The sequence below is a fragment of the Tenrec ecaudatus genome, chromosome X (genome assembly GCF_050624435.1).
Source record: "Tenrec ecaudatus isolate mTenEca1 chromosome X, mTenEca1.hap1, whole genome shotgun sequence".
Lineage (NCBI taxonomy): Eukaryota > Metazoa > Chordata > Mammalia > Afrosoricida > Tenrecidae > Tenrec > Tenrec ecaudatus.
The window spans coordinates 68,921,420-68,993,508 of NC_134548.1; positions in this window are offsets into that span (position 1 = coordinate 68,921,420).

Consider the following 72,089-nt stretch of genomic DNA (forward strand, 5'->3'; position numbering starts at 1 on the left):
GCGCCGTTTCCTGCTGGTGTCGGTCTTTGCGCCGTTTCTTGCTGGTGTCGGTCTTTGCGCCGTTTCTTGCTGGTGTCGGTCTTTGCGCCGTTTCTTGCTGGTGTCGGTCTTTGCGCCGTTTCTTGCTGGTGTCGGACTTTGGGCCGTTTCTTGCTGGTGTCGGTCTTTGCGCCGTTTCTTGCTGGTGTCGGTCTTTGCGCCGTTTCTTGCTGGTGTCGGTCTTTGCGCCGTTTCTTGCTGGTGTCTGTCTTTGCGCCGTTTCTTGCTGGTGTCGGTCTTTGCGCCGTTCCTTGCTGGTGTGCGGGACTTGATGTGCCTCTCTGTGCCTGCCTTCCCGGGCTGCATTTGGGAGGGGGCTGGGACGCTGCTGCCTGGAGGCTGGGAGGATTTTGACTCCCAAAGCCTTCTCGAGGCTCAGTGTAAAAGTTTATTTGGACTCGAAAACAGAATCAAAGACCCAATTAATTAAGTTTTAGAAGCAGGCTTTATTGCGAACTTGTGGCGGGTTCAGCAACTCAGGGTATTGAGCTATTGAAGCCACGCCAGGGAAAAAATCCTGGCGGCGTTTTTATGCCCACTGCTGGCAGGCACAGCTGGGGAGAATCATAGCTTGGGGGGGGGGGGTTGGATCTGCGCACACAGGTGCTTCCGAAGGGAGAAGGTCGTTAATCTTGCCTATATATGTCAGGGACGCGTGGAGTGACCATATCTTCAGAAAACCTTCTGGCTTTGGGAGGAGCTGGTTCCAGGAATTTGGGGTTGAGCAGAGGAGGGGAGGTCAGTTAGGGGTCAATCTTGAGAGCTAAAATGGAGTCTGTTGTGCCAAGACAGGACGTTTTAGACTGACCCTATAGGGAAAAGGGACAACATTAGTCCATTTCTGTAACTGCTTCCTGTGGGTAGTGGGCGAAGAGCAAGGGGAGGGGCTTTTCCAGGCAGAGTACTGGGAGTTGCGGCCTGGCACAGGGTGGAGAGGTTGTTGTTGCTGGTGGACTGCTATACGGGTGATTTCGCGGACTGCTATACGGGTGATTTCGCGGAGTCGACTTTGCAGGAGCTGAAGGAGACAAGGAGCAATTAAGAGCAAAATTACTACTAAAATTATGGGTTCTAGTATGGGGGCTAGGAAGGAGTACAGAGAAGAGTTCCACCAGGAAGAGGATCCGTCTGTTCTGAATCTGTTTTGCAGCTCACGGTTTAGCTTGTTGAGGGTCTGGACTCTAGTTTCCACAATTCCCAGCTTATTGATGTAATAACGGCATTCCTCCTGGAGGAATAAGCAGGTTCCTCCTTTTTCAGCAGTGATGAGGTCTAAAGTGCAACGGCTCTGCAAGGCAACTTGGGCAACAGAGGTTGTTTGTTTCTGCAGGGAGGCTAGAGATTTGGCAGAGGCATCGACTGCCAGCTGGAAGCGTGTGGATAACTTGTCTGCTGTGGTGATAGAGGGTCTAAGGGTCCCGCCGCTGAGTCCTACTGCACCTGCTGCTGAGGCTAAGGAGATTCTCACTGCTATCGGAAGAAAAACTGCTCTTTTAGTTTGGCGACTGTATACCTGGATGTATTTGTCCTGGACCTCAGCCGGAGTGTATGTAGTGAGCTGCGGAACCAGAGTGACGGGCAAGCACAAAAGGGCAAGGTAGAACTGATGTTTAAATGCTTAGTGTATAGTTGCACCAAAAGAAAATTTTTTTCTGGCGCTGTTAGTGGTTTGGAGGGGATTTGGGTGACATTACATGTCTGTGTCGATGGATTGGAGTAGCAAAAGGGCACTTGAGTGTTTTCTGGTTGGATGTACAGAGGAATATTGGGGATGGTTATGGGTTTTGTGGTCTTTACGTTGGATGAAAATGACAGGGCAGGACCTGGTACTGCTACCAGAGGAGGGCGTTCTAGGGCTGCACACATGCAGCAGGTGGAGAGGTTGCCTAGTCCAGCAAAGTGGCGATGGCCAGACCCTGCTGTAGCAGGGTAAGCTGGGAGAAGGGAGACTCAGAAGGTTTAGAAATTTGCTTAGTGAGTTGAAGGTCTTGGATCTGAATATTACAGTGGATGGTGGATTGGACCTGGAGTAGCGACCTCCATACATAGAGTTTGGCGTCTGGAAATTTCTCTCGGCGAGTGGCGTACCACGCTCCTGGAACCAGAGGTGTCCAGCGGCTATCCCAGGGGTCTGGGATTGTGAGAGTGTATTTAGATCGATGGTAGTAGAATCATCCCTGGGGACAAAGGGAAAGGTAAAGTATCTGGCAGGAAGACCAAGGACACCCTACATTTTTCTGTATTCACCTTTTTGCACATTGGGTAGTTGCCTTCTGGTCATACAGGTAGCAAATGATGGGATCAGCTTTTCCTTGATGCCGCTTAAAGTCAGTGAAATTAAATATATGGGTGTTCTGCACCCTGTGGGTGGGCAGTCAGCGGTGGCCAGCAAATAATCATAACGCTTAGTGCGGGCGTAATTGGTATAGTTTTCAGTCAAGTAAAATCGCCAGCAAAAGGGGAAATTATATTAGGTTTAGCTGGCTGGCTTGGTGAGGCGAGTGAGGCGGAGAGACATAGGACCAGTAGACTGAGCCAGACCACTGGGAGCCATGGTCAGAGTTCACTGCTGCCTTGACTCGGGACAAATGTACCCAGGAATCTATTCCAAGACCCTTGACTGCCAAGGGAGTGGTGAGCACTACGGTGTAAGGGCCTTCCCACCGGGGTGCTAAGGGTCTGGGTGCTAGGGATTTAATTAACACAGCATTTCCAGGATGCACTGGTTTTTGGTGATCAGCAGAGGTCGGAGATGGTTCAGGGATGGGGGAGTTTTTGTGTTGTCTAAGAAGGTTGCGGAGCAAGGACAAGTATGGAAGGTACGAAGCTAGCGGAGGGCAATCAGTTGCAGGAAGAGGCGAGAAAAGAAAAGGTTGTCCGTAGAGTATTTCGATCATGGCTGGGGAGGATCTGTGCACATAGGTGCTTCAGAGGGGTCGTTAATCTTATCTATATGTGAGGGAGGGTTGGAGTGACCATATATTCAGAAAACATTCTGGCTTTGGGACGAGCTGGTTCCAGGAATTTGGGGTAGAGCAGGGGAGGGGAGGTCGGTTAGGGGTCAGTCTTGAGAGCTAAGATGGAGGTGCAGGCCTCAAAATGGAGTCTGTTGCACCAAGACTGGGACACAGTGGTGTGCTGCGGCTCCGCCAAGCAAGATGGCTGGGAGCGCCCACATCTACCCTGTTGATTTGGGCAGGTCTCTGGCTGGGTGGTTGGCTCCAGGCTGGCTTTCGGCTAGGCCACAATCTGCGTCTTCCATTTTCCCAGCCACATGACTCCACTCCCAGGCAGAATGGCGCCACCTGTGTCTGTTGTAGCTACTGTCTCTTCCCAGAAAGAAAGCCACCCAGACCGCGGGCAAGTTCAACAGAACAAGTTTTATTTTCTGCGCAGAGACTGTCAGCTCTCTTGAGAGGAGACTGAGTGGCCCCCAGTCTAATTTTCCAAAGGTTTTTATACTTTTGCAATGTGCAGGTGTGCAAGCAGGTAGAGTAGAGAAGCAGGGTGTTGCAGTTAGCCATTCTTAGTTGAACATTACATGCTCTGGTCTTTCCTTCTGTACGTTCCCTTGGGCTATGTCTGCACAGCCTACCTCCCCAATATCAGCTAGTTCGTTGACAGTTCATAGCTAGTTTATTTACTGTTCATAATGGCTTCTATCAGCTCAAAATGACTTCTCTTGTCAAGGCTGTTTAAGCTTTGCCCAGAGCTGCTACATTCCCTCCTCTTCTTAGCCGAGTTCAAATCATTGAATCTGCGGTAGCCAGCCCAGTGTATGGTGGGCTCAGCACTAAGAGTTTTATGGTTTGTACTTTCTGTGTGAGGACTGCCACTAGCTTATTGGTTATTATTGGTCCAAACGTGAGGTTTAGCAGGAGGAGGATTAGGGGTCCGGCTAGGGGCGTTACTAGGGTGGTTCGCCAGGTTGCCCAATTAAGTAGCTTTTCAAACCAATTGGTTTCTTCATTTCTTTTCTTGACTCTTTCCTCTAATCTTTTCCTAACCAGGGCTAAACTATCTTTAATGATTCCTGAATGGTTTGCATAAAACAAGTTTCTCCTAATGCCATGCACAACACTCCTTGTTTCAAAAGGAGCAAGTCAAGCCCTCGGCGGTTTGGCAACACACTTCTACAAGGGAGTCTAAGGATCTTTCTAAATGGGAAACATGGTATTTTTATCCCTGTATATCTAAAGCAATTTGCTGACTAAGAGTCTGATAGTTTAAGTTTCCTTGTATTAAAGCAACTGACCCGACTGCAGCTAATCCCATAATCCCAAGCCCCGTTAACAGTGGGACTGACATTGGGGCTCTTTTAGCTCATCCAGAAATTCCAAAGTTATCCCTACCTCCTTCACCAGAACACAGGTACACTTGAGGAATAACATGCACTAGGACACAAATACCCGGGTCTGCTGCTAATACTGGGGAAAGGAGACAGGGTGCTAGTCCTGTGGAACAAGTAAAGCAAGTACCCGTTGTGGCAGATAACAAATAAGGATCACCATTTGGTTCAATAGGAACAGCTTGAAGGCAAAAATCTTGATATTTTGATATATTAAAGGGATAATTAGATGAATAAAAACAGTCTTCGCCCTTGGTAATCTTTTAAAGTGAGCTAGAGTTGAGTCCACTCTAACCTCACCTACAGACTGCTGCTTCGTGTAATCCTTCTTACTAACATTTCTAATTGGATTACGCTCTGCACCAATAGTGCTATTTGTAGCTGTGCCTACCGAGTAAGGGGGAGCAGGGTTCAGACAAAGCCAACAATCAGTTGCGAGGTTAGGATTTGAGTTCATAAATTGGAATACAGCATCCAGAGTATCAAACACAGAACCTTGAGGTGGCTCCTGAATGGGAAGGGCCCTTTGAGTTGGGCTGGCAGTGAACGGGAAAGTTACTGAAGAGTCTGGAGGGTGCGGCAAAGGAATCTTAATGATACCCAGCTGTGGCTCTTCAGGATTTATCACCAGGTTTGGGCCTATTTATGGACAGGAAGTTGCCATATTTTACTTTGCTGCATAGTAAAGGTTGTCCCGGGATCTCTATCATTTACATAATACTGAATTCCCCATGTGTTCCCAGTGAACCCAATAACGCTTGAATCCAGTTCTTATTGGGTTACATTTGGAAACCATACACGTGGTGGGATCAAACCCCTCCGACTTGAGTCCCATTCTTGTAAAAACAATAGGGTCGTCTTTAACAAGTTTCCACCCTGAAGATGATAGTTTCACAACCCTAAGCTGCACAATGGCAATGTCCCTCCCCTTGGCAGTTAGGGAGCCCATGAGCCGGGCATCTATAGAAATGGTGTGTTTGGAGCCTTCTTTCTATAGAGGGTATTCCGCACCCATAGGACGGGATTCCGGTTATGGGCCCCATTGTGCCCTTTACCTTTAAAGGATCCGGAATGCCAGCTCTTTCCTAGCAAATCAAACAAATCAAAGCAGAAACGGGGGTCAGACCCAGTGTAAGAAGTTACATATTCACTGTTGGAGGTTCGAGTAGCAGTCCACAGATGTGTTTGTGGTTGGGCGAAATGGCGGGTGCTGTCAGCAATGCTCAGACAAAAACAATTAAGTTCTGTAAAGCCTTAATTTTGAGGGTTTTTCTGTCTTTCTGAGTGTTCATCTTTTCAGGATATGCTCAGGGAGGGCTTTTTTTGACTTGTGACTGATGAATCCACGGCCCCTTCCCCACTACTTTAATAGCAGTTGGTGTTATAATATCACCTAGTATGGGCCAGTCCCCCTAGGTTCTAAGGTCTCGGGTCAGTGCTTCTTTACCCACGTTCAGTCTCCAGGTTGCAAGTTGTGGGCTGCCTCTTCACCTTTCCCTTGGTTGGGCCCAAAATGAAGGTGTCGGAGCAGATGATTTGTCTCACCTGCTGCTGGACAGCCTGCAGGCACTTCATGAAGGAACAAGTAGTGACTTCCATTACTTCTACTTCCTTCAGTCTTGGGAGGATTGGGGAAGGTCTGCCAAACTTAAATTCAAACGGGGTCGTGCTTTTCACATAGGGAGTGCATCGGACTCGAAGTAGGGCAAAAGGTAAAGAAAGGATCAATCCAGTTCTCGCCAGTTTCTAAATGCAACTTAACTAACAATTCCTTTAGGGTTCTGTTTATTCCTTCTACTTGCCTTGAACTTTGGGGCCTATAAGCCCAGTAGAGCTTCCAGTTAATATTTAGAAGCATTGCTAATACTTTAGTAATTTGAGCAATGAATACTGGGCCATTGTTGGACCCCAAGGTGGTGGGAAGCCAAATCTAGGGACAATTTTAGTTACTAATAATTTACACCCAGTGGCAGCAGTGTCCTTCTTCGTTGGGAAGGCTCCCACCCATCCAGAATAGGTGTCCACTAGCACCAGCAAATACCCGTAGCCATACTTTCTAAGTTTGATATCCATAAAGTCCACCTCCCAGAATTCTCCAGGAGTACTACCTCGAGCTTGTGGTTGGGGTTGCTCCTTTTCTTTTGTAGGGATGTTTCCCCGAGCGAGCACAGTGCAAGCAACAGTGGTGTCATCTGCCACCCAGTGTCCAAGCCTGGGTATGTAAAAGTACCTGAGGAGCAACTGAGACCATTTAGAGGATCCTGAGTGCATACCTTCATGTAGTCCTTGAATCAGATCTCTCCCAGAGCTTCTGGCATGAATCTTCTTCCATCAGGATGGAGCAGCCACCTGGATGCTCCGAGTTTCTTTGGCAGCCCAGCTCTTGGCTTACCTTTAGATCATTTTCCGAGTATGTAGGTTGTGGCAGTAACACTGGGGATGGCATGGTCATGGCCATTACCTTGGGGATTTGTGGTATAATCCTGGCATTCGAGATCCACCGGTCCAGGGGACTTGTTAGGAGGGGCTCAACCATAGGTCCCCCTACCCCAGCAATATCCTGCCCCAGTGTAAGCTTCCTAGCTTCTATAACTAGGATGGCCATGGCAGCCTCAGCTCGCATGCAGCTCGGCCATCCTGCAGTTGCAGAGTCTAGTGTGATTGAAAGATCGGCCACAGGTCTCTTTCATGGCTGCAAGTTCTGAGTTAGCATTCCTTTTGCTGTGCCCCTGGCCTCATAGACAATTGGAAGGGATTTTCTATGTCTGGAAGGGGAAGAGAGGGTGCCCATATGAACGACGTTTTTAAGGATTCAAAGGCTTGCTGTTCTACTTCAGTCCATTGAAGTTTTTTCCTTTCCCCAGTACTTGCATATAGGAGTTTGGCTAATCCCTCAAATCCCAAATTCCACAATGGACAGTACCCCACAAATCCTAGAAACTCTCACACCTGCCTCTTAGTCTCAGGGACTGGGATTTTGAGGATCACCTCAGTGCGGCTGGGGGACAAGGTCTGTTTTCCCTCCTCCAGTTGGTAGCCTAGGTATACAGCTTTATTGACACACAGTTGAGCCTCTCTTTCAGATTCCCTGGACCCCAATTGGCCAAGGACTATTAACAGGTCCTCGGTAGCACTTGGGCATTCCTCCAGGGTTTCGGAGGCCAGGAGGAGGTCATCTGCATACTGGAGCAAGGGGGTTTGGGGGTGTTCCTCCTTGTATTCCTGTAAGTCTTCATTGGGTTGACGTACAGAGGACAAGGGTATGGAGAAAAAAGCATCCTTTAAGTCCAAAACAGTATAACAAATTCAGTTTGACGGGATAGTACTCAGGAGGGTCTCGGAGTTTGGTACCGTGGAGTGGACAGTTTCTACCCTCGCATTTACCTCTCCGAGATCCTGCACCATTTGGAAGTCCTCAGTTCCCGGTTTCGGCATGGGCAGCAGGGGAGCGTTCCATGTGGACTTGCAGGGCACCAAAATGCCTGTCCTCTTTAGTCTGCATATGTGAACAGCAATACCCACCTGTGCTTTCCAGGGAGTAGGGTTTTGCTTGACACTCACCAGTGTGGCTGAGCTCAGAAGTTGTACGACCGCAGGCACCTGATGTTCAGGAAGGTCTGGCAGGTTGTTCTCTGCCCAAACAAAAGGAATATCTTTTAGCCATTTATCAAGAAGTTCCTTTGAGGAGGTTTCTTCTGCTCTTTGATAAAACACATATCCCTCTGGCAGTGGAGCGGTGAGCAAAATCTTTGCCTTTTCAAGTTCAAGGGTTAAGGTGGTTGCAGCAGATGAGAAAGTAATCATGGCCACCATTTATCGTAATAAATCCCGACCAATTAGGGGAAAGGGGCCCTGAGGCATTACCAGGAAGGAGTGTGGAACTGTCTCTTGTGCTAAATCTGTTATTCTGGCCGTTGTCCATGGGTATGCTTGGGTCTGCCATGTGGCACCTGTAATTAAAATCTTTCCTTTTGACAATGCACCTGTAGTCTTTTCCAAAACCAAGAAGGTGGCCCCTGTGTCCACCAAGAAATTTACTGGCTGGCCCCCTTTTTGGAGTGTTAGCGTGGGATCCTGGAGGCCAAGTGAAACAGCCCTGACACCTTCATTCAGCTTCTTCAAGCATTATTGTCTCTCGCTTGGGTCTTTCTAGGTGTGAATGAGGCCCGTCCTCTCTAGTGGAGGGTCGTGCACCTCTCCTGGCGTTTTCAAGGGACTGATGTTTCCAATGTCCTTCTTTCCTGCAGTAGGCACATTGATCCTTCTTCGGGGCTTGGTGGTGCCCACAGGTTAGTCTCTCCGTGAGTGGGCCATGCTCTCCTTTTCCTGAGCCTCTGGGGTCTCTCATGGCAATTACTAGTATTTTAGCTAGTTTCTTTGTCTCTGTTGTTATACACTCAATGAGCCACTTCTACCAAATCACTAGGATTTTTCCCTTCAAACCCTTCCCACTTCTTTTTCATGTCTGAGGCAGACTGACTGAATAATACAGGCAATACTTACTTCCCTCCTGTTCTCAGGGGGCTTTCAGGTCAATAGGGGTATAAAGCCCGTAGGCGTCCATCAGCCACTCTAAAAAGGCAGGCAGACATTCTCTTGTAGGAGCCTGAGAATTCTCACTGACCTTAGATAAATTTATAGGCTTCCTAGTGGTTAAGCGGAGGCCCTGCAAGAGCAACTGGTGATATCTGCTTAAGCCCTCTGGGCCTTGCTAGGAGTTTGGATCCCACATTGGTTGTGCAGTGGGGAAAAAAATTTCTCTCAAGTGGGGAGTGCCCGCTGGCTGACCATTAGGTCCATTGACTGCCTTCTGGGCCTCTCTGGAAGGGGTCCCATTCCTCTGATATGAACAGCACCTGGAGAAGTTGCAGGAAATCACCTCAGGTGGGCTGATGCGTATGGAAAACCATATCTAGCAAAGAAATCAGACCTTATGGTTTGTCAGAAAAAAGGGGTTTTGTTGGTTCCAATTATACAAATCCCTGGAACAAAAGGGAACATATACTGAAAAAGGGATTCGGGAGTCTTCCCAGGTTTGGGGGCTGCTTGCCTTAAGGGGAGAATGGCTGCTGCTGAGTGATCTTTCTCTGGGGGTTGTTAAGACATGCCTGCCCTAGTGTATTTGTTGTGGGGTGGGGGGGCTCAAAAAGAGGCTGTGAGTATTCCTCTCTCCGGCCCCTTGGGAACCTGATAGGGTGGCAGCGGCACCAAGGGTCGGAAGCCAGCTCTCCTGCTCCCAGAGTCCTCTTGCAAAATGGGATAAATCAGACAGGGAGGGAAAGGGGGAAGGGAGGGGGAGGGACAGGGACAGCCTCCACCTTGGTGGTTTTAGGAACTTGGACAGGTTGTTTTTCCGGTCCTGCCATGTTTACTGAAATCTTGGAAACAAGAACTCTTTATGTTGGGGGAGGAAGTCTTTTATATATGTTGGCTTCTTAGTGGCAATGTCAATCCACACATGAATTTAAGGGATCCGATCAGGATGTCCTGGTTCCCCTTTCTAAGCAGGCTCCGACAGTGGCACTCGGATCTCGGTGCACCTCGAAATGTTGTAGCTACTGTCCATTCCCAGAAAGAAAGCATCTCCGACCACCGGCAAGTTCAACAGAAAAAGTTTTATTTTCTGCACAGGGTCTGTCAGCCCTCTTGAGAGGAGACTGAGCAGCCCCCAGTTGAATTTTCCAAAGGTTTTTATACTTGTGCAATGTGCAGGTGTGCAAGCAGGCAGAGTAGAGAAGTGGGGTGTTGCGGTTAGCCATTCTTAGTTGAACAAAAACTGCTCTTGTTCTCAAAAGCCTTCTGAACATCCATTTCCTTTGGGACATTCCCTTGGGCTACGTCTGCACGGCCTACCACCCCAATATCAGCTAGTTCATTGACAGTTCATAGCTACTTTATTTACCTTTCATGGTGGCTTCTGTCAGTTCAGAATGGCTTCACCATTATCAAGGCTCTTTATGCTTTTCCCAGAGAACCTACATAGCCGCCATGGGGAAACAGGGCCTATGACCCTGGCCAAAATGGTGCCCACCAGTCCAAACACGTGGAAGGGCACTGCCTCGGGAGCTGGTTGATTTAGGCCTGGGAGATAGCCCTGCCTTGTCCCGGCAGCCAAATGTTTCCCTTTTCCCCTCCGTTCCCTTTGCCTTTCTCCTGGTTTTTAAAACAAGCTGCTTGAGCCCTATAACACTGAGCAGGACTTTTTTGTAACATTTAATTAAAATGTATCTGGTACCAAAATTATATATTATAAATATGACAATTTGGTTATATTTTTGAAAATTTATACTTTTAAAATATACTTTGGTTGTCATATATATTGATAACAATGAAAGTAAAGAATAAAAACAAAAAAATATTATTTCCTGCATTGAAAACTTCAGGTGTTCTAGGGTTAGTGTTCTACCAGTGTAGGTCTGTTCCTTGTTACTGGCTGGTTTTCCGTTGCTCAGTCTTAAGACAAAGGCGTTCGGAAGCCTAGCCTGGGTAACCCTTACTTTTAGGCTTTCAGTGGTGTTTCTTCATGCACTTTTGGGGACAGCTCTTAATATAGCTCAGCTGCCATGATGTTCCAGCCAGAAATTCCTATTTTCCTAAAGGTTCCCTGAGCTGCCAGATGCCCCTTCCCTTCAGAGATTTGAGAGTCTGCTCCTGCCAGCAGGCATCTTGGAAGGCTGTGGGGCCATCCCAAGCAGTGGTCCTCCTAGCTTATTGTCTAGAAAATGGTTGGACCTAAAGTCGCCCACAGCAACTGCTCTTTGACCCTTTGTCTATGGTGGGGGCACCTGTCAGAGGCATCAGTTTAATAACACACCAGGGGTCTGCTCTGAAGCGGGGTTATTGACCTTGAGGCAGCAAGCTCTAAATAGCCTTGTTTTGTGCTTTCCAGATGGGACTTAGCAGCTTCATACTCAGGAATTGCCCCCTTGCATGAATCCTGTCCAATTGGGATAGAGTTGACACAGAGGCTAGACAAACAAAAGCTGATACACTATGCAACTTTATTTGAGAAAGGAGAATGGTGGCCAGAGAATGGCACACTTTTCCTTCCAACCCTGATTCACCTGGAACAGTTCTGTAGAGTGATGGGAAATGGGCGGAGATGCCAGAAGTTAGAGCATTTCTCCTTTTGAGGAGCAGTAGAGACCTTCATCCCCAGTGCACACAGGAACCCCTAAGGCAGGCGTCCTCAAACTGTGGCCCGTGGGACACATGTGGCCTGACGATATTTATTCCACCCTCAGGGTGTTTTTGCTGCCTCTGCCTGTCCTGCTTAGCAGCCGACTCGTGCAGTGTGCATAGGAACTTGTTCATAGGTTTTTAAAAAACTATAGTCTGACCCTCCAATGATCTGAGGGACAGAACTGGCCCCCTAGGTAAACAGTTTGAGAACCCCTGCCCTAAGGGATCCTGGACTTAGGGGTTACTATTCTCGCAGCCCTGACACACCCCTGATCATTCTACCCATAGTAGAGGCACCAGGGAAATTTGGTCCCTGGGTAATTTACCAGCCTTTTATTCAAATTGAAGCCAAGAAAATTAAAAATGACTTAGGCAGTTACTCTACTTTTGATTACGGTTGACTGCCCCTGTAGTACCCCAATATTACCATTTAACTCTATAACGCTGAGCATATTTCCATAACATATAAAGAAATGTATATATTAATAGATAGATAGATAAACAGACAGATAAATAGGTAGATAACTTTGAAAATAAAGAATAAAAACAAAAACATTTCCCCCAAATTGAAAATTGAGCCATTATAGGGTTAAAAAGGATGGGTCTTATCAGCAGGTGTAAGACCTTAGGATCATAAATGAAGCAGTGATCCCACTGCACCTAGTAGTGCCCAAACCCTGTGCCCTCCTAGGGAAATTGTGAATGCTTTAATCCCCGTTCCTGTACTTAGAGTGAACAAACACATGCCTGATAATCCTAAGTATATTTATTTCTTGTGACACTCACCTAACTTGAAGGGAACGACCTCCTCCGAATCTTAGACTTGTCTCACTTAAACTCTTCAACCTTTTGTCTTTTTGTTTGTTTTTCCAGAAGTTCTCAGGTTACCAAGGCCTCCAAACCAAGTGTGCCAGCTGCAGGACCACGATTTCCTGAACAACCTCAACTTTATCCATCCTGGGACCTGAGTGGACAATCCCTTCTGAACCCCATTTGCCCCTTTTGCAGCAGGAAGTACTTAGAGATGTCGTCGCCCAGTACCCCAAAGATTTGGGTCCATACCTCTTCAGGGGGCAAATGTTAGGTAGCTATCCTAGGGACTGGGGTGTCCATTATGCATGCCCAGAGGGCCAAGGTAGCAGCCCAAGAAGGAGTGGCACACTGTGCGTGCTCAGAGGTTCAGGTTTCCGGCCAGGAAGAGGAGGTACACCTGGGTGAGTGCTGCAACTTGATTGACCCACCAAGGCCAAGTAAATTAAATTCAGCTGCTGGGGTTGACCAGGGTTGCCCACCATGCCTCCCTAATGCTCATAAAACCCACTTGGATGACAATCAGGCTTCTACATGCATTCTTTCTCACGCAGAGCAGAGGACCAAGGTCTGTCTGTCCCCAGAGAGATCTGACAAACCCAGGAAGGCTCTTTGGAGGCAGCATAACTGGACATGAATGGCTGGTGGATACTGTTCAGATGCAGGACTTTCTACTTAGAAGGGTCTAATCCAGCCTGAGATAATCCTTGAATGAGTCCTCTGCCCAGATCTTTTTTTTTAACGTTTTATTAGGGGCTCATACAACACTAAACACATTCTATGCATACATCAGTTGTGTAAAGCACATTTGTACATTCATTTCCCTCATTCTCAAAATATCCACTCTCCACCCAAGCCCATGGCCTCAGCTCCTCATTCCCATCCCCACCCCCCATGTGCGCTACCCCTCGCTCATCAATCCTTGGTAATTTACTAATTTTTGTCATATCTTGCACTGTCTGATATCCCCCTTCACCCACTTTTCTGTTGAAGTAAAATGTACATCCTTGTAATCAGTTCCCCGTTTCCAAACTGCCCTCCCTCTTACCCTCTCAGTGTCTTCACTCATAATACTGGTCCTAAAGGACTCATCCACCCTGGATTCCCTGTGTTTCCAGTTGCTATCTGTACCAGTGTACATTCTCTAGTCTAGCCAGATTTGTAAGGTAGAATTGGGGTCATGATAATGGGGGGAGAGAAAGCATTTAGCAACTAGAGGAAAGTTGTGTTTCATCATTGCTATCTCGTACCTAGTCTTGGCTCATCTCCTCTCTGAGACCCTTCTGTAAGGTATTGTCCAGTGGTCTGGAAATGGGCTTTGGGTCTCTACCAAGCACTCTTCTCATTCCCAATAAGATGTTTTTGTTCTGATGATGCCTGACACCTGATCCCTTCGAAACCTCGTGATCTCATAGGCTGGTGTGATTATTCCATGTGGGCTTTGTTGTTTCTGAGCTAGGTGGCCGCTTGTTTACATTCAAGCTTTTAAGACCTCAGACGCTATATCTTTTGACAGCTGGGCACCATCAGCTTTGTCTTCAGTGTACCTGTGGGGAAGGTGAGCACCATAGAATGCCAATTTAATAGAACAAAGTATTCTTGCAATGAGGGAGTACTTGAGTGGAGGCCCAGAGTCCATCTGCTACCTTAATACGAAACCTATAAATATATGGACGTAGGTCTATTTCCCCATGCTCATATATGAATATATTTACATATGGACATACTTTTTTAAAGACCTCTATAATAGGCCCTTGCTTCCTGGCTTGCTCTTCTATTTCCCTTTCATTTTCCTCTTGTGCCCACTGCCATGCTCAGTCTTCCTTTGGGTTTCAGTAATTCTTCTTGGTTCCATTACCCTTGATCCCGCCCTACCAGGCCTCCTACATCTACCTCACCACGGATATGCATGACTTCCTGTTCTCTTGTTTCTGGGTTTCTTAACACCGCTTCCTTTATGCCCACCTCCCTCTTTCCCATGCCCCACCCCCCAGAAGTGTTGGTCCTGGGTTTTGTCCTCCAGATTGGACATCCAGCCTATCTAATTTAGACAGACCAGAAAAGGTAATAACATGCACAAAACCAAGACAAGCAACCCAAAAAAACCAAGACAACAAAAATCCAATGACACTAAAAGAAAACAAAACTAACCAAGAAAGAAAAGCTCATAGTTAGTACAAGGACTGTGTGGTGAACTTTAGGAGTGTTTTCCAGTCCAGTCTGTTGGGGCACCGAGCCCTGACCACAAAGTCCACCTTTGGCATTCCCCGGGGACTTTGATGCTCCGTTTTCTACCTCTTCCGCTGCACTCCCTTAGTGTCATGCCTCGATGTAGCAAGATCAGTTCGGGCGCAGTTCCCACACTGTGTCTCCAGTGTTGTCCCCTCTAGGGCTATGGGTCTTTGAGGGACGTTTCCCATCGTGGGGCTGCCCATGTGGTCTTTTCTGTGGACTGGCTTCTCTGATTGGGAACATCATCCTCAAGGTGTAGTGGGCCAGGATGTGCTCCATTCTCCCCTCCTCCCCCTTGTTCTGCTCTGTGTTCTCTGATCAGATATGTCCCTCTCCTCGAGCTGCAGCTCCGGTGCCATCCTGTGAAATACAATCTTTGGGGGCTGCAAGGAGGTGGGAGGGGGAGCATCAGCTCAGATCTTTTGAGAGTCCAGGATATATTGACTTCTCGATGGGCACAGTTCTGTGAGGCACCGTGCTCTTGGTCCAGAAGCTGGTTGTGAATATGACTTTGTTGTTAACCAGTTGTGTGTCTCTGGGTCAACTCCTGTGTGTTTTGAGAGAGTTTTCTCATCTGGAAAGTAAATGTACTGGATTATCCAGAAGCCCATATCAGCAAGTTATTGAGAGGGGTTAATCAGAGACTGTTTCATATAGTGTGTATCTGCGCGCTGCATTCGAGACCTGGGGTGGCAATTATGAGCTCAGAATAGAGATGGTGTCCAGTAGGTGACAGACGTGGCTCCATATTGAAACAGGAAGCCCACTGTGGAGATTTGGTCCTTCCGTTGATGGCCACCGGCCACCTAGTCTTCTCCTGCTATAACTGCTTCACTGGCTCAGCAGCTGAGCCAGAAGCCAGTGATATCATAACCAGGTGGCTAACTGGGAGAAAGGGCAGATAGATATTTGTTATCTTGTTGCCTTGGGAAGCCCACCTAACCTCCATGCAAACCTTCTGGTGTGAGTTATCTGTGGAAGGAATCATAGGCTCACAGTAATACACATCTTTCTTTTTGAAAATGTGCCCGTATTCCTTTCTGAACCTGAGAAGGTGGCTCCTGTGTCCACCAAGAAATTTACTTCCTGGCCTCCTACATGGAGTGTTAGCCTGGGTTTTGGCGGCGAAGTGAAACAGAGCCCTGACCCCTTCATTCAGCTCTTCAAGCCTTATTGTCTCTTGCTTGGGTCTTTCTCGTTGCAGATGAGGCCCGTCCACTCTTGTGGAGGGTCGTGGACCTCTCCTGGGGTTTTCAAGGCACTGATTTTTCCAGTGTCCTTCTTTCCTGCAGTAGGCACATTGATACATCCCCATGGCTTGGAGGTGCCCAGAGGTTAGTCTCTCCGTGAGTGGGCCATGCACTCCTTTTCCTGAGTCTCTGGGGTCTCTCATGGCAATTCCTAGTATTTTAGCTAGTTTCTTTGTCTCTGTCGTGCTAGGGTCATCTCGGTTGTTATATACTCAATGAACCACTTGTATCAAATCACTAAGATTTTTCCCTTGAAACCCTTCCCACTTCTTTTTCATGTCTGAGGCAGACTGACTGAGTCATAAAGGCAATATTTATTGACCTCCTGTTCTCGGGGCCTCCGGGCCGTTAGGGGTATAATGCCTGTAGGCTTCCATCAGCCACTCTAGAAAGGAAGGCAGACTTTCTCTTAGCCTGAAAATTCTCACTGACCTTAGATAAATTCATAGGTTTCCTAGCTCTTCCGCAGAGGGTCATGTAAGAGCAATGGGTGATACCTGGTAAAGCCCTCTGGGCCTTGCTAGGAATTGAGATCCCACATTGTTGGTGTAGTGGCCAAAAGAGTTTCTCTCAAGTGGGGAGTGCCCGCTCGCTGACCATCAGGTTCACTGACTGCTTACTGGGCCTCTGTCTGGAAGGGCTACCCTCCTCCGTTGTGAACAGCACCTGGAAAAGTTGTTGGCAAGCATTCCAGGTGGGCTGATGAGTATGGAAGTCATACCAGTACTAGTGTGTGTGGGGGGCTGCTTGTTAGGGGTGGGGGTGAGGTTGTGGGGCCGTTGGGGGAGGGAGTGACTCAATAAGGGCCTGTTAGAAGTTTTCTATTTCTGGACCCTAGAAACCTTATAGGGCGGGGGTTGAAAGAAAGGGTTTGAAGCCAGCTCTCCCACTCTCAGAGTTCTCCTGCAAAATGGGATAAAGCCGATTAGGGGAGAGAGATCGGGAGGGGAGGGGAGGGGAGGGGAGGGGAGGGAAGGGGAGGGGTGGGGGAGGGGGAGGGGTGGGGGAGGGGGAGGGGTGGGGGAGGGGGATGGGGAGGGATGGCCTCCACCTATGTGGTTTTGGGAACTTGGACCGTTTGTTTTTCCTGTCCTTCCATGTTTCCTGAAACCTTGGAAACAAGGGCCCTTTCTTTGCGGGAGGGAGTAAGTCTTTTATATTTGCAGGCTTCTTAGTGGCAATGTCAGCCCACACTTGAAGTAACGGGATCAGATCGGGATATCCTGGTTCCCTTTAACCATAACTATGAACTCTTAGTAATAGGGGATGGGAAAACTAGTCTTGCGTGGGTCAATCAGGGACTCCTTCTGCCCCATCACTTTTAAACAAATTGTAGAGTCTCCAAGCTTTTGGGTTGAAACCACATCCTCTTGGTGAATGCCGAGAGCAGGGGTCCTCAAACTACTACCTGTGGGCCACATGCAGACAGCCGAGGACGTTGATCCTTTCTGCCGGGTGTATGTGCCCCATTTATTTTTTTTTTTGAACTTCAAATCAATATGTGAAGTGTGCACATGAATTTGTTCGTAATATTTGTTTTTTTAAACTATAGTCTTTCCTTCAAAAGGCCTGAGGGATAGTGAACTGGCCCCCTGGGTAAACAGTTTCAGGACCCCTGCCCTAAGGTATCCTGGACTTAGGGGTTATTAATCTCCCAGCCCCGAAACATCCCTGAACATTCTACCCGTTGTAGGAGGCACCATGGGAATTTGGACCCCGGGTAATTTACAAGCCTTTACTCCAATTGAACCCAAGAAAATTCAAAATGACTTAGGCAGTTACTCTATTTTGGTCACTTTTGACTCGTCCTGCACTAGCCCATTATTTCCATTTAACTCTATAACGCGAAGCATGATGTTTTCATAACATTAACAAATGTATATATTAATACATATATATATATTTATAACTATGAAAGTCCACAACAAAAAGAAAATTTTTTCCCAAAATTAAAATTGAAGCGTTATAGGGTTAAAAAGAAGGATGGGTCTGATCAGCGTGTTCAAGACCTTAGCATCATAAATGAATCAGTGATCCGACTGCACCTAGTAGTGCCCAAACCTGTGCCCTCCTAGGGGAAAGTGTGAATGCTTTTATCCCTCTTCCTGTACTTCCAATGAACAAACACACATGTCTGGTAATCCTAAGATTATTTTTGTTTCCTGTGACACTCACCTAATTTCAAGGCCACTGCCACCTCACAAGCTTAGCCTTGTCGTAGTCAAACTGTTCACCTTTTAGACCGTTTGTTTTTCTCAGAAGTTATCGGGTGATTAAAGCTTCTGAACCAAGTGTGCCAGGTCCACGACTACCATCTCCTGGACCACCTCAACCTTATCCATCCTGGATAAAGTTGCCCTCAATGGACAACCCCTCCCAGCAGTGTAGGAAGGGTATGGACCCATAGCCCCACCTCGCCCCTTTTTCCAGCAGGAAGTAGCTAGAGATGTCGTCGCCCAGTACCCCAAAGATTTGGGTCCATATCTCTTCAGGGGGGCAAATGTTAGGTAGCTATGCTAGGGACTGGAGCATTCGTTATGCATGCCCATAGGGCCAAGATAAGAGCCCAGTTAGGAGAGGCACCCTGTGCATGCTCAGAGGTCCAGATTTCTGGCCATGAAGGGGAGGTCACCTGGGTGGTTCCTGTACCTGGGTTGACCAATCTAGGCCATGTAAATTCAATTCAGCCACTGGGGTCGGCCAGACTTGCCCACCACGCCTCCCTAACGCTCATAAAACTCTCTTGAGTGCAGACCAGGCTTCTGCATGATTTCTCTCACACTCAGGAAGGCTCTTTGGAGGCAGCTGGGCTGCACATGAGTGGCTGGTGGATACTGTTCAGATGCATGGCTTTCTGCTTGCAAGGGTTTTTGTCTCAGCTGACTGGAAGGGAGGAGGTAGTACGTCTGGATCACAGAGTATCCATGTCCACAAACGAGGCTGCTCATTCCACTGTCCTGGAAGTGCTTTATGAAAACCCTCTGCTTTGCAATGTCACTCCTTGTAGATTAGAGTGGGAGGGGCTGGGACCAAGGTATGCTGCCTCTTGCTCCCAGTTGCAGGTTTCTGGATGCTGATTGTATCTCTTACAGCATCAGTTAGTGGGCTTGTTGTCTGCCTCAGGCTTTGTTCACGGAGATCCTCCAGCTAGGTGGTGGTGTATGCACATGAGCAGAGGCTTCCTGCCAATCCCCCATGAGTAGTAGAGCTCCCATGGTGTGGACTCCATGAAAGCCTTGCCCCAGGCAGCACGCTTACAAAGGAGGGTGGGCCCTGCAGGACAGAAGACCATTCCCCCTGTGGAATGGCCTCAGAGATCCACCTCCCTCTCTGGCCAGCTGCTGGGGCTGTGGGTCCTAAGCATCATGGCTGACTCAGTAATAGACACAGGGTGAGGCCACTCCAGTAGCTGTTTTGACTGGTCTCATCCAGCCTGAGATCATCCTTGCATGAGCCCTCTGCCAAGATTATTTTTGTTTCTTTTATGATCTTTTCATTAGTGGCTCCTACAACACTAACCGCAATCCATAAATACATCATCTGTTTGAAGCACATCTGTACATTAATTGCCCTCCTTATTCACAAAATATCCACTCTCCACCCAAGCCCCTGGCCTCAGCTCCTCATTTTTCCCCCCTCAATGCCCGCCACCCATCCCTCATCAATCCTTGGAAATGTACTAATTCTTTTGTCATATCTTCACCCACCTTTCTTTTGAGGTCAATGAAGATCCTTGTAATCGGTTCCCACTTTCCATCCTGCCCTTCCTCCACCCTCCCAGTATCTCCACTCATAACACTGGTAAAGGGCCCATCCACTCTGGATTCCCCGTGTTTGAAATTCCTATCGGTACTAGAATACCTTCTCTAGTTTGGCCAGATTAGTATGGTAGAACTGGGATCATGATAGTGGGGCAAGAGGAAGCATTAAGAACTAGAGGAAAGTTGTGTTTCATCTTTGCTGTCTCATACCCTGTATTCTTTAATCTCCACTCTGAGTTCCTTCTGTAAGGGGATGTCCAGTGCACTGCAAATAGGTTTTGGGTCTATACCCGGCAGTCCCCTCTCATTCTCCATGATAAGATTTTTTTGTTCTCATGATGCCTGTTGCCTTATCCCTTTAAAACTTTGTGATCACACAGGCTGGTATGCTTTCTCCATGTGGGCTCTGTTGCTTCAGAGCCAGATGGCTGTTTCTTTACCCTCAAGCCTTTAAGACCCCACACGCTATATCTTTAGGTAGCTGGACACCATCGGATTTCTTCACCACATTTGCTTATGCAGCCGCTTTGTGGTCAGTGATTGTGTAGGAAAGGTGAGCATCTTAGAATGCCAATTTTATAAAACAGTGTTCTTGCAATGAGGGATTCCTTGAGCGGAGGCCCTATGTCCATCTGCTACCTCAATACTAAATCTATAAACATATGGACATAGATCTATTTCCCCATGCCCCTTTGTAAATATATGTACATATGTACATGCCTTTTTTTAGACGTCTATAACTGGCCCTTGCTTCCCAGCTCACTCTTCTATACCCTTTGATTTTCCTTTTGTGCCCACTGACATGCTCAGTCTTCCTTTGGGTTTCAGTAATTCCTCTTGGTTACATTACCTTTGATCACGCCCTACCAGGCCTCCTACATCCCCCTCACTACCGTTTTCCATCACTTGTTGTACCCTTGTCTCTGGGTTTCTTTACACCACTTCCTTTCCCCCCACCCTCCTCACTCCCATGCCCAATGGAAAGGGCCGGTCACATGTTTACTCCTCCAGATTCTTCATCCAGCCTCTCTTAATTAGACAGACCTGTAAAGGTAATAACATGCACAAAACAAGACTGAGCTAAACCAAGCAGCAAAAAGAAAAACAAACAAAAATGAAAACAAAACCCAACCCAAATCCAATGACACTAAAAGAAAACAACACTAACCAGAAAGAAAAGTACAAGGACTGTGTGGTGAACTTTAGGAGTGTTTTCCAGTCCAGTCTGTGGGGGCACCGAACCCTGACCACAAAGTCCACCTTTGGCATTCCCCGGGGACTTTGATGCTCCGTTTTCTTTCTCTTCCGCTGACTCTCTTAGTATCATGCCTCGAAGTGGCAGGATCAGTTCGGGCGGAGTTCCCACACTGTGTGTCCAGTGTTGTCCCCTCTAAGGCTATGGGTCTTTGAGGGACGTTTCTCATCGTCGGGCTGCCCATGTGGTCTTCTCTGTGGATTGGCTTCTCTGATTGGGAACATCATCCTCAAGGTGTATTGGGCCAGGGTGTGCTCCATTCTTCCCTCCTCCCCCTTGTTCTGCCCTGTGTTCTCTGATCAGATATGTCACTCTCCGTGAGCTGCAGATCCGGTCCCATCCTGTGAAATACAATCTTCTGGGGCTGCAAGGATGTGGGGGGGGGGGGGTGGGTGTCAGCTCAGATCTTTTGAGAGTCCAGGAGATATTGACTGCTCGATGGGCACAGTTCTGTGGGGCACCGTGCTCTTGGTCCAGACGCTGGTTTGAATATGACTTTGTTGTTAACCAGTTGTGTATCTCTGGGTGAACTCCCGTGTGTTTTTGAGTGAATTTTCTAATCTGCAAAGTAAATGTACAGGATTACCCAGACTCCCATGTCAGCAAGTTATCCAGAGGAGTTAATCAGAGACTGTTTCATATAGTGTGTACCTGCGCGCCGCATTCTAGACCTGGTATGGCAATTATGAGCTCAGGATAGAGATGGTGTCCAGCAGGTAACATACGTGGCTCCATATTGAAACAGGAAGCCCACTGTGGAGATTTGGTCCTTCCGTTGATGGCCACCGGCCACCTAGTCTTCTCCTGCTATAACTGCTTCACTGGCTCAGCAGCTGAGCCAGAAGCCAGTGATATCATAACCAGGTGGCTAACTGTGCCAAAGGGCTGATAGATATTTGTTATCTTGTTGTCTTGGGAAACCCACCTACCCTCCATGCAAACCTTCTGGTGTGAGTTATCTGTGGAAGGAATCATGGGCTCACAGTAATTCACATCTTTCTTCTTGAAAATGTGCCCATATTCCTTTCTGAACCTGAGAAGGTGGCCCCTGTGTCCACCAAGAACTTTACTGCCTGGCCTCCTACTTGGAGAGTTAGCCTGGGCTTTTGGCGGCGAAGCGAAACAGAGCCCTGACCCCTTCATTGAGCTTCTTCAAGCATTATTGTCTCTTGCTTGGGTCTTTCTACGTGCAGATGAGGCCCATCCACTCTAGTGGAGGGTCGTGCACCTCTCCTGGGGTTTTCAAGGCACTGATTTTTCCAGTGTCCTTCATTCCTGCAGTAGGCACATTGGTCCTTCCCCATGGCTTGGCGGTGCCCACAGGTTAGTCTCTCCGTGAGTGAGCCATGCTCTCCTTTTCCTGAGTCTCTGGGGTATCTCATGGCATTTACGATTATTTTAGCTAGCTTCTTTGTCTCTGTCGTGCTAGGGTCATCTCTGTTGTTATACACTCAATGAGCCACTTGTACCAAATCGCTAAGATTTTCCCTTCAAACCCTTCCCACTTCGTTGTCATGTCTGAGGCAGACTGACTGAGTAATAAAGGCAATACTTATTGCCCTCCTGTTCTCAGTGCCTCCGGGCCGTTAGGGGTATAAAGCCCGTAGGCTTACATCAGCCAGTCTAGAAAGGCAGGCGGACATTCTCTTATAGGAACCTGAAGATTCTCACTGACCTTAGATAAATTCATAGGTTTCCTAGCTCTTCCGCAGAGGGTCATGTAAGAGCAATGGGTGATACCTGGTAAAGCCCTCTGGGCCTTGCTAGGAATTGAGATCCCACATTGTTGGTGTAGTGGCCAAAAGAGTTTCTCTCAAGTGGGGAGTGCCCGCTCGCTGACCAACAGGTTCACTGACTGCTTACTGGGCCTCTGTCTGGAAGGGCTACCCTCCTCCGTTGTGAACAGCACCTGGAAAAGTTGTTGGCAAGCATTCCAGGTGGGCTGATGAGTATGGAAGTCATACCAATACTAGTGTGTGTGGGGGGCTGCTTGTTAGGGGTGGGGGTGAGGTTGTGGGGCCGGTGGGGGAGGGAGTGACTCAATAAGGGCCTGTTAGAAGTTTTCTATTTCTGGACCCTAGAAACCTTATAGGGCGGGGGTTGAAAGAAAGGGATTGAAGCCAGCTCTCCCACTCTCAGAGTTCTCCTGCAAAATGGGATAAAGCCGATTAGGGGAGAGAGATCGTGAGGGGAGGGGAGGGGAGGGGAGGGGTTGGGGAGGGGAGGGGCGGGGGAGGGTGATGGGGAGGGGAGGGGTGGGGGAGGGTGATGGGGAGGGGAGGGGTGGGGGAGGGTGATGGGGAGGGATGGCCTCCACCTATGTGGTTTTGGGAACTTGGACCGTTTGTTTTTCCGGTCCTTCCATGTTTCCTGAAACCTTGGAAACAAGGGCCCTTTCTTTGCGGGAGGGAGTAAGTCTTTTATATTTGCAGGCTTCTTAGTGGCAATGTCAGCCCACACTTGAAGTAACGGGATCAGATCGGGATATCCTGGTTCCCTTTAACCATAACTATGAACTCTTAGTAATAGGGGATGGGAAAACTAGTCTTGCGTGGGTCAATCAGGGACTCCTTCTGCCCCATCACTTTTAAACAAATTGTAGAGTCTCCAAGCTTTTGGGTTGAAACCACATCCTCTTGGTGAATGCCGAGAGCAGGGGTCCTCAAACTACAACCTGTGGGCCACATGCAGACAGCCGAGGACGTTGGTCCTTTCTGCCGGGTGTATGTGCCCCATTTATTTTTTTTTTTTGAACTTCAAATCAATATGTGCAGTGTGTACATGAATTTGTTCGTAATATTTGTTTTTTTAAACTATAGTCTTTCCTTCAAAAGGCCTGAGGGATAGTGAACTGGCCCCCTGCGTAAACAGTTTCAGGACCCCTGCCCTAAGGTATCCTGGACTTAGGGGTTATTAATCTCCCAGCCCTGAAACATCCCTGAACATTCTACCCGTTGTAGGAGGCACCATGGGAATTTGGACCCCGGGTAATTTACAAGCCTTTACTCCAATTGAACCCAAGAAAATTCAAAATGACTTAGGCAGTTACTCTATTTTGGTCACTTTTGACTCATCCTGCACTAGCCCATTATTTCCATTTAACTCTATAACGCAAAGCATGATGTTTTCATAACATTAACAAATGTATATATTAATACATATATATATATATTTATAACTATGAAAGTCCACAACAAAAAGAAAATTTTTTCCCAAAATTAAAATTGAAGCGTTATAGGGTTAAAAAGAAGGATGGGTCTTATCAGCGGGTCCAAGACCTTAGCATCATAAATGAATCAGTGATCCCACTGCACCTAGTAGTGCCCAAACCTGTGCCCTCCTAGGGGAAAGTGTGAATGCTTTTATCCCTCTTCCTGTACTTCCAATGAACAAACACACATGTCTGGTAATCCTAAGATTATTTTTGTTTCCTGTGACACTCACCTAATTTCAAGGCCACTGCCACCTCACAAGCTTAGCCTTGTCGTAGTCAAACTGTTCACCTTTTAGACCGTTTGTTTTTCTCAGAAGTTATCGGGTGATTAAAGCTTCTGAACCAAGTGTGCCAGGTCCACGACTATCATCTCCTGGACCACCTCAACCTTATCCATCCTGGATAAAGTTGCCCTCAATGGACAACCCCTCCCAGCAGTGTAGGAAGGGTATGGACCCAAAGCCCCACCTCGCCCCTTTTGCCAGCAGGAAGTAGTTAGAGATGTCGTCGCCCAGTACCCCAAAGATTTGGGTCCATATCTCTTCAGGGGGGCAAATGTTAGGTAGCTATGCTAGGGACTGGGGCATCCGTTATGCATGCCCATATAGGGCCAAGATAAGAGCCCAGTTAGGAGAGGCACCCTGTGCATGCTCAGAGGTCCAGATTTCTGGCCATGAAGGGGAGGTCACCTGGGTGGTTCCTGTACCTGGATTGACCAATCTAGGCCATGTAAATTCAATTCAGCCACTGGGGTCGGCCAGACTTGCCCACCACGCCTCCCTAACGCTCATAAAACTCTCTTGAGTGCAGACCAGGCTTCTGCATGATTTCTCTCACACTCAGGAAGGCTCTTTGGAGGCAGCTGGACTGCACATGAGTGGCTGGTGGATACTGTTCAGATGCATGGCTTTCTGCTTGCAAGGGTTTTTGTCTCAGCTGACTGGAAGGGAGGAGGTAGTACGTCTGGATCACAGAGTATCCATGTCCACAAACGAGGCTGCTCATTCCACTGTCCTGGAAGTGCTTTATGAAAACCCTCTGCTTTGCAATGTCACTCCTTGTAGATTAGAGTGGGAGGGGCTGGGACCAAGGTATGCTGCCTCTTACTCCCAGTTGCAGGTTTCTGGATGCTGATTGTATCTCTTACAGCATCAGTTAGTGGGCTTGTTGTTTGCCTCAGGCTTTGTTCACGGAGATCCTCCAGCTAGGTGGTGGTGTATGCACATGAGCAGAGGCTTCCTGCCAATCCCCCATGAGTAGTAGAGCTCCCATGGTGTGGACTCCATGAAAGCCTTGCCCCAGGCAGCACGCTTACAAAGGACGGTGGGCCCTGCAGAACAGAAGACCATTCCCCCTGTGGAATGGCCTCAGAGATCCACCTCCCTCTCTGGCCAGCTGCTGGGGCTGTGGGTCCTAAGCATCATGGCTGACTCAGTAATAGACACAGGGTGAGGCCACTCCAGTAGCTGTTTTGACTGGTCTCATCCAGCCTGAGATCATCCTTGCATGAGCCCTCTGCCAAGATTATTTTTGTTTCTTTTATGATCTTTTCATTAGTGGCTCCTACAACACTAACCGCAATCCATAAATACATAATCTGTTTGAAGCACATCTGTACATTAATTGCCCTCCTTATTCACAAAATATCCACTCTCCACCCAAGCCCCTGGCCTCAGCTCCTCATTTTTCCCCCCTCTATGCCCGCCACCCATCCCTCATCAATCCTTGGAAATGTACTAATTCTTTTGTCATATCTTCACCCACCTTTCTTTTGAGGTCAATGAAGATCCTTGTAATCGGTTCCCACTTTCCATCCTGCCCTTCCTCCACCCTCCCAGTATCTCCACTCATAACACTGGTAAAGGGCCCATCCACTCTGGATTCCCCGTGTTTGAAATTCCTATCGGTACTAGTATACCTTCTCTAGTTTGGCCAGATTAGTATGGTAGAACTGGGATCATGATAGTGGGGCAAGAGGAAGCATTAAGAACTAGAGGAAAGTTGTGTTTCATCTTTGCTGTCTCATACCCTGTATTCTTTAATCTCCACTCTGAGTTCCTTCTGTAAGGGGATGTCCAGTGCACTGCAAATAGGTTTTGGGTCTATACCCGGCAGTCCCCTCTCATTCTCCATGATAAGATTTTTTTGTTCTCATGATGCCTGTTGCCTTATCCCTTTAAAACATTGTGATCACACAGGCTGGTATCCTTTCTCCATGTGGGCTCTGTTGCTTCAGAGCCAGATGGCTGTTTCTTTACCCTCAAGCCTTTAAGACCCCACACGCTATATCTTTAGGTAGCTGGACACCATCGGATTTCTTCACCACATTTGCTTATGCAGCCGCTTTGTGGTCAGTGATTGTGTAGGAAAGGTGAGCATCTTAGAATGCCAATTTTATAAAACAGTGTTCTTGCAATGAGGGATTCCTTGAGCGGAGGCCCTATGTCCATCTGCTACCTCAATACTAAATCTATAAACATATGGACATAGATCTATTTCCCCATGCCCCTTTGTAAATATATGTACATATGTACATGCCTTTTTTTAGACGTCTATAACTGGCCCTTGCTTCCCAGCTCACTCTTCTATACCCTTTGATTTTCCTCTTGTGCCCACTGACATGCTCAGTCTTCCTTTGGGTTTCAGTAATTCCTCTTGGTTACATTACCTTTGATCACGCCCTACCAGGCCTCCTACATCCCCCTCACTACCGTTTTCCATCACTTGTTGTACCCTTGTCTCTGGGTTTCTTTACACCACTTCCTTTCCCCCCACCCTCCTCACTCCCATGCCCAATGGAAAGGGCCGGTCACATGTTTACTCCTCCAGATTCTTCATCCAGCCTCTCTTAATTAGACAGACCTGTAAAGGTAATAACATGCACAAAACAAGACTGAGCTAAACCAAGCAGCAAAAAGAAAAACAAACAAAAATGAAAACAAAACCCAACCCAAATCCAATGACACTAAAAGAAAACAACACTAACCAGAAAGAAAAGTACAAGGACTGTGTGGTGAACTTTAGGAGTGTTTTCCAGTCCAGTCTGTGGGGGCACCGAACCCTGACCACAAAGTCCACCTTTGGCATTCCCCGGGGACTTTGATGCTCCGTTTTCTTTCTCTTCCGCTGACTCTCTTAGTATCATGCCTCGAAGTGGCAGGATCAGTTCGGGCGCAGTTCCCACACTGTGTGTCCAGTGTTGTCCCCTCTAAGGCTATGGGTCTTTGAGGGACGTTTCTCATCGTGGGGCTGCCCATGTGGTCTTCTCTGTGGATTGGCTTCTCTGATTGGGAACATCATCCTCAAGGTGTATTGGGCCAGGGTGTGCTCCATTCTTCCCTCCTCCCCCTTGTTCTGCCCTATGTTCTCTGATCAGATATGTCCCTCTCCGCGAGCTGCAGATCCGGTGCCATCCTGTGAAATACAATCTTTTGGGGCTGCAAGGATGTGGGGGGGGGGTGTCAGCTCAGATCTTTTGAGAGTCCAGGAGATATTGAATGCTCGATGGGCACAGTTCTGTGGGGCACCGTGCTCTTGGCCCAGACGCTGGTTTGAATATGACTTTGTTGTTAACCAGTTGTGTGTCTCTGGGTGAACTCCCGTGTGTTTTTGAGTGAGTTTTCTAATCTGCAAAGTAAATGTACAGGATTATCCAGACTCCCATGTCAGCAAGTTATCCAGAGGAGTTAATCAGAGACTGTTTCATATAGTGTGTACCTGCGCGCCACATTCTAGACCTGGGATGGCAATTATGAGCTCAGGATAGAGATGGTGTCCAGCAGGTAACATACGTGGCTCCATATTGAAACAGGAAGCCCACTGTGGAGATTTGGTCCTTCCGTTGATGGCCACCGGCCACCTAGTCTTCTCCTGCTATAACTGCTTCACTGGCTCAGCAGCTGAGCCAGAAGCCAGTGATATCATAACCAGGTGGCTAACTGGGCCAAAGGGCTGATAGATATTTGTTATCTTGTTGTCTTGGGAAACCCACCTACCCTCCATGCAAACCTTCTGGTGTGAGTTATCTGTGGAAGGAATCATGGGCTCACAGTAATTCACATCTTTCTTCTTGAAAATGTGCCCATATTCCTTTCTGAACCTGAGAAGGTGGCCCCTGTGTCCACCAAGAAATTTACTGCCTGGCCTCCTACTTGGAGAGTTAGCCTGGGCTTTTGGCGGCGAAGTGAAACAGAGCCCTGACCCCTTCATTGAGCTTCTTCAAGCATTATTGTCTCTTGCTTGGGTCTTTCTACGTGCAGATGAGGCCCATCCACTCTAGTGGAGGGTCGTGCACCTCTCCTGGGGTTTTCAAGGCACTGATTTTTCCAGTGTCCTTCTTTCCTGCAGTAGGCACATTGGTCCTTCCCCATGGCTTGGCGGTGCCCACAGGTTAGTCTCTCCGTGAGTGAGCCATGCTCTCCTTTTCCTGAGTCTCTGGGGTATCTCATGGCATTTACGATTATTTTAGCTAGCTTCTTTGTCTCTGTCGTGCTAGGGTCATCTCTGTTGTTATACACTCAATGAGCCACTTGTACCAAATCGCTAAGATTTTCCCTTCAAACCCTTCCCACTTCGTTGTCATGTCTGAGGCAGACTGACTGAGTAATAAAGGCAATACTTATTGCCCTCCTGTTCTCAGTGCCTCCGGGCCGTTAGGGGTATAAAGCCCGTAGGCTTACATCAGCCAGTCTAGAAAGGCAGGCGGACATTCTCTTATAGGAACCTGAAGATTCTCACTGACCTTAGATAAATTCATAGGTTTCCTAGCTCTTCCGCAGAGGGTCATGTAAGAGCAATGGGTGATACCTGGTAAAGCCCTCTGGGCCTTGCTAGGAATTGAGATCCCACATTGTTGGTGTAGTGGCCAAAAGAGTTTCTCTCAAGTGGGGAGTGCCCGCTCGCTGACCATCAGGTTCACTGACTGCTTACTGGGCATCTGTCTGGAAGGGCTACCCTCCTCCGTTGTGAACAGCACCTGGAAAAGTTGTTGGCAAGTATTACAGGTGGGCTGATGAGTATGGAAGTCATACCAGTACTAGTGTGTGTGGGGGGCTGCTTGTTAGGGGTGGGGGTGAGGTTGTGGGGCCGGTGGGGGAGGGAGTGACTCAATAAGGGCCTGTTAGAAGTTTTCTATTTCTGGACCCTAGAAACCTTATAGGGCGGGGGTTGAAAGAAAGGGATTGAAGCCAGCTCTCCCACTCTCAGAGTTCTCCTGCAAAATGGGATAAAGCCGATTAGGGGAGAGAGATCGTGAGGGGAGGGGAGGGGAGGGGAGGGGAGGGGTTGGGGAGAGTAGGGGTGGGGGAGGGTGATGGGGAGGGGAGGGGTGGGGGAGGGTGATGGGGAGGGGAGGGGTGGGGGAGGGTGATGGGGAGGGATGGCCTCCACCTATGTGGTTTTGGGAACTTGGACCGTTTGTTTTTCCGGTCCTTCCATGTTTCCTGAAACCTTGGAAACAAGGGCCCTTTCTTTGCGGGAGGGAGTAAGTCTTTTATATTTGCAGGCTTCTTAGTGGCAATGTCAGCCCACACTTGAAGTAACGGGATCAGATCGGGATATCCTGGTTCCCTTTAACCATAACTATGAACTCTTAGTAATAGGGGATGGGAAAACTAGTCTTGCATGGGTCAATCAGGGACTCCTTCTGCCCCATCACTTTTAAACAAATTGTAGAGTCTCCAAGCTTTTGGGTTGAAACCACATCCTCTTGGTGAATGCCCAGAGCAGGGGTCCTCAAACTACAACCTGTGGGCCACATGCAGACAGCCGAGGACGTTGATCCTTTCTTCGGGTGTATGTGCCCCATTTATTTTTTTTTGAACTTCAAATCAATATGTGCAGTGTGTACATGAATTTGTTCGTAATATTTGTTTTTTTAAACTATAGTCTTTCCTTCAAAAGGCCTGAGGGATAGTGAACTGGCCCCCTGGGTAAACAGTTTCAGGACCCCTGCCCTAAGGTATCCTGGACTTAGGGGTTATTAATCTCCCAGCCCTGAAACATCCCTGAACATTCTACCCGTTGTAGGAGGCACCATGGTAATTTGGACCGCGGGTAATTTACAAGTCTTTACTCCAATTGAACCCAAGAAAATTCAAAATGACTTAGGCAGTTACTCTATTTTGGTCACTTTTGACTCGTCCTGCACTAGCCCATTATTTCCATTTAACTCTATAACGCAAAGCATGATGTTTTCATTACATTAAAAAATGTATATATTAATACATATATATATATTTATAACTATGAAAGTCCACAACAAAAGAAAATTTTTTCCCAAAATTAAAATTGAAGCGTTATAGGGTTAAAAAGAAGGATGGGTCTGATCAGCGTGTCCAAGACCTTAGCATCATAAATGAATCAGTGATCCGACTGCACCTAGTAGTGCCCAAACCTGTGCCCTCCTAGGGGAAAGTGTGAATGCTTTTATTCCTCTTCCTGTACTTCCAATGAACAAACACACATGTCTGATAATCCTAAGATTATTTTTGTTTCCTGTGACACTCACCTAATTTCAAGGCCACTGCCACCTCACAAGCTTAGCCTTGTCGTAGTCAAACAGTTCACCTTTTAGACCGTTTGTTTTTCTCAGAAGTTATCGGGTGATTAAAGCTTCTGAACCAAGTGTGCCAGGTCCACGACTACCATCTCCTGGACCACCTCAACCTTATCCATCCTGGATAAAGTTGCCCTCAATGGACAACCCCTCCCAGCAGTGTAGGAAGGGTATGGACCCAAAGCCCCACCTCGCCCCTTTTGCCAGCAGGAAGTAGCTAGAGATGTCGTCGCCCAGTACCCCAAAGATTTGGGTCCATATCTCTTCAGGGGGACAAATGTTAGGTAGCTATGCTAGGGATTGGGGCATCCGTTATGCATGCCCATAGGGCCAAGATAAGAGCCCAGTTAGGAGAGGCACCCTGTGCATGCTCAGAGGTCCAGATTTCTGGCCATGAAGGGGAGGTCACCTGGGTGGTTCCTGTACCTGGATTGACCAATCTAGGCCATGTAAATTCAATTCAGCCACTGGGGTCGGCCAGACTTGCCCACCACGCCTCCCTAACGCTCATAAAACTCTCTTGAGTGCAGACCAGGCTTCTGCATGATTTCTCTCACACTCAGGAAGGCTCTTTGGAGGCAGCTGGGCTGCACATGAGTGGCTGGTGGATACTGTTCAGATGCATGGCTTTCTGCTTGCAAGGGTTTTTGTCTCAGCTGACTGGAAGGGAGGAGGTAGTACGTCTGGATCACAGAGTATCCATGTCCACAAACGAGGCTGCTCATTCCACTGTCCTGGCAGTGCTTTATGAAAACCCTCTGCTTTGCAATGTCACTCCTTGTAGATTAGAGTGGGAGGGGCTGGGACCAAGGTATGCTGCCTCTTACTCCCAGTTGCAGGTTTCTGGATGCTGATTGTATCTCTTACAGCATCAGTTAGTGGGCTTGTTGTCTGCCTCAGGCTTTGTTCACGGAGATCCTCCAGCTAGGTGGTGGTGTATGCACATGAGCAGAGGCTTCCTGCCAATCCCCCATGAGTAGTAGAGCTCCCATGGTGTGGACTCCATGAAAGCCTTGCCCCAGGCAGCACGCTTACAAAGGAGGGTGGGCCCTGCAGGACAGAAGACCATTCCCCCTGTGGAATGGCCTCAGAGATCCACCTCCCTCTCTGGCCAGCTGCTGGGGCTGTGGGTCCTAAGCATCATGGCTGACTCAGTAATAGACACAGGGTGAGGCCACTCCAGTAGCTGTTTTGACTGGTCTCATCCAGCCTGAGATCATCCTTGCATGAGCCCTCTGCCAAGATTATTTTTGTTTCTTTTATGATCTTTTCATTAGTGGCTCCTACAACACTAACCGCAATCCATAAATACATCATCTGTTTGAAGCACATCTGTACATTAATTGCCCTCCTTATTCACAAAATATCCACTCTCCACCCAAGCCCCTGGCCTCAGCTCCTCATTTTTCCACCCTCAATGCCCGCCACCCATCCCTCATCAATCCTTGGAAATGTACTAATTCTTTTGTCATATCTTCACCCACCTTTCTTTTGAGGTCAATGAAGATCCTTGTAATCGGTTCCCACTTTCCATCCTGCCCTTCCTCCACCCTCCCAGTATCTCCACTCATAACACTGGTAAAGGGCCCATCCACTCTGGATTCCCCGTGTTTGAAATTCCTATCGGTACTAGAATACCTTCTCTAGTTTGGCCAGATTAGTATGGTAGAACTGGGATCATGATAGTGGGGCAAGAGGAAGCATTAAGAACTAGAGGAAAGTTGTGTTTCATCTTTGCTGTCTCATACCCTGTATTCTTTAATCTCCACTCTGAGTTCCTTCTGTAAGGGGATGTCCAGTGCACTGCAAATAGGTTTTGGGTCTATACCCGGCAGTCCCCTCTCATTCTCCATGATAAGATTTTTTTGTTCTCATGATGCCTGTTGCCTTATCCCTTTAAAACTTTGTGATCACACAGGCTGGTATGCTTTCTCCATGTGGGCTCTGTTGCTTCAGAGCCAGATGGCTGTTTCTTTACCCTCAAGCCTTTAAGACCCCACACGCTATATCTTTAGGTAGCTGGACACCATCGGATTTCTTCACCACATTTGCTTATGCAGCCGCTTTGTGGTCAGTGATTGTGTAGGAAAGGTGAGCATCTTAGAATGCCAATTTTATAAAACAGTGTTCTTGCAATGAGGGATTCCTTGAGCGGAGGCCCTATGTCCATCTGCTACCTCAATACTAAATCTATAAACATATGGACATAGATCTATTTCCCCATGCCCCTTTGTAAATACATGTACATATGTACATGCCTTTTTTTAGACGTCTATAACTGGCCCTTGCTTCCCAGCTCACTCTTCTATACCCTTTGATTTTCCTTTTGTGCCCACTGACATGCTCAGTCTTCCTTTGGGTTTCAGTAATTCCTCTTGGTTACATTACCTTTGATCACGCCCTACCAGGCCTCCTACATCCCCCTCACTACCGTTTTCCATCACTTGTTGTACCCTTGTCTCTGGGTTTCTTTACACCACTTCCTTTCCCCCCACCCTCCTCACTCCCATGCCCAATGGAAAGGGCCGGTCACATGTTTACTCCTCCAGATTCTTCATCCAGCCTCTCTTAATTAGACAGACCTGTAAAGGTAATAACATGCACAAAACAAGACTGAGCTAAACCAAGCAGCAAAAAGAAAAACAAACAAAAATGAAAACAAAACCCAACCCAAATCCAATGACACTAAAAGAAAACAACACTAACCAGAAAGAAAAGTACAAGGACTGTGTGGTGAACTTTAGGAGTGTTTTCCAGTCCAGTCTGTGGGGGCACCGAACCCTGACCACAAAGTCCACCTTTGGCATTCCCCGGGGACTTTGATGCTCCGTTTTCTTTCTCTTCCGCTGCACTCTCTTAGTGTCATGCCTCGAAGTGGCAGGATCAGTTCGGGCGCAGTTCCCACACTGTGTGTCCAGTGTTGTCCCCTCTAAGGCTATGGGTCTTTGAGGGACGTTTCTCATCGTGGGGCTGCCCATGTGGTCTTCTCTGTGGATTGGCTTCTCTGATTGGGAACATCATCCTCAAGGTGTATTGGGCCAGGGTGTGCTCCATTCTTCCCTCCTCCCCCTTGTTCTGCCCTATGTTCTCTGATCAGATATGTCCCTCTCCGCGAGCTGCAGATCCGGTGCCATCCTGTGAAATACAATCTTTTGGGGCTGCAAGGATGTGGGGGGGGGGGGGGTGTCAGCTCAGATCTTTTGAGAGTCCAGGAGATATTGAATGCTCGATGGGCACAGTTCTGTGGGGCACCGTGCTCTTGGCCCAGACGCTGGTTTGAATATGACTTTGTTGTTAACCAGTTGTGTGTCTCTGGGTGAACTCCCGTGTGTTTTTGAGTGAGTTTTCTAATCTGCAAAGTAAATGTACAGGATTATCCAGACTCCCATGTCAGCAAGTTATCCAGAGGAGTTAATCAGAGACTGTTTCATATAGTGTGTACCTGCGCGCCACATTCTAGACCTGGGATGGCAATTATGAGCTCAGGATAGAGATGGTGTCCAGCAGGTAACATACGTGGCTCCATATTGAAACAGGAAGCCCACTGTGGAGATTTGGTCCTTCCGTTGATGGCCACCGGCCACCTAGTCTTCTCCTGCTATAACTGCTTCACTGGCTCAGCAGCTGAGCCAGAAGCCAGTGATATCATAACCAGGTGGCTAACTGGGCCAAAGGGCTGATAGATATTTGTTATCTTGTTGTCTTGGGAAACCCACCTACCCTCCATGCAAACCTTCTGGTGTGAGTTATCTGTGGAAGGAATCATGGGCTCACAGTAATTCACATCTTTCTTCTTGAAAATGTGCCCATATTCCTTTCTGAACCTGAGAAGGTGGCCCCTGTGTCCACCAAGAAATTTACTGCCTGGCCTCCTACTTGGAGAGTTAGCCTGGGCTTTTGGCGGCGAAGCGAAACAGAGCCCTGACCCCTTCATTGAGCTTCTTCAAGCATTATTGTCTCTTGCTTGGGTCTTTCTACGTGCAGATGAGGCCCATCCACTCTAGTGGAGGGTCGTGCACCTCTCCTGGGGTTTTCAAGGCACTGATTTTTCCAGTGTCCTTCTTTCCTGCAGTAGGCACATTGGTCCTTCCCCATGGCTTGGCGGTGCCCACAGGTTAGTCTCTCCGTGAGTGAGCCATGCTCTCCTTTTCCTGAGTCTCTGGGGTATCTCATGGCATTTACGATTATTTTAGCTAGCTTCTTTGTCTCTGTCGTGCTAGGGTCATCTCTGTTGTTATACACTCAATGAGCCACTTGTACCAAATCGCTAAGATTTTCCCTTCAAACCCTTCCCACTTCGTTGTCATGTCTGAGGCAGACTGACTGAGTAATAAAGGCAATACTTATTGCCCTCCTGTTCTCAGTGCCTCCGGGCCGTTAGGGGTATAAAGCCCGTAGGCTTACATCAGCCAGTCTAGAAAGGCAGGCGGACATTCTCTTATAGGAACCTGAAGATTCTCACTGACCTTAGATAAATTCATAGGTTTCCTAGCTCTTCCGCAGAGGGTCATGTAAGAGCAATGGGTGATACCTGGTAAAGCCCTCTGGGCCTTGCTAGGAATTGAGATCCCACATTGTTGGTGTAGTGGCCAAAAGAGTTTCTCTCAAGTGGGGAGTGCCCGCTCGCTGACCATCAGGTTCACTGACTGCTTACTGGGCATCTGTCTGGAAGGGCTACCCTCCTCCGTTGTGAACAGCACCTGGAAAAGTTGTTGGCAAGCATTAGAGGTGGGCTGATGAGTATGGAAGTCATACCAGTACTAGTGTGTGTGGGGGGCTGCTTGTTAGGGGTGGGGGTGAGGTTGTGGGGCCGGTGGGGGAGGGAGTGACTCAATAAGGGCCTGTTAGAAGTTTTCTATTTCTGGACCCTAGAAACCTTATAGGGCGGGGGTTGAAAGAAAGGGATTGAAGCCAGCTCTCCCACTCTCAGAGTTCTCCTGCAAAATGGGATAAAGCCGATTAGGGGAGAGAGATCGTGAGGGGAGGGGAGGGGAGGGGAGGGGAGGGGTTGGGGAGAGGTGGGGCGGGGGAGGGTGATGGGGAGGGGAGGGGTGGGGGAGGGTGATGGGGAGGGGAGGGGTGGGGGAGGGTGATGGGGAGGGATGGCCTCCACCTATGTGGTTTTGGGAACTTGGACCGTTTGTTTTTCCGGTCCTTCCATGTTTCCTGAAACCTTGGAAATAAGGGCCCTTTCTTTGCGGGAGGGAGTAAGTCTTTTATATTTGCAGGCTTCTTAGTGGCAATGTCAGCCCACACTTGAAGTAACGGGATCAGATCGGGATATCCTGGTTCCCTTTAACCATAACTATGAACTCTTAGTAATAGGGGATGGGAAAACTAGTCTTGCATGGGTCAATCAGGGACTCCTTCTGCCCCATCACTTTTAAACAAATTGTAGAGTCTCCAAGCTTTTGGGTTGAAACCACATCCTCTTGGTGAATGCCCAGAGCAGGGGTCCTCAAACTACAACCTGTGGGCCACATGCAGACAGCCGAGGACTTTGATCCTTTCTTCGGGTGTATGTGCCCCATTTATTTTTTTTTTGAACTTCAAATCAATATGTGCAGTGTGTACATGAATTTGTTCGTAATATTTGTTTTTTTAAACTATAGTCTTTCCTTCAAAAGGCCTGAGGGATAGTGAACTGGCCCCCTGGGTAAACAGTTTCAGGACCCCTGCCCTAAGGTATCCTGGACTTAGGGGTTATTAATCTCCCAGCCCTGAAACATCCCTGAACATTCTACCCGTTGTAGGAGGCACCATGGGAATTTGGACCGCGGGTAATTTACAAGTCTTTACTCCAATTGAACCCAAGAAAATTCAAAATGACTTAGGCAGTTACTCTATTTTGGTCACTTTTGACTCGTCCTGCACTAGCCCATTATTTCCATTTAACTCTATAACGCAAAGCATGATGTTTTCATTACATTAAAAAATGTATATATTAATACATATATATATATTTATAACTATGAAAGTCCACAACAAAAGAAAATTTTTTCCCAAAATTAAAATTGAAGCGTTATAGGGTTAAAAAGAAGGATGGGTCTGATCAGCGTGTCCAAGACCTTAGCATCATAAATGAATCAGTGATCCGACTGCACCTAGTAGTGCCCAAACCTGTGCCCTCCTAGGGGAAAGTGTGAATGCTTTTATTCCTCTTCCTGTACTTCCAATGAACAAACACACATGTCTGATAATCCTAAGATTATTTTTGTTTCCTGTGACACTCACCTAATTTCAAGGCCACTGCCACCTCACAAGCTTAGCCTTGTCGTAGTCAAACTGTTCACCTTTTAGACCGTTTGTTTTTCTCAGAAGTTATCGGGTGATTAAAGCTTCTGAACCAAGTGTGCCAGGTCCACGACTACCATCTCCTGGACCACCTCAACCTTATCCATCCTGGATAAAGTTGCCCTCAATGGACAACCCCTCCCAGCAGTGTAGGAAGGGTATGGACCCAAAGCCCCACCTCGCCCCTTTTGCCAGCAGGAAGTAGCTAGAGATGTCGTCGCCCAGTACCCCAAAGATTTGGGTCCATATCTCTTCAGGGGGACAAATGTTAGGTAGCTATGCTAGGGATTGGGGCATCCGTTATGCATGCCCATAGGGCCAAGATAAGAGCCCAGTTAGGAGAGGCACCCTGTGCATGCTCAGAGGTCCAGATTTCTGGCCATGAAGGGGAGGTCACCTGGGTGGTTCCTGTACCTGGATTGACCAATCTAGGCCATGTAAATTCAATTCAGCCACTGGGGTCGGCCAGACTTGCCCACCACGCCTCCCTAACGCTCATAAAACTCTCTTGAGTGCAGACCAGGCTTCTGCATGATTTCTCTCACACTCAGGAAGGCTCTTTGGAGGCAGCTGGGCTGCACATGAGTGGCTGGTGGATACTGTTCAGATGCATGGCTTTCTGCTTGCAAGGGTTTTTGTCTCAGCTGACTGGAAGGGAGGAGGTAGTACGTCTGGATCACAAAGTATCCATGTCCACAAACGAGGCTGCTCATTCCACTGTCCTGGCAGTGCTTTATGAAAACCCTCTGCTTTGCAATGTCACTCCTTGTAGATTAGAGTGGGAGGGGCTGGGACCAAGGTATGCTGCCTCTTACTCCCAGTTGCAGGTTTCTGGATGCTGATTGTATCTCTTACAGCATCAGTTAGTGGGCTTGTTGTCTGCCTCGGGCTTTGTTCACTGAGATCCTCCAGCTAGGTGGTGGTGTATGCACATGAGCAGAGGCTTCCTGCCAATCCCCCATGAGTAGTAGAGCTCCCATGGTGTGGACTCCATGAAAGCCTTGCCCCAGGCAGCACGCTTACAAAGGAGGGTGGGCCCTGCAGGACAGAAGACCATTCCCCCTGTGGAATGGCCTCAGAGATCCACCTCCCTCTCTGGCCAGCTGCTGGGGCTGTGGGTCCTAAGCATCATGGCTGACTCAGTAATAGACACAGGGTGAGGCCACTCCAGTAGCTGTTTTGACTGGTCTCATCCAGCCTGAGATCATCCTTGCATGAGCCCTTTGCCAAGATTATTTTTGTTTCTTTTATGATCTTTTCATTAGTGGCTCCTACAACACTAACCGCAGTCCATAAATACATCATCTGTTTGAAGCACATCTGTACATTAATTGCCCTCCTTATTCACAAAATATCCACTCTCCACCCAAGCCCCTGGCCTCAGCTCCTCATTTTTCCCCCCTCAATGCCCGCCACCCATCCCTCATCAATCCTTGGAAATGTACTAATTCTTTTGTCATATTTTCACCCACCTTTCTTTTGAGGTCAATGAAGATCCTTGTAATCGGTTCCCACTTTCCATCCTGCCCTTCCTCCACCCTCCCAGTATCTCCACTCATAACACTGGTAAAGGGCCCATCCACTCTGGATTCCCCGTGTTTGAAATTCCTATCGGTACTAGAATACCTTCTCTAGTTTGGCCAGATTAGTATGGTAGAACTGGGATCATGATAGTGGGGCAAGAGGAAGCATTAAGAACTAGAGGAAAGTTGTGTTTCATCTTTGCTGTCTCATACCCTGTATTCTTTAATCTCCACTCTGAGATCCTTCTGTAAGGGGATGTCCAGTGCACTGCAAACAGGTTTTGGGTCTATACCCGGCAGTCCCCTCTCATTCTCCATGATAAGATTTTTTTGTTCTCATGATGCCTGTTGCCTTATCCCTTTAAAACTTTGTGATCACACAGGCTGGTATGCTTTCTCCATGTGGGCTCTGTTGCTTCAGAGCCAGATGGCTGTTTCTTTACCCTCAAGCCTTTAAGACCCCACACGCTATATCTTTAGGTAGCTGGACACCATCGGATTTCTTCACCACATTTGCTTATGCAGCCGCTCTGTGGTCAGTGATTGTGTAGGAAAGGTGAGCATCTTAGAATGCCAATTTTATAAAACAGTGTTCTTGCAATGAGGGATTCCTTGAGCGGAGGCCCTATGTCCATCTGCTACCTCAATACTAAATCTATAAACATATGGACATAGATCTATTTCCCCATGCCCCTTTGTAAATATATGTACATATGTACATGCCTTTTTTTAGACGTCTATAACTGGCCCTTGCTTCCCAGCTCACTCTTCTATACCCTTTGATTTTCCTCTTGTGCCCACTGACATGCTCAGTCTTCCTTTGGGTTTCAGTAATTCCTCTTGGTTACATTACCTTTGATCACGCCCTACCAGGCCTCCTACATCCCCCTCACTACCGTTTTCCATCACTTGTTGTACCCTTGTCTCTGGGTTTCTTTACACCACTTCCTTTCCCCCCACCCTCCTCACTCCCATGCCCAATGGAAAGGGCCGGTCACATGTTTACTCCTCCAGATTCTTCATCCAGCCTCTCTTAATTAGACAGACCTGTAAAGGTAATAACATGCACAAAACAAGACTGAGCTAAACCAAGCAGCAAAAAGAAAAACAAACAAAAATGAAAACAAAACCCAACCCAAATCCAATGACACTAAAAGAAAACAACACTAACCAGAAAGAAAAGTACAAGGACTGTGTGGTGAACTTTAGGAGTGTTTTCCAGTCCAGTCTGTGGGGGCACCGAACCCTGACCACTAAGTCCACCTTTGGCATTCCCCGGGGACTTTGATGCTCCGTTTTCTTTCTCTTCCGCTGCACTCTCTTAGTGTCATGCCTCGAAGTGGCAGGATCAGTTCGGGCGCAGTTCCCACACTGTGTGTCCAGTGTTGTCCCCTCTAAGGCTATGGGTCTTTGAGGGACGTTTCTCATCGTGGGGCTGCCCATGTGGTCTTCTCTGTGGATTGGCTTCTCTGATTGGGAACATCATCCTCAAGGTGTATTGGGCCAGGGTGTGCTCCATTCTTCCCTCCTCCCCCTTGTTCTGCCCTGTGTTCTCTGATCAGATATGTCCCTCTCCGCGAGCTGCAGATCCGGTGCCATCCTGTGAAATACAATCTTTTGGGGCTGCAAGGATGTGGGGGGGGGGGTGGGTGTCAGCTCAGATCTTTTGAGAGTCCAGGAGATATTGACTGCTCGATGGGCACAGTTCTGTGGGGCACCGTGCTCTTGGTCCAGACGCTGGTTTGAATATGACTTTGTTGTTAACCAGTTGTGTGTCTCTGGGTGAACTCCCGTGTGTTTTTGAGTGAGTTTTCTAATCTGCAAAGTAAATGTACAGGATTATCCAGACTCCCATGTCAGCAAGTTATCCAGAGGAGTTAATCAGAGACTGTTTCATATAGTGTGTACCTGCGCGCCGCATTCTAGACCTGGGAGGGCAATTATGAGCTCAGGATAGAGATGGTGTCCAGCAGGTAACATACGTGGCTCCATATTGAAACAGGAAGCCCACTGTGGAGATTTGGTCCTTCCGTTGATGGCCACCGGCCACCTAGTCTTCTCCTGCTATAACTGCTTCACTGGCTCAGCAGCTGAGCCAGAAGCCAGTGATATCATAACCAGGTGGCTAACTGGGCCAAAGGGCTGATAGATATTTGTTATCTTGTTGTCTTGGGAAACCCACCTACCCTCCATGCAAACCTTCTGGTGTGAGTTATCTGTGGAAGGAATCATGGGCTCACAGTAATTCACATCTTTCTTCTTGAAAATGTGCCCATATTCCTTTCTGAACCTGAGAAGGTGGCCCCTGTGTCCACCAAGAAATTTACTGCCTGGCCTCCTACTTGGAGAGTTAGCCTGGGCTTTTGGCGGCGAAGTGAAACAGAGCCCTGACCCCTTCATTGAGCTTCTTCAAGCATTATTGTCTCTTGCTTGGGTCTTTCTACGTGCAGATGAGGCCTATCCACTCTAGTGGAGGGTCGTGCACCTCTCCTGGGGTTTTCAAGGCACTGATTTTTCCAGTGTCCTTCTTTCCTGCAGTAGGCACATTGGTCCTTCCCCATGGCTTGGCGGTGCCCACAGGTTAGTCTCTCCGTGAGTGAGCCATGCTCTCCTTTTCCTGAGTCTCTGGGGTATCTCATGGCAATTACGATTATTTTAGCTAGCTTCTTTGTCTCTGTCGTGCTAGGGTCATCTCTGTTGTTATACACTCAATGAGCCACTTGTACCAAATCGCTAAGATTTTCCCTTCAAACCCTTCCCACTTCTTCTTCATGTCTGAGGCAGACTGACTGAGTCATAAAGGCAATACTTATTGCCCTCCTGTTCTCAGTGCCACCGGGCCGTTAGGGTTATAAAGCCCGTAGACTTACATCAGCCACTCTAGAAAGGCAGGCGGACATTCTCTTATAGGAACCTGAAAATTCTCACTGACCTTAGATAAATTCATAGGTTTCCTAGCTCTTCCGCAGAGGGTCATGTAAGAGCAATGGGTGATACCTGGTAAAGCCCTCTGGGCCTTTCTAGGAATTGAGATCCCACATTGTTGGTGTAGTGGCCAAAAGAGTTTCTCTCATGTGGGGAGTGCCCGCTCGCTGACCATCAGGTTCACTGACTGCTTACTGGGCCTCTGTCTGGAAGGGCTACCCTCCTCCGTTGTGAACAGCACCTGGAAAAGTTGTTGGCAAGCATTACAGGTGGGCTGATGAGTATGGAAGTCATACCAGTACTAGTGTGTGTGTGGGGCTGCTTGTTAGGGGTGGGGGTGAGGTTGGGGGGCCGGTGGGGGAGGGAGTGACTCAATAAGGGCCTGTTAGAAGTTTTCTATTTCTGGACCCTAGAAACCTTATAGGGCGGGGGTTGAAAGAAAGGGATTGAAGCCAGCTCTCCCACTCTCAGAGTTCTCCTGCAAAATGGGATAAATCCGATTAGGGGAGAGAGATCGGGAGGGGAGGGGAGCGGAAAGGAGGGGGAAGTGGAGGGGGTTGGGGAGGGGGAAAGTGAGGGAGGGCCTCCACCTATGTGGTTTTGGGAACTTGGACCGTTTCTTTTTCCGGTGCCATGTTTCCTGAAACCTTGGAAACAAGGACCCTTTCTTTGAGGGAGGGAGTAAGTCTTTTATATTTGCAGGCTTCTTAGTCTCAAAGTCAGCCCACACTTGTATTAAAGGGTTCAGATCGGGATGTCCTGGTTCCCCTTAATCATAACTATGAACTCTTAGTAATAGGGGATGGGACAATTAGTCTTGTGTGGGTCAATCAGGGACTCCTTCTGCCCCATCACTTTTAAACAAATTGTAGAGTCTACAAGCTTTTGGGTTGAAACAACATCCTCTTGGTGAACGCCTAGAGCTGGAGTCCTCAAACTACAACCTGTGGGCCACATGCAGAGAGCCGAGGACATTGATCCTTTCTGACGTTTGTATGTGCCCCATTAATTTTTTTTTTGAACTTCAAATCAAGATGTGCAGTGTTCACATGAATTTGTTCGTAATTTTTGTTTTTTTTAAACTCTAGTCTGTCCCTCCAATGGCCTGAGGGACAGTGAACTGGCCCTTTGGGTAAACAGTTTCAGGACCGCTGCCCTAAGGTATCCTGGACTTAGAGGTTACTAATCTCCCAGCCCTGAAACATCCCTGAACATTCTACCCATTGTAGGAGGCACCATGGAAATTTGGACCCCGGGTAATTTACAAGCCTTTACTCCAATTGAACCCAAGAAAATTCAAAATGACTTAGGCAGTTACTCTATTTGGTCACTTTTGACTCCTCCTGTACTAGCCCATTATTTACATTTAACTCTATAACGCGGAGAATGATGTTTTCATAACATTTAAAAATGTATATATTCATATATATATATATTTATAACTATGAAAGTCCACAACAATAAGGAAATAATTTTTTCCCTAAATTAAACGTGATGCGTTATAGGGAAAAAAGAAGGATGGGTCTTATCAGCGGGTCCAATACGTTAACATCATAAATGTTTCAGTGATCCCACTGCACCTAGTAGTGCCCAAACCTGTGCCCTCCTAGGGGAAAGTGTGAATGCTTTTATCCCTCTTCCTGTATTTCCAATAAACAAACACACATGTCTGGTAATCCTAAGATTTTTTTTGTTTCCTGTGACACTCACCTAATTTCAAGGCCACTGCCACCTCACAAGCTTAGCCTTGTCGCATTCAAAATGTTCACCTTTTTGACAGTTTGTTTTTCCCAGAAGTTATCGGGTGACTAAAGCTTCCGAACCAAGTGTGCCAGCTCCACGACTACCATCTCCTGAACCACCTCAACCTTATCCATCCTGGATAAAGTTGCCCTCAATGGACAACCCCTCCCAGCAGTGTAGGAAGGGTATGGACCCAAAGCCCCACTTTGCCCCTTTTGCCAGCAAGAAGTAGCTACAGATATGGTCGCCCAGTACCCCAAAGATTTGGGTCCATATCTCTTCAGGGGGACAAATGTTAGGTAGCTATGCTAGGGACTGGGGCATCCGTTATGCATGCCCATAGGGCCAAGATAAGAGCCCAGTTAGGAGAGGCACCCTGTGCATGCTCAGAGGTCCAGGTTCTGGCCATGAAGGGGAGGTACACCTGGGTGGGTCCTGTACCTGGATTGACCAACCTAGGCCATGTAAATTAAATTCATCCACTGGGGTCCGCCAGGCTTCCCCACCACACCTCCCTAACGCTCATAAAACTCATGTGAGTGACTGACCAGGCTTCTGCGTGATTTCTCTCTAACTCAGGAAGGCTCTTTGGAGGCAGCGGGGCTGCACATGAGTGGCTGGTGGATACTGTTCAGATGCATGGCTTTCTGCTTGCAAGGGTTTTTGTCTCAGCTGACTGGAAGGGAGGAGGTAGTGCGTCTGGATCACAGAGTATCCATGTCCACAAATGAGGCTGCTCATTTCACAGTCCTGGCAGTGCTTTATGAAAACCCTCTGCTTTGCAATGTCACTCCTTGTAGATTAGAGTGGGAGGCGCTGGGACCAAGGTATGCTGCCTCTTACTCCCACTTGCAGATTTCTGGATGTTGATTGTATCTCTTACAGCATCAGTTAGTGGGCTTCTTGTATGCCTCAGGCTTTGTTCACGGAAATCCTCCAGCTAGTTGGTGGTGTGTGCGCATGAGCAGAGGCTTCCTACCAATCCCCCATGAGTAGTAGAGCTCCCATGGTGTGGAATCCATGAAAGCCGTGCCCCAGACAGCACGCTTACAAAGGAGGTTGGGCCCTGCAATACAGAGGACCATTCCCCCTGTGGAATTGCCTCAGAGACCCACCTCCCTCACTGGACAGCTGCTGGGGCTGTGGTCCCTAAGTTTCATGGCTGACTCAGTAATAGACACAGGGTGAGGCGACTCCAGTAGCTGTTTTGACTGGTCTAATCCATCCTGAGATCATGCTTGCATTAACCCTTTGGCCAGATTATTTTTGTTTCTTTTATGATCTTTTTATTAGTCGCTCCTACAACACTAACCACAATCCATATATACATCAGCTGTTTGAAGCACATCTGTACATTAATTGCCCTCATTATTCTCAAAATCTCCATTCTCCAGCCAAGCCCCTGGCCTCAGCTCCTCATTTTTTCCCCCTCAAAGCCCACCACCCATCCCTCATCAATCCTTGAAAATGTACTAATTCTTTTGTCATATCTTCACCCAACTTTCTTTTGAGGTCAATGAAGATCCTTGTAATCAGTTCCCACTTTCCATCCTGCCCTTCCTCCACCCTTCCAGTATCTCCACTCAAAACACTGGTCCTAAAGAGCCCATCCACCCTGGATTCCCCGTGTTTGAAATTCCTATCTGTAGTAGAATACCTTCTCTAGTTTGGCCAGATTAGTATGGTAGAACTGGGATCATGATAGTGGGGCAAGAGGAAGCATTAAGACCTAGAGGAAAGTTGTGTTTCAACTTTGCTGTCTCATACCCTGTATTGTTTAATCTCCTCTCTGAGCTCCTTCTGTTAGGGGATGTCCAGTGCACTGCAAATAGGTTTTGGGTCTATACCCGGCAGTCCCCTCTCATTCTCCATGATAAGATTTTTTTGTTCTCATGATGCCTGTTGCCTTATCCCTTTGAAATTTTGTGATCACACAGGCTGGTATGCTCCCTCCATGTGGGCTCTGTTAGTTCTGAGCTAGATGTCTGCTTCTGTACCTTCAAGCCTTTAAGACCCCACACGCTATATCTTTAGGTAGCTGGACACCATCGGCTTTCTCCACCACACTTGCTTATGCAGCCTCTTTGTGGTCAGTGATCGTGTAGGGAAGGTGAGCATCAATTTATGCCAATTTAATAGAACAATGTTCTTGCAATGAGGGAGTCCTTGAGCGGAGGCACAAAGTGTATTTGCTACCTTAATGCTAAATCTATAAACATATGGACATAGATCTATTTCCCCATGCCCCTTTGTAAATATATGTACATGCCCTTATTTAGACATCTATAACTGGCCCGTGCTTCCCAGCTCACTCTTCTATACCCTTTGATTTTCCTCTTGTGCCCACTGCCATGCTAAGTCTTCCTTTGGGTTTCAGTAATTACTCTTGGTTATATTACCCTTGATCACGCCCTACCAGGCCTCCTACATACCTCTCACCACCGATTTCCATCACTTTTTGTTCCCTTCTCTCTGGGTTTCCTTACACCACTTCCTTTCCCCCCACCGTGCACACTCCCATGCCCAATGGAAAGGGCCGGTCACATGTTTACTCCTCCAGATAATTCATCCAGCCTTTCTTAATTAGACAGACCTGTAAAGGTAATAACATGCACAAAACGAGACTGAGCAAACCCAAGCAGCAAAAAGAAAAAAAACAAACAAAAATGAAAACAAAACCCAACCAAAATCCAATGACACTAAAAGAAAACAACACTAACCAGAAAGAAAAGTACAAGGACTGTGTGGCGAACTTTAGGAGTGTTTTCCAGTCCAGTCTGTGGGGGCACCGATCCCTGACCACAAAGTCCACCTTTGCCATTCCCCGGGGACTTTGATGCTCCGTTTTCTTTCTCTTCCGCTGCACTCTCTTAGTATCATGCCTCGATGTGGCAGGATCAGTTCGGGCGCTGTTCCCACACTGTGTCTCCAGTGTTGTCCCCTCTAGGGCTATGGGTCTTTGAGGGACGTTTCTCATCGTGGGGCTGCCCATGTGGTCCTCTCTGTGAGCTGGCTTCTCTGATCGGGAACATCATCCTCAAGGTATATTGGGCCAGGATGTGCTCCATTTTCCCCTCCTCCCCCTTGTTCTGCCCTGTGTTCTCTGATCAGATATGTCCCTCTCCGCGAGCTGCAGATCCGGTGCCATCCTGTGAAATACAATCTTCGGGGGCTGCAAGCATGTGGGGATGGGTGGGTGTCAGCTCAGATCTTTTGAGAGTCCAGGAGATATTGACTGCTCGATGGGCATAGTACTTTGGGGCACCGTGCTCTAAGTCCAGATGCTGGTTGTGAATATGACTTTGTTGTTAACCAGGTGTGTGTCTCTGGGTCAACTCCTGTGTGTTTTTGAGTGAGTTTTCTCATCTGGAAAGTAAATGAACTGGATTATCCAACTCCCATGTCAGCAAGTTATCGAGAGGGGTTAATCAGAGACTGTTTCATATAGTGTGTACCTGCGCGCTGCATTCTAGACTTGGGGTGGCAATTTTGAGCTCGGAATAGAGATGGTGTCCTACAGGTGACATACGTGGCTCCATATTGAAACAGGAAGCCCACTGTGGAGATTTGGTCCTTCCGTTGATGTCCACCGTCTACCTAGTCTTCTCCTGCTATAACTGCTTCACTGGCTCAGCAGCTGAGCTAGGAGCCAGTGCCATCATAACCAGGTGGCTAATTGGGACAAAGGGCAGATAGATATTTGTTATCTTGTTGTCTTGAGAAGCCCACCTAACCTCCATGCAAACCTTCTGGTGTGAGTTATTTGTGGAAGGAATCATAGGCTCACAGTAATTCACATCTTTCTTTTTGACAATGTGTCTGTATTCCTTTCTGAACCTGAGAAGGTGGCCCCTGTGTCCACCAAGAAATTTGCTGGCTGGCCCCCTACATGGAGAGTTAGCCTGGGCTTTTGGTGGTGAAGTTAAACAGAGCCCTGACCCCCTTCACTCAGCTTCTTCAAGCATTATTGTCTCTTGCTTGGGTCTTTCTAGGTGCAGATGAGGCCCGTCCACTCTAGTGGAGGGTTGTGCACCTCTCCTGGGGTTTTCAAGGCACTGATTTTTCCAGTGTCCTTCTTTCCTGCAGTAGGCACATTGATCCTTCCCCATGGCTTGTCGGTGCCCACAGGTTAGTCTATCCGTGAGTGGGCCATGCTCTCCATTTCCTGTGTCTCTGGGGTCTCTCATGGCAATTACTAGTATTTTAGCTAGTTTCTTTGTCTCTGTCGTGCTAGGGTCATCTCTGTTGTTATACACTCAATGAGCTACTTGTACCAAATCACTAAGATTTTTCCGTTCAAACCCTTCCCACTGCTTTTTCATGTCTTAGGCAGACTGACTGAGTCATAAAGGCAATACTTATTGCCCTCCTGTTTCGGGGCCTCTGGGCAGTTAGGGGTATAAAGCCCGTAGGCTTCCATCAGCCACTCTAAAAAGGCCGGCGGACATTCTCTTATAAGAGCCTGAAAATTCTCATTGACCTTAGATAAATTCATATGTTTCCTAACTCTTCCACAGAGGGTCATGTAAGAGCAACGGGTGATACCTGGTAAAGCCCTCTGGGCCTTGCTAGGAATTGAGATCCCACATTGTTCGTGTAGTGGCCAAAAGAGTTTCTCTTAAGTGGGTAGTGCCCGCTCGCTGACCATCAGGTTCACTGACTGCTTACTGGTCCTCAGTCTGGAAGGGCTACCCTTCCTCCGTTGTGAACAGCACCTGGAGAAGTTGCTGGCAATCATTCCAGGTGGGCTGATGAGTATGGAAGACATACCAGGACTAGTGTGTGTGGGGGGCTGCTGGTAGGGTGGGGGATGGGGTGGGGTGCCGGTGAGGGAGGGCATGACTCAATAAGGGCCTGTTAGAAGTTTTCTATTTGTGTCCCCTAGAAACCTTATAGGGCGGGGGTGGAACTAAAGGGTCTGAAGCCAGCTCTCCCACTCCCAGAGTTCTCCTGCAAAATGGGATAAAGCAGATTAGGGGAGAGAGATCGGGAGAGGAGGGGAGGGGAAGGGATGGGGAGGGGGTCAGGGTGGGGTACGGGGAGGGATGGCCTCGCCCTATTTGGTTTTGGGTACTTGGACCGTGTGTTTTTCCAGTCCTGCCATGTTTCCTGAAACCTTGGAAACAAGGACCCTTACTTTGAGGGAGGGAGTAAGTCTTTTATATTTGCAGGATTCTAATTGACAATGTTAGCCCACACTTGAATTAAAGGGATCAGATCGGGATGTCCTGGTTGCCCATAACCCTAACTATGAACTCTTAGTAATAGGGGATGGGAAAACTAGTCTTGCGTGGGTCAATCAGGGACTCCTTCTGCCCCATCACTTTTAAACAAATTGTAGAGTCTCCAAGCTTTTGGGTTGAAACCACATCTTCTTGGTGAACGCCTAGAGCAGGGGTCCTCAAACTACAGCCTGTGGGCCACATGCAGACAGCCGAGTATGTTGATCCTTTCTGCAGGGTGTATGTGCCCCATTTATTTTTTTTTTGAACTTCAAATCAATATGTGCAGTGTGCACATGAATTTTTTCGTAATATTTGTTTTTTTATACTATAGTCTTTCCTTCAAAAGGCCTGAGGGATAGTGAACTGGCCCCCTGGGTAAACAGTTTCAGGACCTCTGCCCTAATGTATCCTGGACTTAAGGGTTACTAATCTCCCAGCCCTGAAACACCCCTGAACATTCTACACGTGGTAGGAGGCACCATGGGAATTTGGACCCCGGGTAATTTACAAGCCTTTACTCCAATTGAACCCAGGAAACTTCAAAGTGACTTAGGCAGTTACTCTATTTTGTTCACTTTTGACTCCTCCAGTGCTTGCCCATTATTGCAATTTAACTCTATAACGCGGAGCATGATGTTTTCATAACATTTTTAAAAATGTATATATTAATTCATATATATATTTAAAACTATGAAAGTCCACAACAAAAAGAAAATAATTTTTTTCCAAAATTAAAATTGAAGTGTTATAGGGTTAAAAAGAAGGATGGGTCTTATCAGCGGGTCCAAGACCTTAGCATCATAAATGAATCAGTGATCCCACTGCACCTAGTAGTGCCCAAACCTGTGCCCACCTAGGGGAATGTGTGAATGCTTTTATCCCTCTTCCTGGACTTCCAATGAACAAACACACATGTCTGGTGATCCTAAGATTTTTTTTGTTGCCTGTTACACTCACCTAATTTCAAGGCCACTGCCACCTCACAAGCTTAGCCTTGTCGCAGTTACACTGCTCACCTTTTAGCCCGTTTGTTTTTCCCAGAAGTTATCGGGTGACTAAAGCTTCCGAACCAAGTGTGTCAGGTCCATGACTAACATCTCCTGGAGCACCTCAACCTTATCCATCCTAGATAAAGTTGCCCTCAATGGACAATCCCTCCCAGCAATGTAGGAAGGGTATGGACCCAAAGCCCCACCTCGCCCCTTTTTCCATCAGGAAGTAGCTAGAAATGTTGTCGCCCAGTACCCCAAAGATTTGGGTCCATATCTCTTCAGGCGGGCAAATGTTAGGTAGCTATGCTAGGGACTGGGGCATCTCTTAAGCATGCCCATAGGGCCAAGATAAGAGCCCAGTTAGGAGAGGCACCCTGTGCATGCTCAGAGGTACAAGTCCTGGCCATGAAGGGGAGGTCACCTGGGTGGTTCCCGTACCTGGGTTGACCAATCTAGGCCATGTAAATTCAATTCAGCCACTGGGGTCGGCCAGACTTGCCCACCACGCCTCCCTAGCGCTAATAAAACTCACTTGAGTGACAGACCAGGCTTCTGCGTGAATTCTCTGTCACTCAGGAAGGCTCTTTGTAGGCAGTAAGTCTGCACATGAGTGGCTGGTGTATACTGTTCAGATGCATAGCTTTCTGCTTGCAAGGGTTTTTGTCTCAGCTGACTGGAAGGGAGGAGGTAGTACGTCTGGATCACAGAGTATCCATTTCCACAAATGAGGCTGCTACTTTCACGGTCCTGGCAGTGCTTTATGAAAACCCTCTGCTTTGCAATGTCACTCCTTGTAGATTAGAGTGGGAGGGGCTGGGACCAAGGTATGCTGCCTCTTACTCCCAGTTGCAGGTTTCTGGATGCTGATTGTATCTCTTACAGCATCAGTTAGTGGGCTTGTTGTCTGCCTCAGGCTTTGTTCACGGAGATCCTCCAGCTAGGTGGTGGTGTATGCACATGAGCAGAGGCTTCCTGCCAATCCCCCATGAGTAGTAGAGCTCCCATGGTGTGGACTCCATGTAAGCCCTGTCCCAGACAGCACGCTTACATAGGAGGGTGGGCCCTGCAGGAAAGAGGACCATTCCCCCTGTGGAATGGCCTCAGAGACCCACGTCCCTCACTAGCCAGCTGCTGGGGCTGTGGGCCCTAAGCTTCATGCCTGACTCAGGAATTGACACAGGGTGAGGGGACTCCAGTAGCTGTTTTGACTGGTCTCATCCAGCCTGAGATCATCCTTGCATGAGCCCTCTGCCCAGATTATTTTTGTTTCTTTTATGATCTTTTCATTAGTGGCTCCTACAACACTACCCACAAAATATATATACATCAGCTGTTTGATGCACATCTGTACATTAAGTGCCCTCATTATTCTCAAAATATCTACTCTTCACCCAAGCCCCTGGGCTCAGCTCCTCATTTTCCCCCCCTCAATGCCCGCCACCCATCCCTCATCAATCCTTGGAAATGTACTAATTCTTTTGTCATATCTTCACCCACCTTTCTTTTGAGGTCAATGAAGATCCTTGTAATCGGTACCCACTTTCCATTCTGCCCTTCCTCCACCCTCCCAATATCTCCACTCATAACACTGGTCCTAAAGGGCCCATCCACCCTGGATTCCCCGTGTTTGAAATTCCTATCGGTACTAGAATACCTTCTCTAGTTTGGCCAGATTAGTATGGTAGAACTGGGATCATGATAGTGGGGCAAGAGGAAGCATTAAGAACTAGAGGAAAGTTGTGTTTCATCTTTGCTGTCTCATAACCTGTATTCTTTAATCTCCTCTCTGAGATTCTTCTGTAAGGGGATGTCCAGTGCACTGCAAATAGGTTTTGGTTCTATACCCGGCAGTCCCCTCTCATTTTCCGTGATAAGTTTTATTTGTTTTCATGATGCCTGTTGCCTTATCCCTTTGAAACTTTGTGATCACACAGGCTGGTATGCTTCCTCCATGTGGGCTCTGTTGCTTCTGAGCTACATGGCTGCTTCTGTACCTTCAAGAATTTAAGACCCCACACGCTATATCTTTTGGTAGCTGGACACCATCGGCTTTCTTCACCACATTTGCTTATGCAGCCGCTTTGTGCTGAGTGATCGTGTAGGGAAGGTGAGCATTGTAGAATGCCAAATTAATAGAACACTGTTCTTGCAATGAGGGAGTCCTTGAGCGGAGGCCCTATGTCCATCTGCCTACTTAATACTAAATCTATAAACATATGGACATAGATCTATTTCCCCATGCCTCTTTGAAAATATATGTACATGACTTTATTTAGACGTCTATAACTGGCCCTTGCTTCCCAGCTCACTCTTCTATACCCTTTGATTTTCCTCTTGTGCCCACTGCCATGCTCAGCCTTCCTTTGGGTTTTAGTAATTCCTCTTGGTTACATTACCCTTGATTATGCCCTACCAGGCCTCCTACATCCCCCTAATCACCGATTTCCATCACTTGTTGTTCCCTTGTCTCTGGGTTTCTTTACACCACTCCCTTTACCCCCAGCGTGCTCACTCCCATGCCCAATGGAAAGGGCCGGTCACATGTTTACTCCTCCAGATTGTTCATCCAGCCTCTCTTAATTAGACAGACCTGTAAAGGTAATAACATGCACAAAACAAGACTGAGCTAAACCAAGCAGCAAAAAGAAAAAAAACATACAAAAATGAAAACAAAACCCAACCAAAATCCAATGACACTACAAGAAAACAACACTAACCAAGAAAGAAAAGTACAAGGACTGTGTGGTGAACTTTAGGAGTGTTTTCCAGTCCAGTCTGTTGGGGCACCGAGCCCTGACCACAAAGTCCACCTTTGGCATTCCCCGGGGACTTTGATGCTCCATTTTCTTTCTCTTCCGCTGCACTCTCTTAGTGTCATGCCTCGATGTGGCAGGATCAGTTCGGGCGCAGTTCCCACACTGTGTCTCCAGTGTTGTCCACTCTTGGGCTATGGGTCTTTGAGGGACGTTTCTCATCGTGGGGCTGCCCATGTGGTCTTCTCTGTGGACTGGCTTCTCTGATTGGGAACATCATCCTCAAGGTGTAGAGGGCCAGGATGTGCTCCATTCTCCCCTCCTCCCCCTTGTTCTGCCCTGTGTTCTCTGATCAGATATGTCCCTCTCCGCGAGCTGCAGATCCGGTGCCATCCTGTGAAATACAATCTTTGGGGGCTGCAAGGATGTGGGGGATGGGTGTCAGCTCAGATCTTTTGAGAGTCCAGGAGATATTGACTGCTTGATGGGCACAGTTCTTTGCGGCACCGTGCTCTTGGTGCAGACGCTGGTTGTGAATATGACTTTGTTGTTAACCAATTGTGTGTCTCTGGGTCAACTCCTGTGTGTTTTTTAGTGAGTTTTCTCATCTGGAAAGTAAATGTACTGGATTATCCAGACTCCCATGTCAGCAAGTTATCCAGAGGAGTTAATCAGAGACTGTTTCATATAGTGTGTACCTGCGTGCCGCATTCTAGGCCTGGGATGGCAATTATGAGCTCAGGATAGAGATGGTGTCCAGCAGGTGACATACGTGGCTCCATATTGAAACAGGAAGCCCACTGTGGAGATATGGTCCTTCAGTTGATGGCCACTGGCCACCTAGTCTTCTCCTGCTATAACTGCTTCACTGGCTCAGCAGCTGAGCCTGGAGCCAGTGATATCATAACCAGGTGGCTAACTGGGCCAAAGGGCTGATAGATATTTGTTATCTTGTTGTCTTGGGAAGCCCACCTAACCTCCATGAAAACCTTCTGGTGTGAGTGATCTGTGGAAGGAATCATAGGCTCACAGTAATTCACATCTTTCTTTTTGAAAATGTGCCCGTATTCCTTTCTGAACCTGAGAAGGTGGCCCCGGTGTCCACCAAGAAATTTACTGGCTGGCCCCCTACAAGGAGAGTTAGCCTGGGCTTGGTGGCGAAGGGAAAAAGAGCTCTGACCCCTTCATTCAGCTTCTTCAAGCATTATTGTCTCTTGCTTGGTTTTTCTAGGTGCATATGAGGCCCGTCCACTCTAGTGGAGGGTCGTGCACCTCTCCTGGGGTTTCAAGACACTGATTTTTCCAGTGTCCTTCTTTCCTGCAGTAGGCACATTGATCCTTCCCCATGGCTTGGCGGTGCCCACAGGTTAGTCTCTCCGTGAGTGGGCCATGCTCTCCTTTTCCTGAGTCTCTGGGGTCTCTCATGGCAATTACTAGTATTTTAGCTAGTTTCTTTGTCTCTGTCGTGCTAGGGTCATCTCTGTTGTTATACACTCAATGAGCCACTTGTACCAAATCACTAAGATTTTTCCGTTCAAACCCTTCCAACTTCTTTTTCATGTCTGAGACAGACTGACTGAGAAATAAAGGCAATACTTATTGCCCTCCGGTTCTCGGGGCCGTTAGGGGTATAAAGCCCGTAGGCTTACATCAGCTACTCTAGAAAGGCAGGCGGACATTCTCTTATAAGAGCCTGAAAATTCTCACTGACCTTAGATACAGTCATAGGTTTCCTAGTTCTTCCGCAGAGGGTCATGTAAGAGCAATGGGTGATACCTGGTAAAGTTCTCTGGGCCTTGCTAGGAATTGAGATCCCACATTGATCCGTAGTGGCCAAAGGAGTTTCTCTCAAGTGGGGAGTGCCCGCTCGCTGACCATCAGGTTCACTGACTGCTTACTGGGCCTCTGTCTGGAAGGGCTACCCTTCCTCCGTGGTGAACAGCACCTGGAGAAGTTGCTGGCAATCATACAGGTGGGCTGATGAGTATGGAAGACATACCAGTACTAGTGTGTGGGGGGGGGGCTGCTGGTTGGGGGTGGGGGTGAGTTTGGTGGGGGCGGTGGGAGAGGGAGTGACTCAATAAGGGCCTGTTAGAAGTTTTCTATTTCTGGACCCTAGAAAACTTATAGGGCGGGGTTGGAACCAAAGGGTCTGAAGCCAGCTCTCCCACTCCCAGAGTTCTCCTGCAAAATGGGATAAAGCCGATTATGGGAGAGAGATCGGGAGGGGAGGGGAGGGGAAGATGGGGGAGAGGGAGGTGGTGGGGGAGGGGGTAGGGGAGGGATGGCCTCCACCTATGTGGTTTTGGGAACTTGGACCGTTTGTTTTTCCGCTCCTGCCATGTTTCCTGAAACCTTGGAAACAAGGACCCTGTCTTTGAGGGAGGGAGTAAGTCTTATATTTGCAGGCTTCTTCCTGGCAATGTCAGCCCACACTTGAATTAAAGGGATCAGATCGGAATGTCCTGGTTCCCCTTAACCATAACTATGAACTCTTAGTAATAGGGGATGGGAAAACTAATCTTGCGTGGGTCAATCAGGGACTCCTTCTGCCCCATTACTTTTAAACAAATTGTAGTGTCTCCAAGCTATTGGGTTAAAACCACATCCTCTTGGTGACCGCCTAGAGCATGGGTCCTCAAACTACAGCCTATGGGCCACATGCAGACAGCCGAGGACATTGAGCCTTTCTGCCGGGTGTATGTGACGCATTTATTTTTTTTTTGAACTTCAAATCAAGATGTGCATGGTGCACATGAATTTTTTCATAATTTTTGTTGTTTTTTTTAACTATAGTCTGCCTCTCCAATAGCCTGAGGTACAGTAAACTGGCCCCCTGGGCACTTGGACTATGTAGGTTAACTACCGGGCACTTGCACTATCTAGGTTACCGAACGGGCATTTGGACTATGTAGGTAACCTAGCGGGCACTTGGACAGTCTAGGTTACCTAGCGGGTACTTGAACTATCTAGGTTAACTAGCGCGCACTTGCACTCTTTAGGTTGCCTAGCGGGCACTTGGACTATGTACGTTCCCTAGCGGGCACTTGGAATATCTATGTTAACTTGCGGGCACTTGGAATATGTAGGTTAACTAGTGGACACTTGCACTATGTAGGTTACCTAGCAGGCACTTGGACTATCTAGGTTAACTAGTGTGCACTTGGATTATGTAGGTTCCTTAGAGGGCACTTGGACTATCTAGGTTACGTAGCGGGCACTTGGTATATAGGTTAACTAGCGGGCACTTGGACTATGTAGGTTAACTAGAGGACACTTGGACTATCTAGGTTAACTTGTGGGCCCTTGGACTATGTAGGTTAACTAGCGGGCACTTGGACAATCTAGGTTAACTAGCAGGCATTTGGACGATCTAGGTTAACTAGCGGGCACTTGGAATATCAAAGTTAACAAGTGAGCCCTTGGACTATGTAGGTTAACTAGCGGGCCCTTGGACTATCTAGGTTACCTAGCGGGAACTTGGACTATCTAGGTTACCTAGCGGGCTCTTGGACTATCTAGGTTACCTAGTGGGCACTTGGACTATCTAGGTTAACGAACGGGCACTTGGTATGTGCAGGTAACCTAGCGGGCACTTGGAATGTCTAGGTTACCTAGCGGGCACTTGGACTTCTAGGTTAACGACGGGCACTTGGACTATGTAGGTTGCTTAGCGGGCACTTGGACTATCTAGGTTAGGTAACGGGCACTTTGAGTATCTAGGTTACCTAGCGGGAACTTGGACAATGTAAGTTACCTAGCGGGCACTTTGACTATCTAGGTTACATAGCGGGCACTTGGACTATGTAGGTTAACTAGCGAGCACTTGGACTCTAGGTTACCTAGCGGGCCCTTTGACTATGTAGGTTTCCTAGCGGGTACTTGGACTATCTAGGTTAACGAACGGGCACTTGGACTATGTAGGTAACCTAGCGGGCATTTGGACAGTCTAGGTTACCTAGCGTGCACTTGGACTATCTAGGTTAACGAACGGGCACTTGGACTATATAGGTTACCTAGCGGGCACTTGGACTATGTAGGATCCCTATCGGACATTTGGACTACTTAGGCCACCTAGCGGGCACTTGGACTATCTAGGTTAACTAGCGGGCACTTGGACTATCTAGGTCAACTAGCGGGCCCTTGTACTATGTAGGTTAACTAGCGAGCACTTGGACTATCTAGGTTAACTAGCGGTCCTTGGACTACGTAGGTTAATTAGCGGGCACTTGGATGATCAATGTTAACTAGCGGGGCCCTTGGACTATCTAGGTTAGCTAACGGGCACTAGGACTATCTAGGTTAACTAGCGGACACTTGGACTATGTAGGTTACCTAACGGGCACTTGGACTATGCAGGTAACCTAGCGGGCACTTGGACTGTCTATGTTACCTAGCGGGCACTTGGACTTCTATGTTAACGAACGGGCACTCGGACTATGTAGGTTGCCCAGCGGGCAATTGGACGATCTAGGATAGGTAACGGGCCCTTGACTATCTAGGTTACCTAGCGGGAACTTGGACTCAGTAGGTTACCTAAGGGCACTTGGACTATGTAGGTTAACTAGCGGACACTTGGACAATCTAGGTTAACTAGCGGGCACGTGGACTATCTAGGTTAACTAAGGGGCCCTTCGACTATGTAGGTTAACTAGCGGGCACTTGGACTATCTAGGTTACCTAGCGGGCACTTGGTCTATGTACATACCCTAGCGGGCACTTGGACTATCTGGGTTACCTAGCGGGCACTTGGACTATCTAGGTTAACTAACGGGCAATAGGACAATCTAGGTTACCTAGCGGGCACTTGGACTATGTAGGTCAACTAGCGGGCCCTTGGACTATGTAGGTTAACTAGCGGGCCTTTGGACTATGTAGGTTAACTAGCGGGCACTTGGATTATCTAAGTTACCTAGCGGGCACTTGAACTATGTAGGTTAACTAGTTGGCCCTTAGACTATCTAGGTTAGCTAATAGTCACTTGGACTATCTAGGTTACCTAGCGGGCACTTGGATGATACAGGTTCCCTAGCCAGCACTAAGACTATTGGTTCCCTAACGGGCACTTGGACTATGTAGGTTCCCTAAAGGGCACTTGGACTATATAGGTTTCTATCGGGCACTTGGACTATGTAGGTTAACTAGCGGGCACATGGACTATCTAGGTTACCTAGCGGGCACTGAGACTATCTAGGTTACCTAGCGGGCACTTGGACTATGTAGGTTAACTAGAAGGCACTTGGACTATCAAGGTTACCTAGCGGGCTCTTGGACTATGTAGGTTACCAGCGGGCACTTGGACTATCTAGGTAAACGAAAGTGCACTTGGGCTATGTAGGTAACCTAACGGGCACTTGGACTGTCTAGGTTACCTAGCAGGCACTTGGACTATCTAGGTTACCTAGCGGGCACTTGGATGATACAGGTTCCCTAGCCAGCACTAAGACTATTGGTTCCCTAACGGGCACTTGGACTATGTAGGTTCCCTAAAGGGCACTTGGACTATATAGGTTTCTATCGGGCACTTGGACTATGTAGGTTAACTAGCGGGCACATGGACTATCTAGGTTACCTAGCGGGCACTGAGACTATCTAGGTTACCTAGCGGGCACTTGGACCATGTAGGTTAACTAGAAGGCACTTGGACTATCAAGGTTACCTAGCGGGCTCTTGGACTATGTAGGTTACCAGCGGGCACTTGGACTATCTAGGTAAACGAAAGTGCACTTGGGCTATGTAGGTAACCTAACGGGCACTTGGACTGTCTAGGTTACCTAGCAGGCACTTGGACTATCTAGGTTACCTAGCGGGCACTTGGACTATGTAGGTTAACTAGCGGACACTTGGACTATCTAGATTAGCTAACGGGCAATTGGACTATCAAGGTTACCTAACGGGCACTTGGACTATGTAGGTTACCTAGCGGGCAATTGGACTATCTAGGTTACCTAGCAGGCACTTTGACAATCTTGGTTAACTAAGGGACACTTGAACTATGTAGGTTGCCAAGCGAGCACTTGGACTATGTAGGTTCCCTAGCGGGCGCTTGGACTATGTAGGTTTCCTAACGGGTACTTGGACTGTCTAGGTTAACTATCGGGCAATTGGACTGTCTAGGTTACCTAGTGGGCACTTGGACTATGTAGTTTACCTAGCAGGCACTTGGACTATGCAGGTTAACTAGCGGGCACTTGGACTATCTAGGTTACCTAGCGGGCACTTGGACTATGTACGTTCCCTAGCGGGCACTGGGGCTATCTACGTTACCTAGCGGGCACTTGGACTATGTAGCTAACCTAGTGGTCACTTGGACTGTCTAGGTTACCTAGCGGACACTTGGACTATGTAGGTTAACTAGCGGGCACGTGGACTATCTAGGTTACCTAGCGGGCACTTGGATTATGTAGGTTGCCTAGCGGGCACTTGGACTATGTAGGTTAACTAGCGGGCACTTGGATTATCTAGGTTAACTAACAGGCACTTGAACTATGTATGTTCCAGAGCGGACAATTGGACTATGTAGGTTCCTTAGCGGGCACTTGGACTATCTAGGTTCCCTAAAGGACATTTGGACTATGTAGGTTAACTAGCAGACAATTGGATGATCTAGGTTAACTAGCGGGTACTTGGACTATCTAGGTTAACTACGGGTTCCTTGGACTACGTAGGTTAACTAGCGGACACTTGCACTATGTAGGTTACCTAGCGGGCACTTGGACTATCTAGGTTAACTAGCAGGCCCTTGGACTATCTAGGTTACCTAGCAGGCACTAGGACTATGTAGTTTAACTAGCGGGCATTTGCACTCTCTAGGTTACCTAGCGGGCACTTGGACTATGTACCTTCCCTAGCGGGCACTTGGACTATCTATGTTAACTAGCGGGCACTTGGACTATGTAGGTTACCTAGCGGACACCTGCACTATGTAGGTTACCTAGCGGGCACTTGGACTATGTAGGTTTACTAGCGGACACTTGCACGATCTAGGTTAACTAGCGGGCCCTTGGACTATCTAGGTTTACTAGCGGGCACTTGGACTATCTAGGTTAACGAACGGGCACGTGGACTATCTAGGTTAACGAACGGGCACTTGGTATGTGCAGGTAACCTAGCGGGCACTTGGACTATCTAGGTTACCTAGCGGGCACTTGGATTACCTAGGTTACCTAGCGGGCACTGGGACTATGTAGGTCAACTAGGGGGCCCTTGGACTATCTAGGTTAGCTAACTGGCACTTGGACTATGTAGGTTAACTAGCGGACACTTGGACTATGTAGGTTACCTAACGGGCACTTGGACTATGCAGGTAACCTAGCGGGCACTTGGACTGTCTAGGTTACCTAGCGGGCACTTGGACTTCTATGTTAACGAACGGGCACTCGGACTATGTAGGTTGCCCAGTGGGCAATTGGACTATCTAGGTTACCTAGCAGGCACTTTGACTATCTAGGTTAACTAACGGGCACTTGGACTATGTACGGTAACTAGCGGGCACTTGGACTGTCTAGGTTACCTAAAGGGCACTTGGATTATCTAGGTTAACGAACGGGCACTTGGACTATGTAGGTTACCTAGCCACCACTTGGACTATCTAGGTTAGCTAAAAGGCAATTGGACTATCTAGGTCCCATAGCGGGCACTTGTACTATCTAGGTTACCTAGCTGGCACTTGGACTATGTAGGTCAACTAGTGGGCCCTTGGACTATCTAGGTTAGCTAACGGGCACTTGGACTATGTATGTTCCAGAGCGGGCACTTGGATTATGTAGGTTGCCTAGCGGACATTTAGACTATGTAGGTTTCCTTGCGGGCTTTGGACTATGTAGGTTACCTAGCGGGCACTTGGACTATGTAGGTTCTCTAACGGGCACTTGGAATATGTAGGTTCCCTAGCGGTCACGTGGACTATGTAGGCTCCCTAGAAGGCACTTGGACTATGTAGGTTAACGAACGGACACTTGGACTATGTAGGTTAGCTATCAGGCACTTGGACTATCTAGGTTACCTAGCGGACACTTGGACGATTTAGGTTAACTAGCGGGCACTTGGACTATCTACGTTAACTAGCAGGCCCTTGGACTATCTAGGTTTACTAGCGGGCACTTGGACTATCTATGTTAACTAACGGGCACTTGGACTATCTAGGTTAACGAACGGGCACTTGGTATGTGCATGTAACCTAGCGGGTACTTGGACTGTCTAGGTTACCTAGCGGGCACTTGGACTTCTAGGTTAACGACAGGCACTTGGACTATGTAGGTTGCTTAGCGGGCACTTGGACTATCTAGGTTAGGTAACGGGCACTTTGAGTATCTAGGTTACCTAGCGGGAACTTGGACAATGTAAGTTACCTAGCGGGCACTTTGACTATCTAGGTTACATAGCGGGCACTTGGACTATGTAGGTTAACTAGCGAGCACTTGGATTCTAGGTTACCTAGCGGGGCCTTTGACTATGTAGGTTTCCTAGCGGGTACTTGGACTATCTAGGTTAACGAACGGGCACTTGGACTATGTAGGTAACCTAGCGGGCACTTGGACAGTCTAGGTTACCTAGCGTGCACTTGGACTATCTAGGTTAACGAACGGGCACTTGGACTATATAGGTTACCTAGCGGGCACTTGGACTATGTAGGATCCCTATCGGACATTTGGACTACTTAGGCCACCTAGCGGGCACTTGGACTATCTAGGTTAACTAGCGGGCACTTGGACTATCTAGGTCAACTAGCGGGCCCTTGTACTATGTAGGTTAACTAGCGAGCACTTGGACTATCTAGGTTAACTAGCGGACCTTGGACGACGTAGGTTAACTAGCGGGCACTTGGATGATCAATGTTAACTAGCGGGGCCCTTGGACTATCTAGGTTAGCTAACGGGCACTTGGACTAAGTACGTCCCGTCGTGGGCACTTGGACACTCTAGGTTAACTAACGGGCACTAGGACTATCTAGGTTAACGAGCGGGCACTTGGACTATCTAAGTTACCTAGCTGGCACTTGGACTATGAAGTTTCCCTAGCGGGCACTTGGATTATCTAGGTTACCTAGCGGGCACGTGGACTATGTAGGTCAACTAGCGGGCCCTTGGACTACCTAGGTTAGCTAACTGGCACTTGGACTATGTAGGTTAACTAGCGGACACTTGGACTATGTAGGTTACCTAACGGGCACTTGGACTATGCAGGTAACCTAGCGGGCACTTGGACTGTCTAGGTTACCTAGCGGGCACTTGGACTTCTATGTTAACGAACGGGCACTCGGACTATGTAGGTTGCCCAGCGGGCAATTGGACGATCTAGGATAGGTAACGGGCCCTTGACTATCTAGGTTACCTAGCGGGAACTTGGACTCAGTAGGTTACCTAAGGGCACTTGGACTATGTATGTTAACTAGCGGACACTTGGACAATCTAGGTTAACTAGCGGGCACGTGGACTATCTAGGTTAACTAAGGGGCCCTTCGACTATGTAGGTTAACTAGCGGGCACTTGGACTATCTAGGTTACCTAGCGGGCACTTGGTCTATGTACATACCCTAGGGGGCACTTGGACTATCTGGGTTACCTAGCGGGCACTTGGACTATCTAGGTTAACTAACGGGCAATAGGACAATCTAGGTTACCTAGCGGGCACTTGGACTATGTAGGTCAACTAGCGGGCCCTTGGACTATGTAGGTTAACTAGCGGGCCTTTGGACTATGTAGGTTAACTAGCGGGCACTTGGATTATCTAAGTTACCTAGCGGGCACTTGAACTATGTAGGTTAACTAGTTGGCCCTTAGACTATCTAGGTTAGCTAATAGTCACTTGGACTATGTAGGTTAATTAGCGGGTACGTGGACTATGTAGGTTCCCTAGCGGGCATTTGGACTATATAGATAACCTAGCGTGCACTTGGACTTTGTAGGTTACCTAGCGGGCACTTGGACTATCTAGGTTACCTAGCGGGCACTTGGATGATACAGGTTCCCTAGCCAGCACTAAGACTATTGGTTCCCTAACGGGCACTTGGACTATGTAGGTTCCCTAAAGGGCACTTGGACTATATAGGTTTCTATCGGGCACTTGGACTATGTAGGTTAACTAGCGGGCACATGGACTATCTAGGTTACCTAGCGGGCACTGAGACTATCTAGGTTACCTAGCGGGCACTTGGACTATGTAGGTTAACTAGAAGGCACTTGGACTATCAAGGTTACCTAGCGGGCTCTTGGACTATGTAGGTTACCAGCGGGCACTTGGACTATCTAGGTAAACGAAAGTGCACTTGGGCTATGTAGGTAACCTAACGGGCACTTGGATTGTCTAGGTTACCTAGCAGGCACTTGGACTATCTAGGTTACCTAGCGGGCACTTGGATGATACAGGTTCCCTAGCCAGCACTAAGACTATTGGTTCCCTAACGGGCACTTGGACTATGTAGGTTCCCTAAAGGGCACTTGGACTATATAGGTTTCTATCGGGCACTTGGACTATGTAGGTTAACTAGCGGGCACATGGACTATCTAGGTTACCTAGCGGGCACTGAGACTATCTAGGTTACCTAGCGGGCACTTGGACTATGTAGGTTAACTAGAAGGCACTTGGACTATCAAGGTTACCTAGCGGGCTCTTGGACTATGTAGGTTACCAGCGGGCACTTGGACTATCTAGGTAAACGAAAGTGCACTTGGGCTATGTAGGTAACCTAACGGGCACTTGGACTGTCTAGGTTACCTAGCAGGCACTTGGACTATCTAGGTTAACGAACGGGCACTTGGACTATGTAGGTTAACTAGCGGACACTTGGACTATCTAGATTAGCTAACGGGCAATTGGACTACCAAGGTTACCTAACGGGCACTTGGACTATGTAGGTTACCTAGCGGGCAATTGGACTATCTAGGTTACCTAGCAGGCACTTTGACAATCTTGGTTAACTAAGGGACACTTGAACTATGTAGGTTGCCAAGCGAGCACTTGGACTATGTAGGTTCCCTAGCGGGCGCTTGGACTATATAGGTTTCCTAACGGGTACTTGGACTGTCTAGGTTAACTAGCGGGCAATTGGACTGTCTAGGTTACCTAGTGGGCACTTGGACTATGTAGTTTACCTAGCAGGCACTTGGACTATGCAGGTTAACTAGCGGGCACTTGGACTATCTAGGTTACCTAGCGGGCACTTGGACTATGTACGTACCCTAGCGGGCACTGGGGCTATCTACGTTACCTAGCGGGCACTTGGACTATGTAGCTAACCTAGTGGTCACTTGGACTGTCTAGGTTACCTAGCGGACACTTGGACTATGTAGGTTAACTAGCGGGCACGTGGACTATCTAGGTTAACTAGCGGGCACTTGGACTATGTAGGTTCCCTAGCGGGCATTTGGGCTATATAGGTTACCTAGCGGGCACTTGGATTATGTAGGTTGCCTAGCGGGCACTTGGACTATGTAGGTTAACTAGCGGGCACTTGGATTATCTAGGTTAACTAACAGGCACTTGAACTATGTATGTTCCAGAGCGGACAATTGGACTATGTAGGTTCCTTAGCGGGCACTTGGACTATCTAGGTTCCCTAAAGGACATTTGGACTATGTAGGTTAACTAGCAGACAATTGGATGATCTAGGTTAACTAGCGGGTACTTGGACTATCTAGGTTAACTAGGGGTTCCTTGGACTACGTAGGTTAACTAGCGGACACTTGCACTATGTAGGTTACCTAGCGGGCACTTGGACTATCTAGGTTAACTAGCAGGCCCTTGGACTATCTAGGTTACCTAGCAGGCACTAGGACTATGTAGTTTAACTAGCGGGCATTTGCACTCTCTAGGTTACCTAGCGGGCACTTGGACTATGTACCTTCCCTAGCGGGCACTTGGACTATCTATGTTAACTAGCGGGCACTTGGACTATGTAGGTTACCTAGCGGACACCTGCACTATGTAGGTTACCTAGCGGGCACTTGGACTATGTAGGTTAACTAGCGGACACTTGCACGATCTAGGTTAACTAGCGGGCCCTTGGACTATCTAGGTTTACTAGCGGGCACTTGGACTATCTAGGTTAACGAACGGGCACGTGGACTATCTAGGTTAACGAACGGGCACTTGGTATGTGCAGGTAACCTAGCGGGCACTTGGACTATCTAGGTTACCTAGCGGGCACTTGGATTACCTAGGTTACCTAGCGGGCACTGGGACTATGTAGGTCAACTAGCGGGCCCTTGGACTATCTAGGTTAGCTAACTGGCACTTGGACTATGTAGGTTAACTAGCGGACACTTGGACTATGTAGGTTACCTAACGGGCACTTGGACTATGCAGGTAACCTAGCGGGCACATGGACTGTCTAGGTTACCTAGCGGGCACTTGGACTTCTATGTTAACGAACGGGCACTCGGACTATGTATGTTGCCCAGCGGGCAATTGGACTATCTAGGTTACCTAGCAGGCACTTTGACTATCTAGGTTAACTAACGGGCACTTGGACTATGTAGGGTAACTAGCGGGCACTTGGACTGTCTAGGTTACCTAACGGGCACTTGGATTATCTAGGTTAACGAACGGGCACTTGGACTATGTAGGTTACCTAGCCACCACTTGGACTATCTAGGTTAGCTAAAAGGCAATTGGACTATCTAGGTCCCATAGCGGGCACTTGTACTATCTAGGTTACCTAGCTGGCACTTGGACTATGTAGGTCAACTAGTGGGCCCTTGGACTATCTAGGTTAGCTAACGGGCACTTGGACTATGTATGTTCCAGAGCGGGCACTTGGATTATGTAGGTTGCCTAGCGGACATTTAGACTATGTAGGTTTCCTTGCGGGCTTTGGACTATGTAGGTTACCTAGCGGGCACTTGGACTATGTAGGTTCCCTAACGGGCACTTGGACTATGTAGGTTCCCTAGCGGTCACGTGGACTATGTAGCCTCCCTAGAAGGCACTTGGACTATGTAGGTTAACTAGCGGGCACTTGGACTATGTAGGTTACCCAATGGGCACTTGGACTATCTAGGTTAACGAACGGACACTTGGACTATGTAGGTTAGCTATCAGGCACTTGGACTATCTAGGTTACCTAGCGGACACTTGGACGATTTAGGTTAACTAGCGGGCACTTGGACTATCTACGTTAACTAGCAGGCCCTTGGACTATCTAGGTTTACTAGCGGGCACTTGGACTATCTATGTTAACTAACGGGCACTTGGACTATCTAGGTTAACGAACGGGCACTTGGTATGTGCATGTAACCTAGCGGGTACTTGGACTGTCTAGGTTACCTAGCGGGCACTTGGACTTCTAGGTTAACGACAGGCACTTGGACTATGTAGGTTGCTTAGCGGGCACTTGGACTATCTAGGTTAGGTAACGGGCACTTTGAGTATCTAGGTTACCTAGCGGGAACTTGGACAATGTAAGTTACCTAGCGGGCACTTTGACTATCTAGGTTACATAGCGGGCACTTGGACTATGTAGGTTAACTAGCGAGCACTTGGATTCTAGGTTACCTAGTGGGGCCTTTGACTATGTAGGTTTCCTAGCGGGTACTTGGACTATCTAGGTTAACGAACGGGCACTTGGACTATGTAGGTAACCTAGCGGGCACTTGGACAGTCTAGGTTACCTAGCGTGCACTTGGACTATCTAGGTTAACGAACGGGCACTTGGACTATATAGGTTACCTAGCGGGCACTTGGACTATGTAGGATCCCTATCGGACATTTGGACTACTTAGGCCATCTAGCGGGCACTTGGACTATCTAGGTTAACTAGCGGGCACTTGGACTATCTAGGTCAACTAGCGGGCCCTTGTACTATGTAGGTTAACTAGCGAGCACTTGGACTATCTAGGTTAACTAGCGGACCTTGGACTACGTAGGTTAACTAGCGGGCACTTGGATGATCAATGTTAACTAGCGGGGCCCTTGGACTATCTAGGTTATCTAACGGGCACTTGGACTAAGTACGTCCCGTCGTGGGCACTTGGACACTCTAGGTTAACTAACGGGCACTAGGACTATCTAGGTTAACGAGCGGGCACTTGGACTATCTAAGTTACCTAGCTGGCACTTGGACTATGAAGGTTCCCTAGCGGGCACTTGGATTATCTAGGTTACCTAGCGGGCACGTGGACTATGTAGGTCAACTAGCGGGCCCTTGGACTACCTAGGTTAGCTAACTGGCACTTGGACTATGTAGGTTAACTAGCGGACACTTGGACTATGTAGGTTACCTAACGGGCACTTGGACTATGCAGGTAACCTAGCGGGCACTTGGACTGTCTAGGTTACCTAGCGGGCACTTGGACTTCTATGTTAACGAACGGGCACTCGGACTATGTAGGTTGCCCAGCGGGCAATTGGACGATCTAGGATAGGTAACGGGCCCTTGACTATCTAGGTTACCTAGCGGGAACTTGGACTCAGTAGGTTACCTAAGGGCACTTGGACTATGTAGGTTAACTAGCGGACACTTGGACAATCTAGGTTAACTAGCGGGCACGTGGACTATCTAGGTTAACTAAGGGGCCCTTCGACTATGTAGGTTAACTAGCGGGCACTTGGATTATCTAAGTTACCTAGCGGGCACTTGAACTATGTAGGTTAACTAGTGGGCCCTTAGACTATCTAGGTTAGCTAATGGTCACTTGGACTATGTAGGTTAATTAGCGGGTACGTGGACTATGTAGGTTCCCTAGCGGGCATTTGGACTATATAGATAACCTAGCGGGCACTTGGACTTTGTAGGTTACCTAGCGGGCACTTGGACTATCTAGGTTACCTAGCGTGCACTTGGATGATACAGGTTCCCTAGCCAGCAAAAGACTATTGGTTCCCTAACGGGCACTTGGACTATTTGGTTTCCCTAAAGGGCACTAGGACTATATAGGTTTCTATCGGGCACTTGGTCTATGTAGGTTAACTAGCGGGCACATGGACTATCTAGGTTACCTAGCGGGCACTGAGACTATCTAGGTTACCTAGCGGGCACTTCGACTATGTAGGTTAACTAGAAGGCTCTTGGACTATGTAGGTTACCAGCGGGCACTTGGACTATCTAGGTAAACGAAAGTGCACTTGGGCTATGTAGGTAACCTAACGGGCACTTGGACTGTCTAGGTTACCTAGCGGGCACTTGGTCTATCTAGGTTAACGAACGGGCACTTGGACTATGTAGGTTAACGAACGGGCACTTGGACTATGTAGGTTAACTAGCGGACACTTGGACTATCTAGATTAGCTAACGGGCAATTGGACTATCAAGGTTACCTAACGGGCACTTGGACTATGTATGTTACCTAGTGGGCAATTGGACTATCTAGGTTACCTAGCAGGCACTTTGACTATCTTGGTTAACTAAGGGGCACTTGAACTATGTAGGTTGCCAAGCGAGCACTTGGACTATGTAGGTTCCCTAGCGGGCGCTTGGACTATGTAGGTTCCCTAGCGGGTACTTGGACTGTCTAGGTTAACTAGCGGGCAATTGGACTGTCTAGGTTACCTAGTAGGCACTTGGACTATGTAGTTTACCTAGCAGGCACTTGGACTATGTAGGTTAACTAGCGGGCACTTGGACTATCTACGTTACCTAGCGGGCACGTGGACTATGTACGTTCCTTAGCGGGCACTTGGGCTATGTAGGTTAACGAACGGGCACTTGGACTATGTAGGTAACCTAGTGGTCACTTGGACTGTCTAGGTTACCTAGCGGACACTTGGACTATGTAGGTTAACTAGCGTGCACTTGGACTATCTAGGTTAACTAGCGGGCACTTGGACTATCTAGGTCAACTAGCGGGCCCTTGTACTATGTAGGTTAACTAGCGAGCACTTGGACTATCTAGGTTAACTAGCGGTCCTTGGACTACGTAGGTTAACTAGCGGGCACTTGGATGATCAATGTTAACTAGCGGGGCCCTTGGACTATCTAGGTTAGCTAACGGGCACTTGGACTAAGTACGTCCCCTCGTGGGCACTTGGACACTCTAGGTTAACTAACGGGCACTAGGACTATCTAGGTTAACGAGCGGGCACTTGGACTATCTAAGTTACCTAGCTGGCACTTGGACTATGAAGGTTCCTTAGCGGGCACTTGGATTATCTAGGTTACCTAGCGGGCACTTGGACTATGTAGGTCAACTAGCGGGCCCTTGGACTACCTAGGTTAGCTAACTGGCACTTGGACTATGTAGGTTAACTAGCGGGCACTTGGGCTATGCAGGTAACCTAGCGGGCACTTGGACTGTCTAGGTTACCTAGCGGGCACTTGGACTTCTATGTTAACGAACGGGCACTCGGACTATGTAGGTTGCCCAGCGGGCAATTGGACGATCTAGGATAGGTAACGGGCCCTTGACTATCTAGGTTACCTAGCGGGAACTTGGATTATGTAGGTTACCTAAGGGCACTTGGACTATGTAGGTTAACTAGCGGACACTTGGACAATCTAGGTTAACTAGCGGGCACGTGGACTATCTAGGTTAACTAAGGGGCCCTTCGACTATGTAGGTTAACTAGCGGGCACTTGGATTATCTAAGTTACCTAGCGGGCACTTGAACTATGTAGGTTAACTAGTGGGCCCTTAGACTATCTAGGTTAGCTAATGGTCACTTGGACTATGTAGGTTAATTAGCGGGTACGTGGACTATGTAGGTTCCCTAGCGGGCATTTGGACTATATAGATAACCTAGCGGGCACTTGGACTTTGTAGGTTACCTAGCGGGCACTTGGACTATCTAGGTTACCTAGCGTGCACTTGGATGATACAGGTTCCCTAGCCAGCAAAAGACTATTGGTTCCCTAACGGGCACTTGGACTATTTGGTTTCCCTAAAGGGCACTAGGACTATATAGGTTTCTATCGGGCACTTGGACTATGTAGGTTAACTAGCGGGCACATGGACTATCTAGGTTACCTAGCGGGCACTGAGACTATCTAGGTTACCTAGCGGGCACTTCGACTATGTAGGTTAACTAGAAGGCTCTTGGACTATGTAGGTTACCAGCGGGCACTTGGACTATCTAGGTAAACGAAAGTGCACTTGGGCTATGTAGGTAACCTAACGGGCACTTGGACTGTCTAGGTTACCTAGCGGGCACTTGGACTATCTAGGTTAACGAACGGGCACTTGGACTATGTAGGTTAACGAACGGGCACTTGGACTATGTAGGTTAACTAGCGGACACTTGGACTATCTAGATTAGCTAACGGGCAATTGGACTATCAAGGTTACCTAACGGGCACTTGGACTATGTATGTTACCTAGCGGGCAATTGGACTATCTAGGTTACCTAGCAGGCACTTTGACTATCTTGGTTAACTAAGGGGCACTTGAACTATGTAGGTTGCCAAGCGAGCACTTGGACTATGTAGGTTCCCTAGCGGGCGCTTGGACTATGTAGGTTCCCTAGCGGGTACTTGGACTGTCTAGGTTAACTAGCGGGCAATTGGACTGTCTAGGTTACCTAGTAGGCACTTGGACTATGTAGTTTACCTAGCAGGCACTTGGACTATGTAGGTTAACTAGCGGGCACTTGGACTATCTACGTTACCTAGCGGGCACGTGGACTATGTACGTTCCTTAGCGGGCACTTGGGCTATGTAGGTTAACGAACGGGCACTTGGACTATGTAGGTAACCTAGTGGTCACTTGGACTGTCTAGGTTACCTAGCGGACACTTGGACTATGTAGGTTAACTAGCGTGCACTTGGACTATCTAGGTTAACTAGCGGGCACTTGGACTATCTAGGTCAACTAGCGGGCCCTTGTACTATGTAGGTTAACTAGCGAGCACTTGGACTATCTAGGTTAACTAGCGGTCCTTGGACTACGTAGGTTAACTAGCGGGCACTTGGATGATCAATGTTAACTAGCGGGGCCCTTGGACTATCTAGGTTAGCTAACGGGCACTTGGAATAAGTACGTCCCCTCGTGGGCACTTGGACACTCTAGGTTAACTAACGGGCACTAGGACTATCTAGGTTAACGAGCGGGCACTTGGACTATCTAAGTTACCTAGCTGGCACTTGGACTATGAAGGTTCCCTAGCGGGAACTTGGATTATCTAGGTTACCTAGCGGGCACTTGGACTATGTAGGTCAACTAGCGGGCCCTTGGACTACCTAGGTTAGCTAACTGGCACTTGGACTATGTAGGTTAACTAGCGGGCACTTGGGCTATGCAGGTAACCTAGCGGGCACTTGGACTGTCTAGGTTACCTAGCGGGCACTTGGACTTCTATGTTAACGAACGGGCACTCGGACTATGTAGGTTGCCCAGCGGGCAATTGGACGATCTAGGATAGGTAACGGGCCCTTGACTATCTAGGTTACCTAGCGGGAACTTGGATTATGTAGGTTACCTAAGGGCACTTGGACTATGTAGGTTAACTAGCGGACACTTGGACAATCTAGGTTAACTAGCGGGCACGTGGACTATCTAGGTTAACTAAGGGGCCCTTCGACTATGTAGGTTAACTAGTGGGCACTTGGATTATCTAAGTTACCTAGCGGGCACTTGAACTATGTAGGTTAACTAGTGGGCCCTTAGACTATCTCGGTTAGCTAATGGTCACTTGGACTATGTAGGTTAATTAGCGGGTACGTGGACTATGTAGGTTCCCTAGCGGGCATTTGGACTATATAGATAACCTAGCGGGCACTTGGACTTTGTAGGTTACCTAGCGGGCACTTGGACTATCTAGGTTACCTAGCGTGCACTTGGATGATACAGGTTCCCTAGCCAGCAAAAGACTATTGGTTCCCTAACGGGCACTTGGACTATTTGGTTTCCCTAAAGGGCACTAGGACGATATAGGTTTCTATCGGGCACTTGGACTATGTAGGTTAACTAGCGGGCACATGGACTATCTAGGTTACCTAGCGGGCACTGAGACTATCTAGGTTACCTAGCGGGCACTTCGACTATGTAGGTTAACTAGAAGGCTCTTGGACTATGTAGGTTACCAGCGGGCACTTGGACTATCTAGGTAAACGAAAGTGCACTTGGGCTATGTAGGTAACCTAACGGGCACTTGGACTGTCTAGGTTACCTAGCGGGCACTTGGACTATCTAGGTTAACGAACGGGCACTTGGACTATGTAGGTTAACGAACGGGCACTTGGACTATGTAGGTTAACTAGCGGACACTTGGACTATCTAGATTAGCTAACGGGCAATTGGACTATCAAGGTTACCTAACGGGCACTTGGACTATGTATGTTACCTAGCGGGCAATTGGACTATCTAGGTTACCTAGCAGGCACTTTGACTATCTTGGTTAACTAAGGGGCACTTGAACTATGTAGGTTGCCAAGCGAGCACTTGGACTATGTAGGTTCCCTAGCGGGCGCTTGGACTATGTAGGTTCCCTAGCGGGTACTTGGACTGTCTAGGTTAACTAGCGGGCAATTGGACTGTCTAGGTTACCTAGTAGGCACTTGGACTATGTAGTTTACCTAGCAGGCACTTGGACTATGTAGGTTAACTAGCGGGCACTTGGACTATCTACGTTACCTAGCGGGCACGTGGACTATGTACGTTCCTTAGCGGGCACTTGGGCTATGTAGGTTAACGAACGGGCACTTGGACTATGTAGGTAACCTAGTGGTCACTTGGACTGTCTAGGTTACCTAGCGGACACTTGGACTATGTAGGTTAACTAGCGTGCACTTGGACTATCTAGGTTAACTAGCGGGCACTTGGACTATGTAGTTTCCCTAGCGGGCATTTGGACTATATAGGTTACCTAGCGGGCACTTGGATTATGTAGGTTGCCTAGCGGGCACTTGGACTATGTAGGTTAACTAGCGGGCACATGGATTATCTAGGTTCCCTAAAGGACACTTGGACTATGTAGGTTAACTAGCGGACAATTGGATGATCTAGGTTGACTAGCGGGTACTTGGACTATCTAGGTTAACTAGGGGTTCCTTGGACTACGTAGGTTAACTAGCGGACACTTGCACTATGTAGGTAACCTAGCGGGCACTTGGACTATC